A 57,288-nucleotide genomic window follows, 5' to 3' on the forward strand; every position below is an offset into this window, starting at 1 on the left:
TCAGGATCGAACCCATGACCTCCTGCGTAGCAGTCGCGTGAGATGACATCTGGCCCCCACAGCACCTAGAATGACTCTGGTAGATATTGTCGCATAACTACTCAGGGTCACTTCTGCAAGGCTCTTCATCGGCATTGTGCTACCGCCATCATTTCATGAGACAAAGTGTCCATTCGGATCTCTCACGCAGAGACGCAACCTTTGTGTGAGCAGGCGGCCCACTGACGTGGGGATCACAGAACTACATCCCGTTCACATGAGGAGGGGTGGGGGGGGAAGAGACAGCACTCTGCGTACGAAACCAATGTTCACTGCATGGAAGTCAACCCAATATGTTGAACTCTCAGGGAGATTGAATCTAATCATAGTAAGTGCAAACCCAAATTTACTGTGGCGATTTATTTGTGCAGTCATTGGTGACCACGCCGAGACAGGCCATCAACTCTGTACGCTGAAGAAACCAGTTTTTTTTTTAAATCGAGCTGCTCAGTAATGAACTCAGATTGTCAGTGGCGACAGGTCGATGCTCCGACCTGTGTTTTAAAATGAATATGTTGAGATCTGAACCGAGACTCGCAAAACTCGCTTTACTCGACAGCCTTGATGCAAACCCCCATGGTCTCGGTGGTGGTCCTGGGTCTAGTGCTCTTGACAATGGCCATTACATTAATCGTCTGAACCACTCGGCCACCTACAATAACACTGTGTCATTTCCTGGTCGGTTGGGCGAAAACAATGGGCGCTAATGCAATGAAGTGTGGAAGCACATTACAGCGTCTGTAGACAAGTGTTGGTGACAAATGCGTCTGGCTACTGCCCGTGCCAGGTGTAGTGTGGCCGTTTGCAGCCAATATTCTGAGACAACAGCTGATATTACTCCGTGCACACGTACTACACTGTTGTCAATCCACTGCTGAATGTAGGCCTCCCCCCATACCGTGCGGGTGCTGGGGGTTACTTGACCGGACTTCAAGAGAGTGCATTTGCCAATATAACATCTGGCAACTCGGCAGCATTATATATATATGTTTTAACAAGCATGACTTTGACGATGATACTCAAGGAGTTTCTGGCTTAAATAATCACTGCTGAACCGTATTGGTCTGGCGTTCGGATTAGATTTGCTTAAAAACAATGCTACCGAACTGTAATATTAAGCAACTATAATATTAGATTGTCTCGTTTAATGTTACACGGAAGCTTTCACGACAAATATTTGAATTAATAATCCGTTTATTTTGATTTAGATCGTGGAGGTATAATGCAATTGGTTTTACCGAAACCCTCCTACAGCTGACAGAGCCAACGAAATCAAGTTGTCACGCGTGAAATATGCTATCAAAACTGGAATGTTGACAACCAACCGCAAGTGTTTACACTTTTACATACTTTTATTTATGGAAATTACATCAAGCATAATCAAGTAGTTAACAAAAGCTTAAGCTCTCGAGTTGAAACACCCGAAGATGCTGGGTGTTATCTCCAGCAAAACGTCCCATTGAAAAATTATTGAAATTGCATTTGCTTCTGCACATTCCAATTTTGCACAAACCCAACGTCATTTGCCAACACGTGACAACGATTGACAGAGCCAATCAAATCATAACCCTCCACGATCAATAAAATCAAGGTGGAGGAGTGCAATAGTTAGAACAACAAAAAAACTTCATCATGGGACCTCCTTTGCCAGTTCCAAAATATATTAATAGGGGTTTTCCCCTTTTTTCTGGCAACAAAACTGACACCTTTTGCAAGGAATCATGCTTACATTAACCACAATACTTGCAGTCAAATGCAAACAAGTGCGCCTTTTTGCGTCATCTGGTCGAACACCATATGAGACTAGGCTCTAAAGAAAGCTGTCTCTGGTGTGGACCAATCAGTTTCAAAGACAATGCATAAATTATCAGAGTATTGTTTTTGTTTGCATTTGACTGCAAGTATTGTGGTTAATGTAAACATGATTCCTTGCAAAAGGTGTCTGTTTTGTTGCCATAATAAGTAAACCCGTAAAAACAAAGTTTTTCACTATAAATCCTTTATATGCGTGGCGGCTAGAGTCCTCTCGTCCTCTGGCTTGAGATGGCTGCCACTTATGGGTCAGATGATTGTCTGCCACCATTAAGCAATTGGTGATTAAATATTTAATTTGTTTTCCTTAAAGTGTAAAATTTTGGATTTTTTTTCACGAAAATTAATTGTCACACACAACGAGTCTGTGTGGAAAATGTCAGCTCGATTGGATCACGGGAAGTGGGTTAAAAAACGAGCGAAAGATTTGCACGGTCCTAAGCAAGCAAGCAAGCGAACTTAATATAAAGGATTTAAAAAAGGGGAAAACCCCTATAAGTAAAAAAAAAACTTACATTTTTTGCCAACACATTTTAACCCCAAAAACGAAACTAATTACGTCCTCACATTTACTCGACATCATAGCTCGTGTTTGAGATTCGAGATGCAGGGCAGCTGCAGCTATTGACCCATTCACTCTGCACCCATTAGGCCGTCCTCGCTGTAGACTCGCCTTAAAAAAGGGGGCTTTTTTCCCAGCCCCTTTTAAAATTCACTCTGCCCAAGGGAAACATGCCCTGTCCTGTCAACCGTTCTTGCGTGCATTTAAGCGCATTCTTGCCGCTGTGGATATTTAACCAACGAGCAAAACTTGAAATGTCCCATGGCACCCGAGTCCTTGGGCATTGCCCTCAAGTGATAAGATTTTGTACTCGCCTCTACACCACCCTGGATGGTCTAACACCCACCAATTATCTACTACAATCACCTGCAACTTTTGCACGATTTTTTTGTATTCTTACCATGCAGGTTGGTCGCGGTTCTGCTGTACAGCGCTCGTGCGCTTTCGGGTTATTCGGTCCGATATCCGACGAAGAGGCACGTGGGGCAAAACGTCGGACATCGTGCCGAACGACACGCGGCGGTGCAACTCGAATCATCGAGCAGCTCAGCGTTGTGGCTCGATCACTTAAAGAGCCAAATCGCCGAGCGCGTCGCGCAGATTGCTTAACCATGCTTCCCTACGCTTGTCAGTGCGGATGAGTAGAAGGGGGGCAGCGTAGAAGTACAGTACAACGATCTATTTTGTGCAAAACTCATTGGCTTGTGGCACAAACATTTTTTTGTATTTTTGACGTGAAGAGACATTTGCGTAATAATAATAATGTACACTTCAATAGCGGCTTTCACCTGGAGGTGACAATGCGCTGGAGGTATATATATAGTCCGCTCATCTATTTTTGGTTATTTATATTCTCCACAACGACCCTCCCTATTACCGTGCACGCATTGCACGGTGGTCTCCTATCGGGAAGCCATCCCATGCGGCCTCTTCTCTTTGCCCGCTTTATCTGGCCGCGATCTGATGGACATTCGGGACGAATTCCGACCGCCGATTCGGTCCTTCAGGCGAAATAGCAAAATCTTTACTCCGCGGTCGCAAACAACGCGTCTTCGGTTGCCGCCCCGAGACAATGGATCAGTGTGCTCAGCTGGGCTGTCAATCATTCACGTGAAAATCCCCCCCTTCCCACTTCACCCCAGCATGGGAGAACGCCCTGCCCCCCGTCCTTATCCCAGCATGCGCTTTGCTGCCCTCTCGTTGCTACTCGCCCAGGGGTGTGTGTGTGTGTTGAACTTCTTTCGCACCGTACGTAGCCAACCGTGCTAATCGGAGGTGCAGTGTTGAGTCTGTGTGGGCAGTGTTGAGTCTATATGGGCAGTGTGTATGTTGAACTTCTTTCGCACCGTACGTAGCCAAGCGTGCTAATCGGAGGTGCAGTGTTGAGTCTGTGTGGGCAGTGTTGAGTCTATATGGGCAGTGTGTATGTTGAACTTCTTTCGCACCGTACGTAGCCAAGCGTGCTAAGGAGGTGCGGGGGGCGGGGGGTACAAACAATGAAAAGTAAATTTCGATTTAAAGCTTTCGTGACTGCAGGGATTCATCTTCTTGGTTCTTTCGGTAAAGTCACGTCGAATGGAAATAATAAAATAATAAAAAAATAAACATAATAAAATAATGATGTTTTCTTTTTATTATTTTATTATTTCCATTCTACGTGACTTTACCGAAAAAAACATTATTTTATTGTTTTATTTTTTTTTATTTTTTTTTTCCATTCTACGTGACTTTACCGAAAGAACCAAGAAAACGAAAAATAATTCACAAAAAACAGTCGTAAAGAAATAAAGTTTTCAATGCAGGTGAGGTTAGCAAGGCGATGTGTGTGCGTGACGAGGTTGTTGCACTTGTTAGCCATCCGTCTCAGTAACCTCAGGCGGTGGCCCCGTGGGTGTCGCTGCTCTTGCCCGAGCTCCTCTAGACCAGTGGCTCAACCTTTTAGGCCACGCTACCCCCCACCCCCACCCCCTGCCGGCCCCAACGTGGTTCTGAGAGATAGAATGTATGAATAGTGAACATCACTCACGTAAGCATATTTCAGCTCAATGAATATTGACAGTCTAAAAAGGCACATTCATAAAAATCGCCTCGCGTACCCTCCCCCTGGGACATTGCGACGTCCCCCCCCCCCAGGGGCCCGCGTACCCCTCCCCCCCCCCCCCAAGGGGTCCGCGTACCCCCCCCCCAGCCCCCCCACCCGCCCGGTCCCCCTCTGCCCCCGGTTGAGAAGCACGGCTCTAGACCGGCAAGCCACGCACCACGGCGCTCCTCTTAAGCCCCCCACTCCTCCCCGCTCGTGATCAGAGCAAGACGCACATCTCGATTACCGGGGCACACGGCGACGTCCTACGGACGTTCGGTGTGAATATCCCAGCGTAGGGGTGCAGGCAGAACCACGGCGTGCGCACGCAACCCACGGCGTGCGCACGCAACCCACGGCGTGCGCACGCAACCCACGGCGTGCGCACGCAACCCACGGCGTGCGCACGCAACCCACGGCGTGCGCACGCAACCCGCTGCCTGCGCACGCAACCCGCTGCCTGCGCACGCAACCCGCTGCCTGCGCACGCAACCCGCTGCCTGCGCACGCAACCCGCTGCCTGCGCACGCAACCCGCTGCCTGCGCACGCAACCCACGGCGTGCGCACGCAACCCACGGCGCGCGCACGCAACCCACGGCGCGCGCACGCAACCCACGGCGCGCGCACGCAACCCACGGCGCGCGCACGCAACCCACGGCGCGCGCACGCAACCCACGGCGCGCGCACGCAACCCGCTGCCTGCTCTGCCATGGGGACCTTTGTTTTTTTGCCAGCAGCCAGTGTACTGTACACCCTGGTTGATCTCACCTGGTTGTTCACAAGCAGTGTTCTTAAACTAATTAAAATATATATTGTTTATTTGACTAGGTAAGGGCCCACTGAGCTATATAGTAGCTCTTGATCGGAAGCGGTCTGGCTATCACAAATAAGAGATCAGCGAAAGGGGGCTTATTTTAACAAACAAAACAAAATCACTTGGAGCCACATTCATAGCAGCCAAATACTCTAAAAGCGCAGCACGTCGATTCTAAATGCGCGTTGGCACCTTCCCCTACCACGGGCAAAGGGCATTCGTTGGCCGCACCGATGCATCGAGTGAGCTCGTCAAGGATGCTCGTGAGCCCCCCCCCCCCCCTGCCGTGGAGGCAGCGAGCGCGGAGCGAGACGAGTGCTCGAACCCCTCTCGCGAGCCCGGATGATGAACGGGCGCGCCGCCGGCTCAACAAGGGGACCCCCCCTCTCCCCTCTCCTCTCGTCGTTTTTGTCTCTCTCGCGTCGCTTTCAGGGGGGGGGGGGGGTCCGCGAAGTGGGGGGCACGCGGCGCCGGCGGCGGCACCGAGTGGCGCTTCTCTCGCATGAAAGCAAAACGTCGCGATCAAACAGAAAAACAACTTCTTGTCGGAGGCGGCCGTCTCGACCAAGTAGATTTGTTGTCGCGACAGGCACTCAGCAATTTCCCCCTCGCGATTAATTACGCCGCCCCCTTACGAGGGGAGCGGAGTGGCACCAAGAAGCCGCCGCACCCAGGAGTTGAGATTCTCGGCCACGGCGAACACATCAAGGTAGGCGGGGAGTGATATCCGAACACATCAATCGTGCTCCTCGTAACACCCGGACCCCTCGACGAACCACGGCAATGGTGCCAAACCACTGTGCCACCGCTCCACCCACGTGGTTAAAATATAGGGCATTGCATTTAATTTGTTTCGGCCTTGAGTGACAATGCACCTATACTCGACCACTTAGTCTCGTCTGTCCCTGCTATCTGGGCGGACCTGATGAATTGTGCGATAAAGTGCGGCTATTGTAAGTTGAACGGTATTATTCTGCACCACTGCATATGCTTAAATTGGCATCCAATTAATCTGCTGTAATATCCCTAATGAGCGTGGCACACGGGCCGACTCACTCTCCAGATAGTCTGCGTCGTTGTGGAGGGATACAAGCCACGAAATAAACAAGCAGACAAGATAGTTCCGTCACGTGAAACAAAATAATTGACACGTCCTGTCAACCACAAGGCCTTCTGGTTCAATGCAAGCACAATCTGGACCGGTTTCGACAGAGCACATCATCAGCAGAGCGAGGCTTGCTTGAACCAAAGCTGGTGAACTAACGAGATTTTACAGGGAAGAGACTCATTGTCTTTCGCGACCAATAACCAAAAAAAATATATTGGGGAAGGGACTCCCCTCAGGATGTACGTTCTAGTTTATGATAATAAATATAATAATATCCAGACGATAAGAACCGTGTGCGGGCCTGCACCCAAAAACGAAAGGGGTTTAGACCCAGAGACAACAACATAGACTCGTATACATGCACAGCGATGTTGTCAATCCACTGCTGCATAAAGGCCGTAAGATGCAATAATCCATCTAGAGCACCTGCTATTCCATCCTTTGGCTCCCATCTTCACATCTCGACAAACACCACAACAACCTATTCCCCTCCCCCAAACCCCCACCACAACAACACTCATGGCCAATTCCACACAAAACAACAATCACACGGACTTCATCCCCCTCCCCTCCGACCGCCGCCTCTTCGTCTTCTTCTCTCCCCTCGCCCAGCTCGGCACACATCAACAGTGGCGGCTTTCAAGCACGGCACAGAGAGATTCTGAGAGCCGCGGTCGGTCAAGACACTGGCCGAGATGCGGGTAGGATTTTTTTTGGTGTTGGTTTGAGCCGAACCACCTCTCCCCCCCCCCCCCCGCATTTTCTGTTCGCGTTCAGCGGCGCAAAACGCCGAGCGAGCGACATTCATTGCCGCAGCCACGGGGGCCGATGGCACCGACAAACGAACCCGAGACTGGCAGCTGCCATCACCGGGACTGCCACTCGGCGTAGCAAGCTACGCGGCTGATGATAATTATGGAGGCAACGGATCAACGTTCTGTGTCTCCTAAAACGGTGGTTCTCAACCATTTGTGTCAACCGAGTAACCCCCCCCACCCCTCCCATCTTGACCGACCAAACATGGTTCTGAGAAATAAAATGGTATGAATAGTGAGCGTCAATATTTTAGCCAATTTTCATTTTGATATCCTGAACAAGTAGAAACTGCAAGCGACTCAAACAAAAAAAAATCAACGGATGCTCTGCTCCGAGCGGCGTAAATTCGTTCGTGCTCGCCGGTCGCTCTTGGAAACAAACATTTGTTAAAGATCGACGAGTTTAGAAAGGTCTTTTATATCGTTCTAGGTTACCGTACGGATTACATTTTTTATCTTAGTTACTTTATATTAAATCTTGACATAAAGCTTTCGTGACTGCTGGAAATCATATTCATTGGGTCTTTCGGTAAAGCCACGTAGATATTTTTTTTTACTTTATATTGGCAGATCCATCCGTGATTATTCACCAATGAGATTTAACGTATGATATCATTTCGCGCCCCCCACACCTTCCCCCCCCCCCCCCGGGACATTGCCACGTACCCGCCGATCAAGAACCACTGCTCTAAACATTAAGTAAACCCGTAAAAACAAAGTTTTTCACTCTAAATCCTTTATATGCGTGGCGGCTAGAGTCCTCTCGTCCTCTGGCTTGAGATGGCTACAATCTATGGGTCAGATGATTGGCTGCCAGTATTAAGCAATTGGTAATTAAATATTTAATTTGTTTTCCTTAAAGTGTAAAATTTTGGATTTTTTTTCACGAAAATTAATTGTCACACACAACGAGTCTGTGTGGAAAATGTCAGCTCGATTGGATCACGGGAAGTGGGTTAAAAAACGAGCGAAAGATTTGCACGGTCCTAAGCAAGCAAGCGAACTTAATATAAAGGATTTTAAAATATATTCGCCTGTGGAGGACGCGGGGATCGATCCCGCGACCTTTGGCATGGGAAGCGAGGTCGCTACCAACTGCGCTACTCCGCCACGGCCTGTGGAGGGGTTACGCTCTGGGCTCTTACACTCTGACGTTCAGCCAAAGCCATGAATGCGTTCTATTTGAATATATGTAAAATAATTTTATTTTGCCTAAAAAGTGTACAATTTTGGGAATTTTTTTTCACGAACAATAATTGTCTGGCACAACGAGTCTGTGTGGAAAATGTCAGCTCGATTGGATCACGGGAAGTGGGTTAAAAAACGACCGAAAGATTTGCACGGTCGTAAGCAAGCAAGCACGCAAGCAAGCAAGCAAGCGAACTTAATATAAAGGATTTAAAAAGGTGGTGGTGGTTCTTGTCGTCGGGAACAAACGTGCTCGCTACCCATCGGTCCCGTGAGGAATCACCAAAAATAAAATCACCCGGAATGTGTCCACGATCCAAGAGGAGTTAGGCCAGGATACCATCCTTGGGATGGGTGACCACACCACGCATCGCAGGTGTTATAGGCCGTCGGGCTGCGCGCTCGACTACAGAGATGGCGATTGCCACGCATTAAAGATGTTTGCCATGAGGCTGTGGTGCAGAGGTGGTGGGCAGCGGAGGGTAGCGGAGGGCAGCGGGTGGGGGAGTTAGAATCCATCGTTGCGCAATCGCGTACTTCTGTGCTCCCGCATAGAAGTTTTCACCGACCCGTAAGAGCACGACGAAGCAACGTCGCAATAACCCTCGCGACCCGCACAGGAAGCCCCTCGTCCAGCAGCGGATCGACTCTAGGGCGGCTTTTGTAAAACGACGATGCGAGAGGGAATGTGTGACGATGAATCATTGGCCAGAAGAAGGCGGCAGGCATTCCGTCTCTCGGTGCACACCTGTCAAAGCTTTGCTTGCCACCGCTTTGTAAGAGGGAGACAGGTGAAGTGAGATGGATGGGTAACCCCAATGCCGAAGCTGCCTGGCTGGGTTCGGTTGAGCGAGGCGGTTTCGAAATATATCGGTTGTCGGCATGGAGCTGTGGCGCAAAGCGGTTAGCGACACCGCGCTTTGAACCCAGGAGACCCGAATTGGATTGCGGGGCCACGGTTTAGAGTCGTGCCGAGTAATGTCCATAAACACGTGCCGGGCACTACCCACTTCAACAAGGCCCGCACCGAACAGCATGCTGAAAGTATGGTACGCCGCGACTCCTGCCATGGGGGATGTGAAATGTTTCACCGCTGTCTTGAGGGCCAACCGACAGATGGGCATCACCCCACCGTTGTCGAGCAAGGAGACTCTTCACCTTGCACTTGCATCACCAAAATACCACGGGTTAATTATTGCATTGAACTGGGGGAAGGAATGCACGCACTCTAGGACATGCCGGAGCTTCAATCGTCACTCTCTGTGGCGCTTTGGAACCTCACAATGGGCAGCGTCCTTCAAATTATCCCCATGACTTGGCCTCGGTGTATCAATGCACAAAGCAACGAGAGAGGTCACAGATCTGTGGCCGCAGATAAAAAGTGAAGCTCGGCGTTGATGGCCAGAGGTTTTCACCAGTTGCTTGGCCCGCGTGCCCTTACAGTGGGCCGTGACGTTCAGATAACCCCTAGAGATTGCAATGCTACCCCATCACCAAAAGCTTCCTCCCGTACTCCCCCTACCTCTTAGCAAGTTCCCTGTACACGTGGATCGCGGTAAGCGAGATGTTAATCACATCGCCTGGTATACAGGTGGTCGTGGGTTCGATCCCGACGCCTGTATATTGAGTCTGTCCATAACAGGTTTTTTTGGGTTAGATCGGGTAAATGTGTGTTGTTAAACCCGCCACCACCCGACACAGCCAACTAGTAAGGGTTGTCACGTAAACAGAACATGCCAGTGCGTTACCAGTACAGCACACCGGTGTGTTGGAGAGCAAAGCCACAACATTTACAATTTGAGAACGACGTTTCGCATTTACAACTAGCTTCATCAGGCTGGTGGTGGTGGGGGCCCATACATGAATATTAATGAGATTGTGTTCTCTCTGGTAAAATGTCAATAAAATTATAATCAATACGATTACCCCCCTCCTCCTTGCCGTGTCCCGGCTTGCACTCTGCTCGTCTCTGCTGCGCCACCAAACGACCACCGTCAACCCACACACAGGGACTGCTGGTATACGACCCTGACCCTGTTATTTAATAGAATTTGCCCGATGATGCTGGATGCAATTTCCAGCGAAACGTCGTACTCAAAGTACTAAAAAATTTAAAATGTTGTGGTTTCACGCTTCAACACACCGGTGGGCTAAAGCAGTGAACTATTTGTCTGTTGTCAACGTGACACTTTTTTGCTGATTGGCCGTGTCGGTTGGTGGAGGGTTACGACACATTTATAAATAACGCGATCTAAACCCAAAAACGTTGATTATGAATAATATTGGTCGCGAAAACCTACGTGTTAAACAGACACAACTTAAAACAAACCCCACAATTATCTGACAAAACAGCCGCTGGTAATGCACAGCTACTTACAGCAGGAAGCTTGGCTCTTTCTCCCTGCTTAGCTCTTCTCTCTCTCTACTGCTGGCTGGATGTTGGGCTGAACCTGCTTGCGGGTGTTATCCATCTGCTTTGGCTTCTTCACACACGTGTCTGCGTGTGTGTGGATCGTGTTCTCGAGCGAGATCCTCACACACGCACGAGCCGTGGGCTGGGATTGCTTCATTGATTCATTTGTGAACGGAATGAAGTATAACACGTGGCCTGAACATCGTTAACAGCACACGCTCCCCCCCTCTTCCCGTAACTGTTTGGAATTACCTCTTCATACACGGGGGGGGAGGGGGTTCCAATGCCAATTAATTTCCTTAAACAACCTGTTCGTCATCACCCCCACCCCGCCACCACTTAAACAATGTGGTCCGCACCCTCCACACTGTACAGTAAAATTGTTTTTAATTCTCTTCAACAGGCGTTGTACCGAGGGCTCCTACTGAGAAAATCATTCATTAAAAAAAGATTACAAAACAACAATCTCATCGACAGGGTGGCTCAGATGTCTTGTGAGCCCCCAAATAATTGACACGTGCGTTTGTTTCTCCGTTTGCATGTTAATTTCTGTTTTAAATAAACTTTACTTAGACATTGTATTCCGTTTTAGAGAATGAAATGGGGATGACAAGACATCTGGACCACCCTGCAAACTTACGTGGAGTTTATTTTAGCCTAGGCGTTACTTGTATCACCTAACACCATCTCTCACAACCCAAGCCTATAACACCTGGCACTCGCCCGTGCAAAATGCAAACTCGGCTTCATATCCTCAGTGGGCTTTGCCAGATCGAGTGGGGATGGTTTCGTGTTGTATGTGTGTGTTGTTGGGTGATTTGTTTACCTCTCTCGTACTTTGGGGCCGTCCATAAATGACGTCACGCGATTTTGGACGATTTTTGACCCCCCCCCCTTCATCACACGACGTCACAAAAAGTTAGACCCCCCCCCCTCAAATATGACATCACAAAGCTCTGACCCCCCCCCCCCCAATTTTTTTTAACATGCTTCAAATCGCTTTAAACTATTGTCATTGTAGTGCGTATTTAATGTGACGCTGCACTCTGATGTTGTAGGAGAAAACATTTATTAAAAAGTCTATTTAATTAAGTAGAACGTGTTGTCTGTATTTATTTAAAGTTGCGCATTTTGATGTGACGTCACATTTCTCAACCCCCCCCCCCTCGTCACACATCGTCACAAATGTCTGACCCCCCCCCCCAGGTGCGTGACGTCATTTATGGACGGCCCCTTTGCACTGCTGTCGTGTGTTTGTATTGCTCAATGTTGTCACGTTCTTACCCGCCCCTCCTGGACATCTGTCCAAAAAAAAGCTTCATAGCTCATCGGATTCCTCCAGTATAAATAAATATTCTGATGCTGCCTATAAACGTTGCTGAAACATCTACAGACGCTGTTCATACACTTCTTACGTCTCGAGAAGCTCTTGGGCAGCTTGGTTCAACAGGCTGCTATAGTGGTTGTGACCTGGTTGAGACTAATGTACTTGTACTGAAATAAACTTGTTTATCCAGGCACGAGACTCAGATTCAAGCCCAAGCGTACATCAATGCTGTGTTGGTATGTATGAACTTCTTTCGTACGTAACCAACCGTGTTAATCGGAGGTGCGGGGGACGGACAACAAACTAAACACAACAAGCGGTTCTAGATTTGAAGCTTTCCTGACTGCAAGGATTCATACTTTTAGGTTTTTTCGATAAAGTTACGTAGGAAAATAAATAAATAATAAGCTATTCATACATTTTGATTTAAAGCTTTCGTGACTGCAGGGATTCATCTTCTTGGTTCTTTCGGTAAAGTCACGTAGAAGGGAAGTAATAAAATAATAAAAATAAAACATAATAAAATTATTCTCACGACGTTTCGGCCACAACGCAAGCAGCCGTCCTCAGGTGAAAACCAGGTGCGTCGAGGCGACAGAGTCTGAATGAAACAGCACACGAGCTTGGAGCATATATATAAGCTGGGCGCCTTGACAAAGGAATTTGCATATCAAGAGGAATTTAGCATATTTATGGGAAATGCAGGAATGTGATTAGTACTACATATGCATGTGCATTATGCAGGACTAACAGCATCAAAGGGAGCTGCAGTTGCTGCTGCTGCTGCAGTTGCTGCTGCTGCTGCAGTTGCTGCTGCTGCAGTTGCTGCTGCTGCAGTTGCTGCTGCTGCTGCTGCAGTTGCTGCTGCTGCTGCAGTTGCTGCTGCTGCTGCAGTTGCTGCTGCTGCTGCAGTTGCTGCTGCTGCTGCAGTTGCTGCTGCTGCTGCAGTTGCTGCTGCTGCAGTTGCTGCTGCTGCTGCTGCTGCAGTTGCTGCTGCTGCTGCTGCAGTTGCTGCTGCTGCTGCAGTTGCTGCTGCTGCTGCTGCAGTTGCTGCTGCTGCTGCTGCAGTTGCTGCTGCTGCTGCAGTTGCTGCTGCTGCTGCTGCAGTTGCTGCTGCTGCTGCAGTTGCTGCTGCTGCTGCTGCAGTTGCTGCTGCTGCTGCAGTTGCTGCTGCTGCTGCAGTTGCTGCTGCTGCTGCTGCAGTTGCTGCTGCTGCAGTTGCTGCTGCTGCTGCAGTTGCTGCTGCTGCTGCAGTTGCTGCTGCCGCTGCAGTTTCTGCTGCTGCTGCAGCAGAAACTGCAAGAAACAATTGCAATGCGCCCGAAGCGGTTCTAAATAAATTAGTTGTCAATTTCTAAATAAATGAGTTGTCAATTTCGCTTTAAAAGTGCACAGCTCCCAGTGCCTACCGAATATCGGAACTCGGAAGGATGGCCGCAGAAGCGCATCTGAAAGCGCTATCCCTCCTTGGAAGACGGGATAATTTTCCCAAGTCGCCCATTCACCCGCACACGCTTCCAATGCTATTGGCATCTCTTAAATGCAACACATTTAGGATGTGGATTCCCACAAGGTTGTAACATCGAAACCGCGTCTCGAGACTTGCGCAAAACAGTGGGTCACATCCATAGAAGAATAATGGCACAGAACTGTTCGTTATTATTTGTTTAATGAGTGTCACGTTTATACAATTGTGAACATTTTAAATAAGTAGGCTATTGTTTTACAAAAAAAGACGACAATAACATTTGTTTTACAACCTTCTGACAGTTTGTTGCATTTGAAACGTTAGCGACCAGATAGATATCCCTTGTGCAAAGAGTAAGATCCTCCATATAGCCTGTAACAGACTGTTGGGGCAAGTGCTGTTAGCAAGCACCTATGAAGGCCAGAACGGCACACGAGGGGGTGGTGGGTGGCCAGCACCACGCCCAACCGCCTTTGTCTCCCCAGTAGCAATGTTTACACACCGCACCAGGTACTCATTTGAGGCTGAATTAACCTAGGGGAGGGCCCAGAACCGGTTCAGAAAATCGCCACTGGCGTTGTCCGTGAGCGGGAATCGAACCCAGGTCGCCAGGTTCGTAGCGCAGCGCGCTAACCGCTACACCACCGCTCCCCGTAAGCGCCCCTTGTGCAAGCACGCACACACTTTTAGCAGAACACCGTCTTGTGGCAGCGGCGAGCGTTACCATCGACGCCGGGCAACCTGCGGTTAACTTCCTTTGTGTGCCTTGGGCAATGATAGAATGACACTGGCAGTCTCCTCTCGCACACGATGCCATGGGATCTCTTAACGCTTTCCCGACAGCAGCGAGCACTCGATTGTAATCCATCCCCGTGCAAAGTTACGAGACGGCCGTAGAAAAAGTGATTATTTGGCGAAATCCCACCCCCTCCCCCACCCCGAACACTATACGCAGGTAAAGCCTTATCAAGTGACATTCACGCAAGCCAAGGGGCCATGGTTCGTGAATTATAGCAGGAAGATGACCTTTTTAACCCTTTGAAACTAAGGGCGACCGGAGATTGCGTGCGTTAGCTCTGTGCGTCTGTTCATCCACCCCATGATGAGGAGGGTTACTAGAACTCTCGCACACGTTGTCCACCGTGAGCTGCGCGTGAGTCTACTACGGGTGTGTTGGCGTTAGACACGTGTCTTGTATTTTAGAAAAATCAGCCAATTTGATTGATGAATTGCCCAACATTTGGAGGCACAGTCCTCGAGTCTCGAGCAGTGTGCTTCTTCACCTCGACTGCAGCCTTGCACCCCATTGCTTCTCGATCGTTAAAAAAAAAGTGTTGATAATAAATACGTGGGTTTGATGAAACAAAGAAGGTGTACATAATAAAGAGCGCGTAACCCAAAAACATTGATTACGTGGCAAAGTAGCTGTTACTCAACGTGCACCGTGCTTAATTTGTGTTTTCGATGATTTACCTTAAAAAAAAATCTGCCCGTGTCTCGCACCCCCAGGTTAAGACGAACCACTGCACTGGAGTATAAAAGGACCATCGAAAACATATATAAACGCGTTTTACTCTGACGGCTACCTGTCCATCCGTCGGGTTACGCACTGCTAATTAAATACTTACGATAACAAACGGGCATTGGGAAGCGTTACGGAATCCACACGTGTGCACGATTTTTTTTAAAAATATTTTATATTAAGTTCACTTGCTTGCTTGCTTAGGACCGTGCAAATCTTTAGGTCGTTTTTTAACCCACTTCCCGTGATCCAATCGAGCTGACATTTTGCACACAGACTCGTTCTGCGTGACGATGCATTTTCGTGAAAAGAAATTTCCAAAATTTTACACTGTTTAGGGAATTTTTTAAAAATACTTTAATTACCAATTGATTAATGCTGCCAGAGGACGAGAGGACTCTAGCCGCCCCGATGCCACGCATATGAAGGATTTATAGTGAAAAACTTAGTTTTTACGGGTTTACTTGTTACAATTTATGTTTTCTGAATGGTTGAAGGTTTATTGGCGACATGAAGCAAATCACATCCGCACGAACTGGAAACGCGGGTGAATGGACACGTGAAGGTTCCAACTGCTCCTAATATCTTAATGCAACTCCCCACGACATTTGTGATTGTCTCGCATATTTACATTTTTGTGGACAAAAATAACGCGAATTTAAAAAAAAAAATACAACGCGATATTTCATACATCGTCTTTTTTTTGCTACAAAATGAGAGTCAACTTTTTTAACACCGAAAATAAATAGCAAAGCCAGTTTTGAGCTTTACTTGACACACAGATCATACTCACAGTATGTGACAATATTGCATCTCTGCCTGAGTGAGCATTTAACGGGCAATTCAATCAATGACTTGGGCAACACGAACGTGATTGTTGCTCAATTATACCTCCACCTCTCATCCAAAATGTATCTTTACAGAAACCCTAAACTGATATGTAAACTTGTACAGCCTTCGCCTACACTTTGCACTCCTATCGTTTTGTTTGTTTGTTGTTGTAACGTTTTGACATCTTTCAAAAAGAACTTTATAGCTCATGGGATTCCTCCAGTATAAATAAGTATTTTTATTAAAGTTTCCTATTCAAATTAATTGTATATTCGTTGAATGTTTTTTTACGTAATGTTTTGATCTTTCTGAGCATTGATGTTGGGTTTAAAACAAAAATTTCGATGTAATAAACCGGTACAGTACTGCCTTATTGATCTCCCGTGGAAAAAAAAGAGATGTTTAGCTTGAACGGGCTGCCATCCAGCAGTGGAGTGGTAAAGGGTTGTTGTTGCGTCAAGTCACACCGGCGAAACGGCAACTTGCATCACGTGGCCCGGATGAGCGAGAACTCCACATCGCCGTTGGCCTCTTGCTCCCCGAACGCCGATTCGTTTTGTCCATCGCCTGCCACTGGCCCTTGCATGGGTACAGCTCACGTTGGGCATCAGCGTGGCGCCAGTCTTTACGCTGTCAGCATCAGCGGCAGCACCGGCCAACGAGGTGCAGTCCGCTCTCGCTGGCAGCATCAGCAATTCCGGCCAGCGTGGTGCCAGTCCGCTCGCTGGCAGCATCAGCAGTTCCAGCCAGCGTCGTGCCAATCCTCACGCTGGCAGCATCAGCAGTTCCAGCCAGCGTCGTGCCAATCCTCACGCTGGCAGCATCAGCAGTTCCAGCCAGCGTCGTGCCAATCCTCACGCTGGCAGTATCAGCAGTTCCGGCCAGCGTGAGTGCCAATCCTCTCACCGGCAGCATCAGCAGTTCCGGCCAGCGTGGTGTCAATCCTCACGCCGGCAGCATCAGCAGTTCCGGCGAGCGTGAGTGCCAATCCTCACACCGGCAGCATCAGCAGTTCCGGCGAGCGTGGTGTCAATCCTCACGCCGGCAGCATCAGCAGTTCCGGCCAGCGTGAGTGCTAATCCTCACACCGGCAGCATCAGCGCACCGAGGAGCGCGCAGAGCACCGGCCAGCGTGCCGAGCGACACGGCGACGCGCCAGACGGCCACACGGGAGTCTCGGTGGAGAAGACCGCGTCCGAGTGGTTGCGTGGCACGGGGAGGTTGCAAATGTTTCCTTCGCAGCACGACACGCACTCCTGACGGGGAGGGCGGCAAACGGAAAACGTGAACTTAACGACGAAGGGAAACGGTAGCCACCGTTGCCCCCAGAAGGTTCCGACCGAACGTGGTTCACCCGCTACGACATACGGATGAGAATTTTATTTTTACGTTTACGAAGGAAAATGGCGAAAAGCGTGCAAAGAAGCTAGAGAGGAACACGCTTGGAATTACCCCCCCCCCCCCGACAGAGAAATGAGCACATGGATCGGGCAACACGGACAAAGTCTCCAAAGTTGACGTTCATGTTCTACAGTGAAGCCTGCACGAGCCATCATAGCTACGGCTGCCACCTTCTCGGGTACAAAAGGAAAATGGGAATATCACGGGCAGAAGAATATCTCCCGAAAGGGCGGGGGGGGGGAAGAATGACTTCACATTGCGAAGTCTTGAGAGGCGTGTTGTCATTGCGCAACTGACAAAATATGCGACGTTTAATCTCGGAGATTTCTCAGGACAACAACATGACCATCCCGGGAAACCCAGGACGGGTAGCAACCCTTGTGAACCGCCAAAGCAATATATTAAGTCTGCCTTCAAAACTCACCTCTTTAAACACTCGCCTTCACCCTACGCCTAGTTTTGGCCGTTTACCCCGCAGGTTACGTTCATTTCCTGGCTTTTCGTAAAACGGCACATCTACGGATGCAATGTGCCACTTAACAAATGCAAATCGTTCTTCTTATCCATAATTACAGTTTTTTTGGGTTAGATCGCGTAAATATAGAAATGTGCCGTTAAACCCGCCACCACCCGACACAGTTAATTAGTAAGGTTCATCACGGGTGGCTGGTGGATTTAACGACACATTGATATATTTACGCGATCTAACCCAAAAAAACCTGTAATTATGGATGATATTGGTCGAGAAAGCCTACTACGCATTAAACATTCTACTTATGATCATCATCATCACTATTAAAGGAAAAGGTTTAACCAGCCTCGGCCGCGAGCACCCGGGCGAGACTTGGGAGTTGGGCGGCTCGCTTACCGTGCGGTGCGCCGCGTCGGCGAGCGTCCGGCACCCCGTGGCCCCGACGCAGTCGCGCACGGCCACGCAGCGCTTGGTGACCGACTCGCTGGCGCCGAGCCCATCCATGAGATGGCGCGTGTAGCAGTAGCGCGAGCCTGCGCGCCATCACACACGTCGCACGCACGTCGCACACACGTCGCACGCAGTGGCGCACTCGCGAGTCGCATCCCGGCACGCACGTCGCACCGGTGCGTTTCCGTTTGCTGTCCTTCCCCCCCCCCCCCCCGCACCTCCGATTAGCGCGGAGGCGCGGTGTTTACTACACACCAGGCCGGGTGCTCGTTTGAGGCCGAGTCGACCTAGGGGAGGGCCCAGGACCGGTTCAGATAATCGTCACTGGCGGTGGTGGCCGCGAGCCGGGAATCGAACTCGGGTCGCCGGGTTAGTAGCGCAGCGCGCTAACCGCTGCACTCTGATGTTGTAGGAGTGTTGTTATAACAATTCTATATTAATTTAAAGTTGCGCATTTTGATGTGACGTCACATTTCTCAACCCCCCCACCCCCTCGTCACACATCATCACAAATGTCTGACCCCCTTAACGATGTTCTCATCCCGTGCATACGAAGAAGTGCAAATCTGGACAGATATTTAAAAGGTTTGATCCAAGCTCCATCGTTACATCATCCGAATCTTCATTTATCTTGGAGGAATCCGATGAGCTATGAAGCTCTTTTTTCGCAGATGTCCAGTCGAGGTGGGTCAGAGAATTATTATGACGAAGCCCCACGTGCCCTGCGAAGAGAATGTCGTCCGCGTCTCTTGTGCGATAAGCAAAGGATGCAGAGCAACACGGAGACCTGGTAAGAGAAGGCTTCACGCGGAAGGAGCGATGGGCGTTCACCCTATGGGGTTCCGCATACTACGGCGATAACGACAGAGTGGCAGCCTCGGGTGGGAACTTCGCTACAGAGGATGTCGACCATTGAGACGGATCGATGAAATCCGCCCGGGTGCGGCTGGATTTTGTTACTCTTTGGTTCTTTCGGTAAAGTCACGTAGGTATAAAATAAAATAAATCACGACGTTTCGGGCGCAACACAAGCGTCCATCATCAGGTGGGAAAGCATGGTCTGCTGCTGAGGGAGACTGTTTTAAAAGGTTTGAAATGGGTGTAGCCCAAGGGTCATAAAGAAGTGGCTGGGTCTAGTGATGTTAATGTGAGAAATTAGCATGACCCTTGGGCTACACCCATTTCAAACCTTTTAAAACAGTTGCATCAACAGCAGACCATGCTTTCCCACCTGATGACGGACGCTTGTGTTGCGCCCGAAACGTCGTGATTTATTTTATTTCTACCTACGTGACTTTTCCAAAATAATCAAAGAGTATGGATTCCTGCAGTCACGAAAGCTTCAAATCAAGATGGATTTTGTTACATCGCGAGACATGGTGACCTCCTGCGGAGGCCTTCATCCAGCCGTGGATTGATCACGGCTGATGGTGACGACGACGACGACGACGACGATGAGTGCATGTATATATGTTGATCGATGCAACCGAGTCTCACCTTGTGGGCAGAAGACATCCGGGGCCCAGCGATTGCAATCGTAATTGTCACGGGCATCTTCACACGTGAAGCATTTGAAGCCACCAGGAAATGGGGTTGCTGGTGTGTGAAGATATGGTGGGGGTTGGGGGGGTGGAAATAAACACGTTTGAAAATGCAATTACATTACTTTGTTCACGTCGCTTCTGGCAGAAGAGCCTCCGCCACGGAGTAGCCCTCCTCAAGAGTATGTTGGTCTACTCTTCCAACAGTCGGAATCAAAAGTCCAAAAAGTGTCTGCATGCTCAGATGAGCTTTCCTACACGCTCATAGCAGAGCGTGTAGGAAAGTGAGACCGCCTACTACATGTGAAGATCAAAAAGCCAACTTGAAGGATTTTTTTTCAAGTCCTATGAAAAACATCTTCTGCAGCCATATTACGACACGCGCCTATGCACTGCTCTGTGAGATTTCCGAAAGGATTCCTCGCCTCATTAACATGATGCCGATAAAACAATTTCAATACATTGTTTATAAAAAAAAAACAACGACGAATGTGACGTAGAAATGGGGATGCATTGTAAAGAGAACCGCATTTCATTGCAAGAAACACACATTCACGTGTGCGTACATCCTTAGATGGACAGCGCAAAAAAATACGAGTGAGAAATATTTGGCAGCGAGCAACTGGAGCCTATGATGGGGAGCCAAAGGGCCCATTAGAGTAGCTCTTATTGGTATTGCCATTGACACGGGGATTTATTCCTTAAGTGCAGGTATCACAAGGCCCCCGTGCAAAACGATGTTGGGGTGTTTTCCAGACTGGGTTAAACCCACACCACTCAGCCACCTTGCCAGGGCACGATTATATGGCTTTGCTCTGCCAATCCAAAAGTCTTGGGGAGTCTGCCATTTTCTCATGTCCGTTTTAGAAAGTTGTATGTACGTACGTGGAACTTCTTTCGCACCGTACATAGCCAACTGTGCTGAACTAAACTATTTCAATGTTATCAGGTAAGGCCCACTGAGCTATATAGCCCTTTTGCAAAAGCGACCTGGCTATCACAAATGATGGCTCAACGATGTGGCTTATCACCATGTGGAAATGTATAGCAGCCGAATACTCTAAAACGCACGTTGATTCTAAATGTAGAGGAAAAACCCGGAGGGAAAACCCGGGGGAAAATCCACGCGACCATGGGGAGAACATGCAAACTCCCAAAATGCAGACGTCAGGGTCGGGATCGGACGCACGACCTCCTGCATACCAGGCGAGGTAGTTAACATCTCATCACCGTGGTTTCCCAATTGTAGCCAACCGTGTAATATAAATTTCAGCTCAACTGGGCATCATTAAGGCAGTGTGGCTCCACTACATCAATGCCTTGATTGTGCCCAAGACTGTTGTTGTACACAAAGAGTTCTCCGTAAACATTCAGAGCTTTCTTTAAAAAAAAAAAATTATGGCCAAAATGGGAGTGAAATGTCCTCTCCAGCTGACCAAAGTTAAAAAAGTCAGCCGGGTAAAAAAAACACAAGTAATAATGTGCTGACAGAGACCAATGTGCATGCATTGCCCATGCAAACACAGGCATCTGAGCAAAAGTGCAATGCCATTAGGATGAACTGGGTTCGACACAGCAATGATGAATCCGAGGCATCCCTCTGTGTTTAAACAGAGCGGGGAGCACCTCGTTCACGACGGCGATGGAGCGTGAAATAACTTTGGACTCTCCAAAGTTTGACGCGACTTGTACCGTGTGTTTGCCCGAAGCTAAAACTGTCAGCAGCCCAGTCCATAAATTGTTTGCACATCGCGCGGTGATTAATGAACATGAGCACAAAGCCAAACGTGTGATTGTGGCATTAAGAAGGGGTCAGGCCTAATCCTGACCCTGACCCCAGAACAACCTCCTGCAGTAACTTCACGGTGATTTTTTTTCCCCATCCCCCCCCCCCCCGTCTTAAATTTATTGTTCGTTTGCCTTTTGGAAACCCATTACTGGGCTCGCTTGTTGTTGTTGTTGGAACAGTCTCCAATCAGGCGTGTGGCTTGAACGAGTGACATGTAATGCATTAATGCAGTGTTAGTTGACCCAGTTTTACACGTAAAATTGTAGTGGATTCATTTTCAAATGTACTTTTTTAATAATTTGAGCGCGATTGTCATAGCGGTGTACGGCTGTTTAACGTCTTCCGCGGCGTACGTAGCCGACCGTGCTAACCGGAGGTGTGGAAGAAGGTCAAGAAACTAAACACAAAAAGCAGTTCTGAAGAAGTGAGTTTAGAATCTAGATTTAAAAGTGCATAGCTCCAGTGGCTTCCTAATATCGGAAGGAAGAGTGTTCCAGACGGCCGCAGAAGCGCGTCTGAAAGCGCGCGATTTGGTGATCACCGTCTGTGTTTAGTGGCCAGCAGCCAGAAGATGCTGCTGCTGCTGCGAGGATGACCAGGAGTTCGCATGACGGTTTATTCTCCTGTCACGTCACGAGACAGAGTATCCACTCGGAAGGAACTCCCATAGCACAGTGCAACCGTTCACGAACGACCCACGGAAGCAGATATCACAGAGCTACCTCTGAGATCCCTTCAAGTGACCTCTGGTCGACACAGTAGAGGGCAACACTTGGAATATTTAACGTGTAAAACTTTGCATGGCAGTGCAATACCCCCCCCCCCTCACTTCCGAATTGTTAACTTAACACATTCCTGCGGAGGGAGCTGGTAGGAACGTTGGGTTTCTCGGTCAATGGCCAGGGTCAACGGCGGCGTGGTGTATTCCGCAAATATGCCCGACTGTGAGGGAGGGCACAAGATGGCGTGAGTAGGTTAAACGTTGAGTTTTATAAGGGCACCACGGGGTGACCAGCCCCTCCCCACCCAGCCCCCTCCCACCCAGCCCCTCCCCACCCTCCCCTCCCCACCCAGCCCCACCCTCCCCACCCAGCCCCTCCTTGCACGACAGACACAATAATCCCCTGTGGGCTGGTGCAACCAGGAGGTTCCTACCAGTATTAAATGTACAAGCTTGATAAATGTAAACCGTAACGCGGTAGTCGTTAGTAACAGTGGCTCGATAGCGAGGTGCCAGTCCACACCCTGGCCGGGGCTCGACTCTGCACTTCATCCCTCTCCGAGTATCACTTCGTGGGAAGTTAAAAACGACTGCTCCATGGATAGACTCACCCACCTCCATAGGCATGTGGAATTCCTACCACTGCTCGGCCTGAAAAACGGGAGGTGAGTACCGGCCCACACATCCATCCATCCATTGCTAGAGCAATCCAATGGTGGGAATTCCACATTACCATGACGAGAGACAGTTTTGACATCCCACAAATAAGGTGCATTGTTTAATCGCTTCCAGTGGCATGATTGGATGGGTTAAACCCCCAAGGCAGATTTGAAATTCAAACCTTGTGATTATGAGATGGGTCCACAAACCCACAACCAGGCTCCATCTGGCTGGCGGTAACGGTTAATCTTCGACACGTTATATATCTGTCAAACAAGAGACTTTGCCCCAGCTTAGTGTGTTCTTATCACTCATCAGCAAGCCACAGATGGTTATACAACTGTGGTGGTGGTGGTGGTTAAGCGGTTAATTACACAATGTATGTAAATATAGTATTTATAATGTTAGTTTGATTACCATATAAATAACCTGACCGGCCATGGATACCCATAGGCATTTATATGCATTCATTAATCCCCCCCCCCCTTCGCGCAAGAAGTGCTCACAAGTGACGTCATCACATCTATCCCTTTATTTCAGGAACGAAACGGGAAGATTTCTCCACAAATCTGGCTGTCGCCTGATGAAGCTAGTTGTAATTACTGGCGAAACGTCGTATACGGATTGTAAATGTTGTGGCTTTGCTCTCCGACACACCGGTGTGCTGTACTAGTGACGAATTGGCATTTTCTGCTTACGTGACAAACCTTACTAATTGGCTGTGGCACGAAAGCCTACTATGGGGCCGTCCATAAATGATGTCACGCGATTTTGTACGATTTTTGACTCCCCCCCCCCCCCCCCATGCTTCAAATCGCTTTAAATAATTGTCATTGTAGTGCATATTTAATGTGGCGATGCACTCTGATGATGTAGGAGAAAACATTTATTAAAAAGTATATTTAAATAAGTAGAGCGTGTTGTCTATATTTATTTAAAGTTGCGCATTTTTAGGTGACGTCACATTTCTCAAACCCCCCCCCCCTCGTCACACATCGTCACAAATGTCTGACCCCCTCCCCCTTAGGTGCGTGACGTCATTTATGGACGGCCCCTACGTGTTAAACTGATAATAGTTATAACTGTATTATAGTTATAACTGTACTTTTTTCCCCTGGTCTCTTGAAAGAGACACTTGATATCACAGTGGACACTCACTGGAACATGATGATGACGATAATGTATTATTGTTGATGAACATAGCAATTTATGCTGATGATGATTGTTGATGGTAGTAATTCATAATTTAATAATTACGACGACAATAATGTTAATTGCAGATTGTCGATTATAGTAATGATGATACTGCCAGTGAAACTCATAATTTATGGTGTTGATAATGACGATAATCACGATCATCACGATTGATGGTGGTGATTTAATTATTTTGATAACTGACCATTTCTACGATTTATAATTAGTTTATTTTGGGGCTAGATAGTCTAGGTATGTTATAACTAAAATGCTCCACCGCCCAAGGTTACGAGTGCAACGGCTCGTGATGAACATGGTGACGGAAATTAGCTGAATGATTTCCACGTGCAGCGTCACTCTTGTATAAAAGCGGTGACGTTTTAGGCAACGACCCTTCTTCGTAGAACGTGAACACAGGCCGCAGAGAGTGAGAGAGCGACTGCACTTAACACCACCGGTCATCAGTAAACGTTGACACAATTGTAAAAAATAACTTCTGCAACACGCGGTGAACGCGATGCCGCTAGGCCATGTCACTGCCCCCAAATGATATTGCCCTAAAAATGAAAAATAAAATTGTATTATGTATCTGCTGTGAAGGGCGAATTGCCCGAAACGTCGTCTATTATATATATTTAAGGCAGCGTTGTATTGCTGTTGTTGTAGTGTTCCAAAGCAGCAACATCCCCAAATAATTTGTTCAAATTATAATATTGGAGTTTATCTTCTTGGTTCTTTCGGTAAAGTCACGTAGAAGGGAAATAATAAAATAATAAAAATAAAACATAATAAAATACAATGTTTTATTGTTATTATTTTATTATTTCCCTTCTACGTGACTTTACCGAAAGAACCAAGAAGATGAATCCCTGCAGTCACGAAAGCTTTAAATCGAAATATTGGAGTTTATTGTTATCATCATCATCATCATGCTACTGATGATGAATGATGTGTATGCTGAACTTCTTTCGCACCGTACGTAGCCAACCGTGCTAATCGGATGTGCCGGAGGTGGGGGAGGGGGATGAACGACAAACTAAAACACACACACAAAGAGCAGTTTTAAACATGACAATAACGTGTGATCGTGACGGCGATGCGAACTTGGAGGTGCACACTCACTGGCTGGGTAAAGCTGAACGATGTCCTGTGCCGTGAAGTCTCTTCCTCTTCCTCCTCTTCCTCCTCCTCCCCCAGCGGCCACCACCAGCAGCACCACGCGCGACATCCAGCAGAGAGCGACTCCGATGATCAACACCACGGCGCCGGGCAGGCTCATGGCATCGTGTGTCCAACACACACACACCCTCGTCTACAGATAGATAAGCCACATATATAGACAAAGACCCCCCCGTATAGCCTTAACATACTGTTGGGGCAAGTGCTGTTAGCGAACACCCATGAAGCACCACGCCCGACCGCCTTTGTCTCCCCAGTGGCGATGTTTACACACCGCACCAGATACTCATTTGAGGCTGAGTCGACCTAGGGGAGGCCCAGGACCGGTTCAGATAATCGTCACTGGTGTTGGCCGTGAGCGTGAATCGAAGCCGGGTCGACAGGTTAATAGCACAGCGCGCTAACCGCTACACTACCACTCCCCACTACATACACACAAACAGACACATACACCCTAGTCTACAGATAGATAGCTACATACACACACACATACACCCTCGTCTACGGATAGCTATATTTTTCAGTTTTCAGTTTCATGTATTTGGTATAGCCCTGAGCCATTCGGCTCTTGAATCGGGTGCAACCGCAACAAACTAAAACATGAACAAGACACATCTTGAAGCGACTACGCGAAACAGAAAGATCCGGGGAAAAACAGCAAAGTCTTCCAGAAAAAGCACCACATATCAACGCTGTGTGCAAAAATCCCAGTGGGATGCAAGTCAAACAATAACAACCACAAGACAATTTATATTACAGTTATCAGTCTAACTCTGTACTTCAACAAACAAATATGGCTAAGCCAAAACGTTTTCGAAATCACCACAATAAAGCTATAAAAGCAATGTAACAGTGAGCATAGGAACTGTGATTGAAATGTTACAATAAACGACATACATAACATGTACGACGAAACTTTGCAGCCATAGCTGGCTGCATGAGTCACTCCATAACAGCAGGAGTATCAGTAGGAGTATCAACAATTTTCAATGCACACACACACACGCTACACGTGCACGTACAAGCTTGTCGATACGACGCACCCGACTGCCGGTCTGTAATACACAGATCGCACACAGCACGCCCACAGATGGTCAGTCTCAGCTCGTGTGTGAGTGTGTGAGAGTGTGTGAGTGTGTGTTTGTGAGTGTGAGTGAGTGTGTGAGTGTGTGTTTGTGAGTGTGTGTGAGTGTGTGTTTGTGAGTGTGAGTGAGTGTGAGTGAGTGAGCGTGTGTGAGAGTGAGTGTGAGTGAGTGCGAGTGTGTGTGAGTGAGTGAGTGTGAGTGAGTGTGTGTAAGTGTGTGTGTGAGAGTGAGTGTGTGTGAGAGTGAGTGTGTGTGAGTGTGTGTGAGAGTGTGGGTGTGTGTGAGTGAGTGTGAGTGAGTGTGTGAGTGTGTGTGTGAGAGTGTGTGAGTGTGAGTGAGCGTGTGTGTGTGAGTGTGTGTGAGTGTGTGTGTGAGAGTGTGTGAGAGTGTGGGTGTGTGTGAGTGAGTGTGAGTGAGTGTGTGAGTGAGTGTGTGAGTGTGTGTGTGTGAGTGTGTGTGAGAGTGTGTGAGAGTGTGGGTGTGTGTGAGTGAGTGTGAGTGAGTGTGAGTGAGTGTGTGTGAGTGTGTGTGTGAGTGTGTGTGAGTGTGTGTGAGTGAGTGTGTGTGAGTGAGAGTGTGTGAGAGTGTGGGTGTGTGAGTGAGTGAGTGTGAGTGAGTGTGTGAGTGAGTGTGTGTGAGTGTGAGTGAGTGTGTGAGAGTGTGTGTGAGTGTGTGCGCACACGTGAGATGTCAAAGCTGTCGTGTGTCTCGCTGTCACCTTCTCGGCCATCGCTTAGCTCTCTGCTACGGAGGAAGGACTATCGTCCGAAACGTCGCCGACTATTTATAATCTAGTTTTCTTCCCTTTGGGCAAAGTCACCGAGGATGGGATGGAGTGTGCTTGAGGTTGTTGTTGTTTTTGCTACTTGTTTAGGGCCACGCTGTGTGAACCTGCGTGTTCAGTTGTCAGAGTGAAACATCATTCTGCCTTCATGCGTGATCCACGATTTGTAGCGGATCACGCAATAGCCTGGCAAACCCTGTTTTTACTAAGTGTATGTGCGTGTATTGTAGGTTAGAATTCTGTGTATAACTGGACGTTCTGAAAAAAAATGCTTCTTTACATCGAAGTTCATTTTAGTCGTGCATTTCAGAACACATACAAAGAGTGATTATATACACTGCGTGTGCATGTGTAATGACATCAACACTAACATGCATCTGCAATGCGTATGTGCACTATGCGTATAATATATGCATATGTACGTGTGCGCAATGCGTAAATATGCACTACATGTGTATAAGCGATGCGCTACTATATATGGTACAATTTGACATTTCAAAGGTGTTGTGTATGTCTGGCTATACTCATATATGCGTTCATTTGTTTGTGCGGTGTACAGATAAACTGCAATAGGCGACCGAATGTGTTGCTTACACACAGCCCGTATAATAATAATTATCAGGGTTTTTTTCGGTAAAGTCACGTATGTAAAAAAATTAAATGAGTTAGATCATTTTTGCATGGTTAATAACATCTAACTAATTTTAATTTTTTACCTACGTGACTTTACCGAAAAAACCCAAGAATATGAATCCTTGCAGTCACAAAAGCTTCAAATCTAGAAATAATTATCAGAACTGCTGCACTCACCCGGCCGATGCGTCCTCCCCTCCGCCTCCATCAACCCGCGCCGCCCAGCATGGCGAAGTATGGTCTAGCAACCTCACACGTGCGACGCCTTCATCCACAGCAGTGGATTAACAAAAGGGGCTGCTGTGGAGGTTAACGCACGCGGCCCTGTTCTAGATTTCATTAAAGAACGCAGGCGCACACTTGCGACCCCCACTGCTCAACTTCTCTCGGGATGTGTAAGTTCTTATATAGACTCTAGCAACACACCCATCTCATCCACCCCTCTCATCCACCCCACCCACCTCTCCGTGCACTCCTCTCCCCACCTTTGCCCCACCCTCCCTCTCCACGAACCTGCACCAAAGACAAAGGTCCCCCGTGTAGCCTGCAACAGGCTGTTGGGGCAAGTGCTGTTCGCGAGCAACCTGCGAAGGCCGGCACGGCACGCGAGGGGGTGGGTGGCCAGCACCACGCCCGGCCGCCTTTGTCTTCCCAGTGACGGTGTTTACTACACACCGCACCAGGTACTCATTTGAGGCTGAGTCGACCTAGGGGAGGCCCAGGACCGGTTCAGATAATCGTCACTGGTGTTGGCCGTGAGCGGGAACACATACACTGACACACAAAAAGACAACGATTTCCCCGTATAGCCTTACCAGAATGTTGGGGCAAGTGCGTGGATTCGATCCCAACCCTAACGCCTGTAGATTTGGAGTTTTCATGTTCTCCACGTGGTCGCGTGGATTTTTCTCTGGGTCCTTTGGTTGTTCTCTCCACATTTAAAAACAACGCGCGTTTAGAGTATGCGGCTATTGCTATACATTTCCACGTGATACGCCACTTCGTTGAGTTGTAATTTGTGGCCAGGTCGCTTCTGAAACATCAGCTATACAGCTCCGTGGACCTTACCTGCTCATGTAAAACATAGGTTAGTTTCGTAGCGCAGCGCGCTAACCACTGCGCCACCACTCCTGCATCTCACCGCACTCACCATCACGCAATGCTACAAATGATACGGGCCCCGCACTTTCAAGGGCCCCGCGCCAAATGCTTTCAAGCTATCAATTCCGGTTCAGTGATTCTGCACTTGCTCTACTACTATAGTACTTTACTGCCTTCAACTTTTATGAACGACCGGGTGTTTAAGGTTAGCGATTTTTCATATTATCTGGCTGTATATCAAATTTTAAAAAGTGCAATTACTTTACTATGCAATAAAATTAAAACATGTTTTTAATATGTATGTGTTTAGGGCCCCTTTATAACATATCCTACATGCCTTAATCCGGCACTGCCAATGACGCACGCTCTGTTGAGACTGGCCGCTGTGTGTACGACCTGTCAAGCAGGACGGATGGATTTGCCTGTTGTGGACGGCTCGGAATGTGTGGTTGGGAGCTACTGGCCGCAACTGGAGTTTTATCACTTTAGGTGGCACTCCCATTGTCCATCATCAGTTGTTGCAGGCACGCGGCTCCACATTGCAGGATCGTAAACCTGCCCCTTCCGTCCTTATCACCTGCTGTTAAGATGTGGGGTTTTGTTTTAGCACCTGCCCGTGGTATTTTTGAGTAGGGGAAACCTTTCAGGCTGTGTGTCTGTATGTCTGTATGTATGTGGTGTGCAAACATCGCCATTAGGGAGACAAAGGCGGCTGGGCGTGGTGCTGACCACACACCCCCTCGTGTGCCGCGCCGGCCTTCCGGGTGCTCGCTAACAGCACTTGCCCCAACAGTCTGTTCAGGCTATACGGGGAATCTTTTTCTTTGTGCCTTCATAGGTGCTCGCTAACAGCACTTGCCCCAACAGTCTGTTCAGGCTATACGGGGGATCTTTGTCTTTGTATGTCTGAGTGGGAAGCGGTGGCGAAGTGGTTAGCGCGTTGCGCTCACGGTCAACACCATTGACGATTACCTGAACCGGTCCTGGGCCTCCCCTAGGTCGACTCAGCCTCAAATGTGTATCCGGCGAGATGCGTAAACATCGTCACGTTGGAGACAAATGTGGTAGGGTATGGTGCTGTCGACCCACCCCCTCGTGTAGATTTCCGGCCTCCAGAGGTGCTCGCTAACAGCACATGCCCCAACAGTCTGTGAAGTCTATACAGGGGATCTTTTCTTTTGTATGCGTATGGGGAGCGGTGGCGCAGTGGTTAGCGCGCTGTGCTACCAACCCCGACGAACCGAGTTCGATTCCCATCTCACAGCTAACATCGAATATCAAAACCGGTTCTGGGCATTCTCCTAAGTCAACTCAGCCTTAAAAAAAGGAGTACCTGGAGTGAGTATGCGTATGTATGAAAGTCTACTGGCTGCATATAAAAAACAAACAACCCACTCACCTCTCGTCCATTCATTCCAAATTAATCATTAATTTCTGACTACGAAATCTCGGTGCAGATGTTTAAATTGACCATTGTTCTCTGTGTACTGCCTCTTCCCGTTTGATTCTCAGGCAGACGTTATCCGGCCCTTGTGATGTTCCCAAGACTCTTATCTTGAGTTACACACGGAGTGCTATGACGATCTGGCTTGATGATCTGTTAACAACTTGGCCTGCCGGTTATTGACAGTGTGGTCAAAGGTGCATTGATCTGTGTCCCTAACAAAACACGGTGTGTTTCTGAAAACAAAAGACACAAGTAAATGCAATATGGTCAGGCCGATTATTTGTTTGGCAAAATGAATGAGTTTCATGTGTTTTTATTTGGTCATAAGGAAGGCCCACTCGAAACCAATACGCCATGTGACTGGCTCACAGCCCACATTCCTTACAATATCAGTAATCCTTTAACTTGTTTTAACGAAGATAGGTCACCAAGTGTACAGATGGAGCGATAACGTTAGCTTGTGTGCAGGAGCGTGGTGGATTGGTTCATCGGGAATTTCAGCCAGTAGTGTATATGAAGTGTGTGTGTTGCCAATGCCATTTATTAAATCCAGTAGCAATGCGTTTTAACGAGCCTGACTTTGATGATGGGACACATAAGGTCGAAGAAACCGGTCTAGCGTTTGCTTATTCTTGGTTCTTTCGATAAAGTCATGTAGAAGGGAAATAATAAAATCATAAAAATAAAACAATAAAATTCGCACGACGTTTCGATTGCAACACAAGCAATCATCATCAGGTGTGAGAATTTTATTGTTTTATTTGTATTATTTTATGATTTCCCTTCTACGTGACTTTACCAAAAGAACTAAGAATATGAATCCCTGCAGTCACGAAAGCTTTAAATCGAAATTTAGCGTTTGCTTGTTTAAGCAAATGTTGCTCAACAATATTGGTCTGGTAAGCCTAATGAGCTGATGGACTAACACATTTTTATTTTCTCATATTATCTTTTCCATATGATAAGATCCACATGAAGTTTTTTATCTCCCGTATGTATACGTGTTCTGAACAAAAGTTAGGTATGGTCTGTGTGTGTGTGTATGCTACCAGATTTGCATAACTCTATTTACATCAGACACACACGTTTGGGGGTTGACTTACTTTCCACAGAGTCTTATACTCCTGAGAATTCGGTATATGGGGAAGCTTCTGTATATATATAGTACAAATATTCCCCGTATAACCTTAACAGACTGTTGGGGCTAATGCTGTTCGCGAGCACCTATGAAGGTCGGCACGTAACACAAGGAGATGGGTGACCACCACCACGCTCGGCCGCCTTTGTCTTCCAAGTGGCGATTTTAACACACCGCGCCAGGTAGTCATTTGAGGCTTAGTCGACCTAGGGGAGCAGGCCTAGGACCGGTTCAGATAATCGTCGCGCTAACCGCTACAAATACCCGCCACGACGTGAGGGAAACGTCACCACGGCGCCTGTGTCGGGCCATGTGCACTTTGACGCCACGTGAAGTGTCGAAGGCTCGCTAACAGGATGAGGTCACGGGACAGACCCTGCAGGTGCCATGGCTTGGCTGACTGCGATGACTGGCAGATGCACCAGCTGTATCCCCTATTGTGCCAACTTGATGCATTTATCAGCCCTGCGCTCCGCTCATTGTTGTGAGCGTCGCTCCTCTGCCCTCAGTTGTTGTTGGAGGGCGACTGCCTTCAACTGTTCAGTAGAGTCTTTCGCGAGCCTCCTCCATAGAGACCGATCTTGACACCGCTGGTGCCAGTTGTCGGCAAGTCTACTCAGCTCCACATCCTCCCCAACCGTATCACTCCATTTCGTCTCCAGCCCATTTCGTACCTATTTAGCCCCCTCGATGCGGCAAAACGGAAGCTGCTTGAGCATGCGGTCACTGGGCATGGCCCAGCGAACGCAGCCTTGCCTGCCGGAGGAGCTCACTGATGGGAATGTGTCCAGATATTTCAAGGATTTGTGAGCTCCTCACACAATGCAGCCTGGTTAAACTCAGTATGGATCGTATAGACAGGCCAGCCTGAATGTTTCTAACCGGCGCAGATGTTTCATTAGAGGGGCCCACATGTCACAAGCATAGAGAATGGATATATAATACACCCACGAGCTTCTTTCTAAGTTTGGAACATTCTTATACACATTAACCTGAACTCGTACAAAGCACTTCCCATCAGCAATGAAAACAAACGCAGTCGCGAGCAAGGTAAACACTAAAGGGGGGGCGGCGGGGGACTGTGTTTATGGACCCCAATGGACAGGGAGGGGGTGGAAAGAGGCCGGTCCGGATTTAGGGCACCTCTTGAGAGAGAGAGAGAGCGCGCGCGCGTTTTCTGGGCCAGTGCACAATCCTAATTGCGAGTGCCCTCTGCCATGAGCAGCCCCTTTGTGATGTGGTTATCCTCGGATGAAAATGTCACCGTTGTGTGGGTCAACAAGGAACACTTTGTGTATTTTATTCGCTCGCGGATCTTGTTAATAGCACTGCCCCAAAACATTTGCGCGGCTGAGGTCACGCGGTGGTTTTGAATGTCCTCCCCAGTCCTGCCTCACCCCACCGCCGCAAACCTCCGATTAGCACGGTCGGCTACGTACGGTGTGAAAGAAGTTCAACGTACATTGTGGCGGAGCGGTGGTGCAGTTGTTAGCGCGCTGCAACCCTGAGTTAGATGTTTTTATGGGTGATATACAGAATCATGGCGAGATGTTAACTACATCGCTTGGTATACAGGAGGTCGTGGGTTCCAACCCGACCCTAACACCTGTGTATTTGGAGTTTGCATGTTCTCGCCGTAGTCACGTGGATTTTTTTCCGCGTCCTCCGGGTTTTCCCTCCACATTTAGAATCAACGTCACGCGTTTAGAATATTTGGCTGCTATACATTTCCACATGATAAGCCACTTCGTTGATCTGTCATTTGTCGGCAGGTCGCTTCTGAAAAAAGAGCTGTATAGCTCAGTGGGTTTACCCTGGTTAAATTAAAATACAAAATGTCTCACTTCATATTTCCTCCCACGTATATAATAAACACTCAATAATTTGACTGAAAACATCTTAATGTGTAGAGGACTGCAGATAGATGTTTGGCGTTGGCTCATTGCCTGCCATCCTTCCAGTTTGTCTGTAATTCCTCAACGATTGTGAGATGCAATTTAGATTAACGACGCTGTATACTGGTCTATTAATCACTAGAACCAGGTTAGGCTATCCCACCAGTGGTGAGCGATATCGGAATCGGTCAAATAACACCCATGTATGTATATGTATGTTGAACTTTTTTACACCGTACGTAGCCGACCGTGCTAATCGGAGGTGTGGGGGAAGGACAACAAACTAAACGCAAAAAGTGGATCTAAATAAATTAGTTTTCAACCTAGACGATTTCAAAGTGCGTAGCTCCAGTGGCTTCCTAATATCGGAAGAAAGAGCGTTCCAGACGGCCACAAAAGCGCATCTGAAAGCGTGCGATGAGGTGAACCGTCTTGTTCATTGGCCATCCAAAAGCCGCTGCGAGGATGACCCATGACCAACAGGCCTGGGTTGATAAAGGGCTGTAACATTGCATTCCAGTTCATTGCAAGCTAATACGGTACATCTATATATAATACTAAGGCTTGAATGATCTGACTTCCACCTACATTGGTAAAGATATTTTTTGAAAGACTGGCACGATGTATATAGCAAGTCATGCTGTCGGCATCACATACCGAGATGAAACGTTTCGATTTGGAACCCCTGTAGCTAGCGGTGCATCGCGGTCGTGGGGAGGATGATGTCACTTTTGAAGTCACTTCATCCGGCCTCTTTATTATGCAAACTCGAAAGAGCGCAGTCCACAAGTCCTGCGAGAAGGGTGTTCATCACACGCCAATCAAATTCCCTGAGCTTGGAAACGACACATGTAATACTCTTTCGTTATTTCGGTAAAGTCACGTAGGTATAAAATAACATACATTAAATCACGACGTTTCGATTGCAACACAAGCAATCATCACCAATCATCATTGTGGTTTTCCCATCTGATGACGATTGCTTATGTTGCAATCGAAACGTCGTGATTTAATTTATGTTATTTTATACCTACGTGACTTTACCGAAAGAACCAAAGAGTATGGATCACTGCAGTCACGAAAACCTCAAATCTAGATTGAAACGACACATCGATTAAGTGGTTACAGAGCAGTGAGATCAACATAGAGAGGAGGCATTTGATGGAGGGGGGGGGGGGGAGTTTGTGATTCACGAGCAGACGTGAATAGGAAGGTTTTGAGACTGGACGTGAACATGGGGAAGAAGTGGACACCGCAGACTGCACGGGGAAGGCAGTTCCAGATCCCAGGAGCAGCAGAGGAGAAGTAGCGACCACTCAATGGGCAGCCATCTATTTAAGCGTTAGACAGACGATCTGTTGACAGGTCTCGTATCAGCAGTCGGTGGAGTTCTCGTGGCCCGTAAAACCACGCGGTGACTGGTGCAGCATTAATCATCTCGCACTGCGCTTGTGACAACGGCAGCCTGGACAACAGTAGGAGGACTTACAACTTTCGTGACTGCAGGAATTCATATTCATTGGTTCTTTCGGGAAAGACTTTACCGAAATAACCAAAGAATAGTAGTAGGAGGCTTTCCCGACCAATATTATCCATAATCACCCGACAATCTGGTGGTGGTGGCGGGTTTAACAATACCATTATATTAACGCGATCTAACCCAACAATCCTCTATTATGGAGAACTCAACAGCCTGGCGATAGCCTTTGGAGGGATTGGAGGTCTATCGTGTCTGGACGTTCATTTCGCTTCACGTTAATTTCGCTCTTGTCTCAGTCACTGCCCCACTCTGGCGACAGAGTGGGTCAGTGCACTGCACTACGAAACTGGAGTTCGTGTGTACAATTCCTAAATCCGTGGCGAGTGATATCTTAACCCAGGGGTCGGCAAAACATGCGGCTCCGCAGCGGCACTGCGGCTCTTCAAAGACTGCTTCGTGACGTTGTGTGTTAGAGACGTCCGTTTCGTACTCGCACGCATTGCGGCTCTGGAAATGTTGAGGGTTTTTGTTGTTGTTGTTGTCGATTTCGGCGTCTGCTGTCTAAACCGGTCCTGGGGCAGGCTGCACTCCAACGAATAAAACTCGAGCTTCGTAGCTATTCAGCTTTATCCAGCTGAAGTAAAAAAAAATGTCTAAGAGATGTCTCTGTCTATCCCCATCACCTCTGCTGGAACCAACCTGCGCCGACCAGAGTGGTGAAATAAAGCAACTGCAACAACCCCAAGTGACTGACCAAACATGTGGGGGAGTAGTGCCGGATTATTGTAGTAGCACAAGTAGCTACATATGTAGTAGCTACTAAACATTTAGTAGCTACACATGTGTAGTAGCTACTAAATATGTAGTAGCTACGGGCCCCGTACTTTCAAAGGCGCCGCGCAAAATGCTTTCAAGCAATCAATTCCGGTTCAGTGATTATGCACTTGCTCTATTACTATAGTACTATACTGCCTTCAACTTTTATGAACGACTGGGTGTTCAATGTTAGCGATTTGTCGTAGTATGTCTGTATATAAAATTTATAAATACTATGCAAGTAAAAAATGTGTGTTTTATATTTATGTGTGTTTGTATTTTATTTTAGTGCCCCTTTATATCATGTGCTACAGGTCCAGCAAGAGCTTCATCCGGCACTGGTGGGGGAGGCCTTCAGACAGCAGCGGATTTGCAAGACGAAATTTTTGTTATTCTTTAAAATAATCGTCAGCCCTAATTGTACCAATCCATCTCATTCGCTGTGGGATGATTCATTACGCACCTACCAGTTACATATTTAAAAAAAAAACCGCACCGTGTGATCTTGGTTGATGATTGCACATCCAGTCACGTTCAGCTCCCATGACTTAATCCAACAGATTGGCCATACGCGCATTGCTGCGTCTACGCAGTTAAAGAGAATGCTGCCTGGGGGATTGACAATAATAAGTAGACTCTTACAGAATGTGGAGTAATAATAGGTTCGTTGTGTCAACTGCGGGGTATTCTAATTGGGGGCGTGCGAGTGGTTATCACGCGCTTCTGACTACGGCGTCGATGTTCACGCTGGTGGTGGTGTGTGGCCCTCCCACGTGGGTTTTTAAATCCTTTATATTAAGTTCACTTGCTTGCTTGCTTGCGCGCTTACGACCGTGCAAATCTTTTGGTCGTTTTTTAACCCACTTCCCGTGATCCAATCGAGCTGACCTTTTAGCACACAGACTCGTTGTGCGTGACAAATTATTTTCGTGAAATTTTTTTCCAAAATTTTCCACTTTTTAGGAAACATTTTTTTTGATATTTAATTTAAAATACCAATGTGATAAAAATGAAACTATTACTCAAGAAAAACAGAAATGAATAATAAAATAAAACCGATGCCACGCATATAAAGGATTTATAGTGAAAAACTTTGTTTTTACGGGTTAATTTTTTTTCTTCCGCTCGAACAACAAACAACACGCGCGCCAATCAGACAACAACAACAACACGTTGAGAGATAGTTATGGAGCGCAAGCGCTGATGAAGCAATCGGGTGGGGGGGGGGAGAAAATATATTTTCCCTGTACCTCGATGGAAAACGCCATCAGAATTAGGCGATCACTAAAACTTGCCGAAATTCAACAGACCATGCAATACAACGTTGAGCCCGAATGCATGTGTGTATGTATGGACGTTTGAACTTCTTTCGCCCCGTACGTAGTCAACCTTGGCTAATCAGAGGTGCAGTGTTGAGTCTATGGGCAGTGCTCAGCCTACGGGCAATGTTGAGTCTATGGATAGCGTTAGTCTATGGGCAGTATGTGTGTTGAACTTCTTTCGCACCTTACGTAGCCAATCAGTGGCTAATCAGAGGTGCAGTGTTGAGTCTATGGATAGCGTTAGTCTATGGGCAGTATGTATGTTGAACTTCTTTCGCACCGTACGTAGCCAATCCGTGTCTAATCGGAGGTGCGGGACGTCATATCGCCCGTGCAAAATTAGCGGCAGAAGAAAAAAGAAGGCACAACCCCGAGTACGGATCTCAAGCGATGCACGATGCCGCGTGCTTTGATCGAGTGTTGTTGTTGTGGTCGTTGTTGTTGTTGTTGCGTCAGCAGCCGGGGAGAGCGTTGGGCGGCGAGGTGTCACTGTCGTCTTAGAAGGCGCGCTCGGCAAAACTTGAAGTGCACTCGCTTACAACTTTCATTCCACGGGCTTCGGCGCTGAGTGAAGAGAGAGAGAGAGGCCAGTGAGTGATTGCAAGCGTCGTCACCCCCCTCCCTGTCAGGGCGGACAGTTTGTGTGTGTGTCAGTGTGTGTGTCAATGTGTGTGTGTCAGTGTGTGTGTGTGTCAGTGTGTGTGTGTCAGTGTGTGTGTCAGTGTGTCAATGTGTGTGTGTGTCAGTGTGTGTGTGCCAATGTGTGTGTGTGTCAGTGTGTGTGTGTCAGTGTGTGTGTCAATGTGTGGGTCAGTGTGTGTGTGTCAGTATGTGTGTGTCAATGTGTGTGTGTCAGTGTGTGTGTCAGTGTGTGTGTCAATGTGTGTGTCAATGTGTATGTGTGTCAGTGTGTGTGTGTCAGTGTGTGTGTCAATGCGTGTGTGTGTGTCAGTGTGTTTGTCAATGGGGAGCGGTAGTGTAGCGGTTAGCGCGCTGCGCTACGAACCTGGCGACCCGGGTTCGATTCCCGCTCACGGCCAACACCAGTGACGATTATCTAAACCGGTCCTGGGCCTCCCCTAGGTCGACTCAGCCTCAAATGAGTACTTGGGGTGGTGCGTAAACATCGCCACTGGGGAGACAAAGGCGGCCGGGCGTGGTGCTGGCCACCCACCCCCTTGAGTACCGTTCCGGCCTTCATAGGTGCTCGCTAACAACACTTGCCCCTACAGTCTGTTAAGGCTACACGGGGGATCTTTATCTTTGTCAATGTGTGAGTCTTTGTCTTTACGGGGGGCAGGGGTGGGTTCCGCAGGCATGAACTGATTTTATTTGTGTTAATAATCTCAGCTCACGGCGCTTTCCTTCCCATTCTGCCGGACGAAGTGAAGATATCCGCTCAGTTTTCGATGAAATCAGCCCGTTTGGTATAATCATTTTTATTTTTTAACCGGCACGCGACGAAGACGCGTGGCCTCGGTGAAAGATGATGTCGTGGGGGGTGGGGGGGGGGCGTTTGTGGATAAAGCAAACGCAGGTGCTGGCTGGTTCTGTGTTTCATTTCGGTTGCCACCACAGTAGTATCTGCAACTCACGAGTGTTGACTGCTTAACCGACCTGAGACGTGGTTTCGGTCAATTGCGAATAATGCAATAACATTAAAATAATAGCACTCGCAATGTCCTTTATTTATCCAACCAAGCCTCAGCGAATCTCAAGGCTGTATTTTTACTGGAGGAGCTAACACGAGTGGCGAGTGATGTCTGAACTGATCTTGGGACCATCTCTTTATCAACTTGCGCTGACCAGTGCAATGAAGAATAGGTCAAACAGCTTTGGTTGAACGGCACGGAGAGGCATTCATGCAGAATATTGTCAAAGGAGATGTTCATTAAATTAAGTGCAGTGTGACATCACTGGCCCGCTCACTGTATCACCAACACATTTTTCATAAACGTTGCCAAATGTACGAAACAAATAAGCAGACAATCATACGCCTCCTTCTTTCCACGTGTCCTTCCACATAAACCACGTGACACTAATGATTACACACTGCACATCGATGAGGCAAAGGTGATTACTGGCAACCAACCTGAGAAATCTATAACTCAAAATAATCAATAACAAAACAATCAGAAAATGTCCCCTTCACGTACCTTTCCCTCCACATATGACTATGATGATAACACTGAGAGTGTATCTGTAAGAAAAACATATCTGGCTGGGTATGACGGCATGTCAATCTATGAATTCACAATTAGTCAATGTGGGTCGGCGTAGGCCTGAGAAAATTATTCGGTGTCAATTCGTCTGTAAAAGTAGAGTACAGCAAGTAGGTTGCTGGCCTATCAGTGTGGCATTTTGAATGCTCTCCACTCGCGTAATGTTTTCTCCACGCACTGCGGGTTTCTCCCCACACGCTAAAATACCACGAGGGACTGCCAAAACATCCTCAACAGGGCCTTTCTGAAAGGTCTTGAGACTGGATTTATTTTACCTTGGTGAAGATGTACGATGATTACTGAATACAAGAGGTGGCTCAGAGGTCAGAGCTGATACCACTGACATTCTTGGTTCAATTCCAAACCCGATTTCTCAAGTGCAACGAGTTGATGGTCTCAGCTTGGTTACCAATGCACAAAAAATATCACGTTAAATTTAGCTGTACTCTTAATTTCACTAAATTGCAGCTCTGAGAAATCACACATTGGTTTTACTGTTTGCGTGACAAACATTACATCATCTCACGTGGCAAAGTGGGTGGCAAAGTGCTGCCCCTTGCCGTGTGGATCAGAGATCGCAGAAAGTAGTTTGATGATATCTGCTTCTGCGGGCTGTTCTTTAACACAACGTGTGGCACTGCTCTTGGAGAGACCCACATTAATTATTTGTCTCACGGCACAAGCATAATTAAACTGGGAGGGGGGTCATGAAAAAAAATGTTAAGTACAAATCCTGCAAATTTTTGTGACATTTTGTGGGGTTACGGTTCTTCGCACGTGGTAATGGGGGCTTTCACATATTCCCTCTTCCCTCTCGAAATCCAAAAGACGCGGCGCTTGGGATCTTTGGCAAAGGGTTCTCGTAATTCCCTGTGCCCAGCCACGTCCTCAAGAGTGATTGATCGCCCCTCCATGCAGACTCCAAGACGGGGACACCCTTGGCCTTTCCCCCGTGTTTTTTGTGTGTGCAAGGAAGGCGTTTAGGAAGCGTCTCCCATGCTGAATTACATCTCCGGTGAAAACGCGGGCAGATCACGCTCGTCTGGAGGACGGGTCTAGTGTGATCGATCGATTAAAGTCATCGTGGCATGCCGTGTGACCACCTGCCTTTCAATAACGTGGTTGCGATGTCATCAAAACAAACAAAAAAAAAGCACAAGGTCTCATTTACAGGTCACCTCTTAATGAAAGTGTCGTTCAGAAAATAAGTTTCCAAAGTGTGAAGCAAGGTCAAATGTGGCAGGATATCAATTTAATTTGAATGTTTATTTTTTCATTCCTTGAAGGCGTTAAGGTCAGACAGCCAATTTCAGCGTTCCATAACCTTTCAACGGTCATTGTGGTTTCATTGAGAGCACATTTGTCAACGTAAAATTAGGGAATGTATGGAAATATAATCTTGCACGCGTTATGAACGCGTGTATATGATCTAGTGTGCGTGCGTACAGATTGTGTTATTTCAACACGTCTTTTGAAAAGAGGTTTTTCCTTTCTCAAATACCTAACTTTATCATTCCACTTTGCATCTTCTGTGAACGCATTCTCTCCATGAAGAAAAACACACATGGCTTCGGTGATGGCGTGAGATAAAAGCCTGCATAGCTGTAGTGGTGATGGATGAGTGTTTGAACGAGCTCGAAGATTTTATTTTTACTAGACGAGCAGTGGTACTTTTAAGGTGAGCCCTTAAAATCCTTTAAATAAATAATCTTCAAAAACTGTGACATGGGACTCCCCAGGTAAGAATGCTCTGTGACGAGAGGGCAGCGTAAATGCAGTGTGCAAATGTTTGACTCGTCCTTTGTGAAATCATCAAAAGGACAATACACGTCAACTTTTTCAAAGTATGCCTTTTCCCAAAATTATAACTGTCCCATCAGCATCGGCGCCACATCACGAAAAAGATATTTGGAAATATGAAACTCTCACAGCTCCCCAATGCATCATGCCACGGAAGTCTCCAAAACATGTTATAAACGGTGATGTAGAATCCGAGTGGTGCAGGCTCTGAAACCACACCGGAGGCCCACAGGGCATGAGGGGGCCCAGGTGCCGTGTGAGGAAGAGAGTGACATTGGACAGCGGTTGGAGGGGGCATTTAATTCCTTGCAAAAGGGTCCTAACCCACCACATGATTCCACTGACCATCGATCAGATTTCCAAGTCACTTTAGTGAGCCTCACCCACAGTAGGTGGTGCACCTCGTGTGGAAATAACATCAACATGGTTGATACTCGAAAATGGAGTCGTCGCCAGTTGGAATTTGTCAGCAAAAGCTGCACCAAATTCAGTAGTTTGTGTTGCCATTGTGGCCAGACGAAAACCATCATCATCTCGCTCACGGCGAACGCGTGTTTTTATCAGAGGTCATTGTAAGATTCGAAATCGTGGCTCAATGGAACAAGCTCAGCGCTCTGGGATATTAGCCACCGGTCATCCAGGTATGTTTCTCTACTTTCTACAGGTAATAGATTTTAGGACAAGTTTTATCCCAATTGTGCTATAGGAGTAAAGACACAAGGCAACTCCTAAAACATTATCAGATGGACTCATAATTTCTTTTTGGGTCATATCGCCTAAGTAAAACGTGCTTACGACGCACATATGCATTTGATTATTTAGGTAATCTGATCCAAAAATCAATTAGGACTTAGATTGGTCACGAAAGCTTACGTGTTAAATAATAAAATTAACATTGAAGAAAAATAAAAGTACCAGGACACTTTTGAATACTTGACTTGTCTTTCTAGGCAAAATAGTTTATTTCTTTTTCTCAAATAAACAGCAGCCGACAACAGTACCTGTGTGTTATTCACTTGTAACAATCATATTTGTACGCATTACATTATCAATATAAATACATACCGATTGGACGATGTATGTTGTGTTATTAACAGGTGATAAGAGTTGATATCCTGAAGTACTGTTATACATACGGAACACATTTTCAAATACAGCCTAATAACACATTACTAAAATCTCACAAAACACAATGATGCATTAGAGAATGTGTCACAAGGATACACTGACCTTTACAATGTTTTGCAATATATAACTGGATAATTGTTTAAAATTATAAATACACTTTAATAGCAATGATAACAATAATCAAAATGACTATACATTGATATTAAAAATGTAGTTTTCATAAAATCAGTTTAAAGATCGTGCTAATTTTTTTTAAAAATTGTTCAAATTTTTTAAGTTCAACTTCTGAAATCATCAAAAAAACATTCCAAAGCTTTCTTGCAATCCCAAGGTGGTAATGCAGTGTTCATTTTATGCTGAAAAACATTTATTCAAAAATGCCAGCTGCTGGCAATCAACTTTAAAATGCGAGTGTCTCAAATCTTCTAGCAGCCGTAAAAAAAATTTCATAAGATGACTTAAAAAATTAAAAGTCCAAACTTTATCATCCTGCGCGTCGCTTTTAATTCCATGGCTAAAATTGCGTGCATTATGCAAAGAAAAGTGTAGACAATTGAACAATCTTCCCTTATCAATTCATCTGAATGTGTTTTGGGTTCGGTTGAGTTGGAGAATTATGCACAGTATCTGATGTGACACACATTCTTCTTGTATGTGTTAAGTTTGTTGTGTTTAATTTGTTGTTGTCCCCCCCCCCCACACGTCCGATTATCACGGTTGGCTACGTACGGTGCGAAGGAAGTTCAATGTACAAACATACGCAGTAGTCGATGTGCGACACACATTCTACTTGTTCTGCATTACACATTCTATCCGTGCGCCTTGCTGACAAATTGATGTTCATACGAACGAACGTTCACCAGGTATTATTCATTTCAGATTTTAATTCCGACTGTCCCCTACGTATGAAACCTCGGACACTTCACCCATCGCTCTTGGAATACTCAATATTTTTTTAGTTGTTTTTTGCACATGCAAAGTGTTTGGAGAAAACCTACGCATGGCGAGAGGAGAACTCACATAACCTTGTATCCACGAGTACATCGAAAAGCCTCCGCATTAATGCTCGAAGGGAGGTAGGTTATTTCTCTTGCAAGTGAAACATAACTCATGCCCTCTGAATGATCCACGAACCCAACCTCTGCAGCAAGAGTGAGAAAACTACGGCTCACAAATGCATTTTGTATGGCCCAAAGACACATGCGACCTACCACTTAAAAATCACCCGCAAAATTACATTTATTTACCACCACAAGCATCTTCGCCACACTAATCGGGTAAGAGAGGGACATTTTTTCCATCTGGAAACTCTGCGTTTATAATTATAGCAGGCCAAATCACTCCTGCCACGGTGTAGTAATTGACATAACATGTATCCAAACATGCAATAAGTGTGCAGTGACTGAACTAACGTTTTACTCAATCGGGGATAATCTATCAAAAAGCCCCCTGCTGTGACACGACTGCAAACGACGCCAAACATCGCACGTAATAGAATCTTACCGAAAAGAATGGCCGCGATTACCAAATGAACTCAACATTATAATTACCCAAAACTCAACAGCAGCTGCTGAAATCCACTGCAGAGAACATGCTGCAGTAATCGCCAACATTGCAGTCAGTCAAATTACTGCACACTCCATAAACAATGGATACAAATTAGGCGTGTAAAGTCAATTCGGAGTAGCACCACTTTATTGTCCGGGAACTCCTCTGCTTACGAACAAGTTCGGTTTTAGAGGTCTGTTCGTAATTCGATTTGTTCTTAAGTCCAACGTCACTCCTGTCGATTCCAAACATGGTGTACGGTAAGTACACGAAATACGGCGAATAGCTTTAAATGTCGTATAATATCCTGTAGATGTAACTGGTTCTTCGTGTTCTGCAGATTAGATGCCACCACTGCCATCTATTGCGCGGCAGTTGAACTTACGACTCTCGGTCCCAACAGGCAACTGGACATACGGACAGGTTTCTTCGTATCTCTAAAAGTTCATAAGTCGAACGTTTGTAAGTAGAGAAGTCTCTGTATTTGTATTTTTGCTTGCAAATGAGACTATCCTGGTCTCTTGAGTTCTCACATGGCCAGCCGAAAATAACACTTGAAAGCGAAAGCTGGACATGAAAACTAATATGAAGCATCTGATCAAATTAGTGCCAAAAGGCATTCCTCTATCAGCACACATCCAGTGCATTTCAACTAGAGGTAATTTCATCCCACTGCATGACAGCTAGGTACTCGTACATATGCCAATATATACACTACACACCGTCTTATACACGTAACAGGCCATTGTAAAAGAGCAATGCGACTGCAAATTAAACACTACATTACATATCCGGGGTTGAATTTCAATGAACAAGGCTGAATTAAAAATTAAGGCCGTTTCACTTGTTAATGGTATTAAGAGGTTTCCCCAATGCATTGTACAAGTGTTGTCCAAAAACAAATGCGTGGATAATTCAATCCCCTTGCTGCTACATTGCAAGAACCCGTGTGCTGTGAATGCACCAACACAGTGTAAAGGGGCTTTGTCGATACTGATGCATCGTTCTTCAAGACTCGGTACATAAACCTTGAATTTAAACCATTGCCAAACACTACTGGAAAATCTGTTTTTTTACATAAAATCTATATAGCAGACTCCTGCCAAATGTTGTGCGTATGCGTTGTAATGTGTTTGTAGTTCATACCGTACGTTATCCGTTTGGCTTCTTAATGTCTGTGTGATTGTATGTGCGTACGTATGTACAATGTATGTTTGTGTGGACAATAATTCAGTGGTTGTATGTGTGTCTTCGTGTGTGAGCTCCATGCTCGCTGAATGCTAGCCAGCAGCATTTTCCCCATGTCTGTTGTCTATACATAGAATGTCTTTGTTTGTGTACGTGTGCACGCATGCACGCGTGCTTACATGTGGTTCACACCAGCTCTCATAAACGGACCAGACCGTGATGTCTGACAAACAAAACCGAGCAACCAAATACCTACACAAGCAAACATCCTCTCCAGCTAATGAAGCTCGCCATCTGCTGGAAAGAATATGAGCAAGTAAGGACAAAGAGGCTAAAATACTAACAGACTCAACAGCTAACACCTTTTAGGCTTCAAGATCACATGACAGAAATTCCTGCAATAGCCCGCAAGCCACATAAGATCACATATATGTGCACATCAGCTTGATTGAACCAACAGCTTAAACAAACAAAAAAACATTTAAAACTATTAATTGGCAAAGCAAAAATTACACTTGCTTCACACTTTGGATGTTGAGAAAAAGCCCTAGGCACAGATGTGGTGGCAAGGTAGCAAGAATATGTGGCACGATGCATCAATACATCGATTAATGCCGATTCTGAAGCTCACGATACATGCATCGAATTGCGTGCGCAAGAATCGATCGTGGGTTCAAGCATCACTCGAGCAACCACGAGAGGCGATGAATCCACACTCGCCCCTCACAACAACACTCTTGTCGATATCCACTATGCAGCAGAGATGAGGACGTTCCAACGTCATCTCCAGTAACATCTTAAACAAACTTGGGTACAGAGTGAGAAATTTAAAGAAGCATCTCCTGCTTTTGCACCAAAAGGCACACCTCGGTTTCACGTCCATATTCTTCAGGAAATGGTTCTGAACACTGGTACTACTACGAGACCGCACGTGCGACCGCAGCCTGGGAGAGAAAGTGAGATATTAAATCTTCCTCCGTGGGTATCTCGACGCCCAGCAGTGAATACAATTTGGATGCCCGTGGAAGAATCTGAATCGTCACCTGAGAGCAGCACGGTTGGCTATGTACGGCGCAAAAGAAGTTCAACATACATACAAAGCATTTAATTCGAATTTTATTCATGGCTGCTGGAAGGACTGAGGCACACTATGTTCTTTCGTCAATTCAATGACACACACGGTAAAGCCTCGTTGTACTGTTGCAGATGGCCGCACCAAACACTAAAATAAAGATTAACATTCAACTTCTTGTCTTTGTCATTTCGTGTATGTTGAACTTATTTCGAACCGTACGTAGCCAACCGTGCGAATCAGTTAGCTGCGTATGCACCACAAGTACATTCTGTCATTGATGTGAGTGGCCAAATTACAATGGCAGGGGTCTGTTGACTCCTTCTTTGCATGCCCTTGCCATGAGGTTATATGTGAAACCCAGTTTAAGACAGATGTGCTCGAAGCCATCACACAGTTGCCATATTAAGATAGCAAGGGCTACATCACACTGAAGATTATGAACAAGTTTGATACTGGTGTGCAATTGCCATGTTGATTTACCACTGCAAAATGTACAATGTATGCATTTCCACGTTATACATTTATACCTATTGGAGGTTTTAAGGTGTTAATGACTTCATGACCTATTAGATAATGTAGCTATTCACCATCCTCCCGACAATTTGGTGACTTTGTCAATGTGCAGGGTCACTATCCTATTTATTAATCGATTTATTTTCTGGTTTAGTGTGTAACGTTGCTCGTATTGTCAGTCTAATTTGTTCAATCTGGTTCGTTGTGTTGTTGGTTCCATTAGTCTAATGGTAACATTCAAATATCATTTTCATAAATCATGCAGGAGTATCCTGAAAATAGCTTAATAACCCACACATGTATTTTAGATAACATATGCCAGCTTGATTTACAATCCAATTTTGAACGTTTTTTCTGTATCTCCCCAAAGATGGCTGCACAACAGATTTTTTTTCATTCACGTAATGCACCAGTTCTCAACAAAAGCCAACTTTGTAGACAATTAACTTTCGTGGGTTGTTTTTTTCAGAACACGCCACCCCCCTCGCCTCCACAAATAACACGTTGTTACACCAACGATTCGAAGCACGCACAAGCGAGACGCAAAAAGCATCCATTTCCATCGATGCGCGCAAAATCAGACGCGCTCTGCCCACGTACTCTGCGCTGCGCCGCCCAAAAGGCAACTGTGGGCTTTCCCTACGATGGTGCGCAAAAAAAAAAACGCCCCTCCCCGCCCTAAGCGTCCTTCACCTCGGCGCTCGCCGCCACTCGACAGCGCCCGCTCTCCTCCCCAGCCGGCCCCTCCGCGTCCCCTTCCGTGCCCGAGGTGGGCCGAGGCTCGATGGCCCCAGCCCCGGCGCCACCGCTGTGCGTGAGGCCGCCCAGCAGCGAGCTGCTCGTGGGAGCGTCAGTCAGGAGGCTGCCGACCAGAACGTGGGAGCCCCACGTGCGGTGACGGATCACCTTGCAGCAGCCCAGGTCCTCCACCTGGAAGCCCAGCTGCCGGTAGCGTCCGTCCGTCTCAAAAAGGGGACTGTTCGTGTACGGCCCAAAGAACTAAAAAAAAAAGGCAGGGCGTAGTGAAAATTTACATTATGATACCAGTACAGGTGAGTTGTATATACGGGAAAACAACAACGAGCCTCAAGAGTCTGATTCAAGAGGGTCATACTTTAGGGTTGAGCATTTCTCCTCTCGAGCTTTCACCATGCACTGCTATGGACATCTTAACTCTGACTCCTGAAGATGCGTGTAGTAACGCAAGGAAAACACTTGAGAAGGAATTCTCAACACGCAGCCCAACCTGGAAGACTACATTTAAGAGTGGCTGCGACAACCGACGTGGCTTCCTGAATGTAAGTTTGGAATGTGCAAGAAAACCGTAGAACCTGGAGAACACCCAAGCTTACAGCGTTGAAATGTGTTCAGACAGGTTAATAAAAAAAACACTTTTTGTGCTGTCATCTCCTGGCCACCACGCAGCACAGTGGGTGTGAGAGTTTCATACATCTGTAGAGGAGTATTGGGTGACTGCACGTCACACTCGCCCTCCGAGGGAGTGACGTCGGAGGGCGTGAGGTCAGGGAGACCTCGGGGGACGGTGACGTCATGTCCCAAGGGGATATTTAAGGGGGACCCCGTGACGTAAGCGGGGTCGTCAAGAGCACCAGGGAACGAGGAGAGAGAGAGAGTTGGGACCCAGGGTAGGATAACCTCACACGAGGCTAAGGGTGGCTGATTCACCCGACCGGCCGAAGTTGGTTGAGCCCTCGACCGGTGCAGGGGAAAGAGCCCCGATAGCCGGGGGGGTGTTAGCCCAGTACCCCTTCCCTGGGGGAGAAATAGATAGCCGTGGAGAGTAGGCGGGAGCTGTATTAACTTAGGCGTAAGCCCCTAATAAGCCCCTAATAAACTTGACCTGCCTCTGAGTCGTTGTTTGCACCACAACACATCTGTGTGATCCATTACGCTTTTCCTTCAAAGAGCCACATTCTGAACATGTGCCACCGCGCCTGGCAGAGTGGAGGACATAAGAGGGATGAGTGGCCCAAAGCTTGTCTTGATTGGTGCTGCTGAGCTCTATAACGGTCCCCGCCCCCCTCTGCCGAGTGGTGATGGCAGCTGCTTGTAACTAGGCACTCTCAAAAGTAAAAAAAACCCTAGGCTTCATATTACTGAAAAACCATGAAATACCTTACAGCCCCATCAGATGGCATACAAGCATGCGGCAGCCTGATATAGCTGTTGGCGTCAAGGTGGCAAGTAATTTGAAACGGATATTATTTTGACGATTGGTAGTTTTGTGGTTTATACGCAGATGTTTGGGAGGCCAATGCAGGGGTGGATGGTAGGGTTAACATCGGGTTGATTCGGTCTCGTTTCCAAGACCCGGTAAAGGGCCCTAGAAGCATCATTCAATGTTACCAGACGTTTTTATACCAGGGATTCTGGGAGATTGTAGAGAAACGAAAGAGGCTGAAAATACTTTAACCACCATTGTGATTAACAACCCATGTTGTAGAGATCAAACACATGGTAACCTTACTAATTGCATAGAGATTCCTGCAGTAATCAAGGTGAGATATAACTGAATACAGCAGTATGGAGATCAAGGGATATGCAAAGAAAGGGGGAAATGAAAGACGCAGGGGGGGGTTACTCACAGGCATTCCGGACGAAGGGTCGACAAAGTCTGCCCAGTATCCCTCCGCACGCAGGGCAAAGCAGATCTCCTTAGCGCCTTCCACAAACTGCACGAGAGGGGCATGCATTCAAACATGGCCTGAACTTGAACGCGATGAATGGTGTACTCAAATCCGAGCCAGTTTTCAGAGTAACATTTTATTCCTGCCTCTTCGTGGTAGCATCATTGGGAAATAACCAAGGTGTGCGCAATCTGATCCTTTCACAATGTTTTAAAAGAGCAGCCCATTTCGTGCCTGTGTCATGCTCCAGATTTGTTAGAATGCAGAACGAATTTTGTATGTATGTAAAATATACTTTCCTCCAGCCAAAATGAAATATCTTCATGATTATATGTAGTAGAGGTTTGAAATATATCATGATCAGGATTGGTCATAAACTACAGGAAACCTTCATTTTATAATAAGACATCTCAAAATGAGATAGTCTCGGCTTCAATATCAATGGCCAAACACAAATCAAATGACTGTATAAAATGTGTAAACTCAAGAGTATCAAAATATAATGGATATTGCTCTGCCACTCAAACAAGACCGAAAAGAACCGCCACACCATAGGAACCCTTTCTGGATGCACGCCTTTGCTCTAGTAGCCAAATATAAAAACCATCAACACTGGCTGGACGGAATTATGGGCGCCTATGGACATGGCAAACAAAACACTCATTGACGACCCGACTTTGTAAGCACCGGGATTCTCTCTCCCACGACCACTACGGACCTCGCTAAATCGCTCTCGAACGCGGCGAGGGAGATGCGCGTACACCTTCCACAAACAAAAGATCAAAGAACCGCCGTACTATGACTGTGCTGAAGTCTAAACCATCAGACACATCACCAAGAATTGTGCCAACTGTGCACATTCTAGCGGTGTTGCTGCGATCCATATGGCGTGTACTGCTACATTGGATTAGTTGAAAACATTTTGCATTCAACTATAACACGTTTCAAAACCGTTGCTTTTCCATCCTGCCGAAAGAAAATATTGCCCACCAACGAGTGCTAAGATTTGGTATATATTTCACCGCAAGCAGAATATATTTGCCTGCACAACTGAAGGGTGGAAAATCGACTGGAATAAAGGGCCCTGATGTATGCTAGGAAAACACCTGTCACTTCTAAATGACCACATGATTCTTGACAGCTGCAGGGGCTACCAGAAAAAAGGGAAATTCACTTTTTGCCTAGAGGCCAAATATAATTTGATGAAAAATAAATGACAAAAACCCCCAAAAGCCTAACCATCGTAATTAACAAGTGTCTTAATAAACCACTCTCCTTTTCAACAATTTTTCAGGTTGAAGGTCGTGCGGAAATGACTCAATGTACCCATATTCCCACCCTCTCCTCTACAGCCTCCCCAAGGGCCCTCATTCGTATCCACACTCCAGAAGATCGAAAATGCAGCTACTCGACTTCTGACCCGCACCCATGAATGAGACCACATCACCACAATACTCCGAAACCTCCGTTGGGTCCCAATCCAATCCCGGATCAATTTCAAGGGCACACTCACCGTTTCCAAGCCACTGCCTACCTCTCTCCCTTCTTGTCTCATCCTACTTCCCCTCCGCACACTCTCCATGCTGCAGCAACGCCTTTCTAGTGAAGCAGCTAATCAATACTCTTTGGTTTTTTCGGTAAAGTCACGTAGGTAAAAAATAAAATAATAAAATTACTGTATCTGATTACTGATACAGTAATTTTGCTGTGACGGTTCCACCTGAAGACGGAAGCTTGTGTTACCTCCGAAACGTCGTGATTTAATTTATTATAATTTTATTTTTTACCTACGTGACTTTACCGAAAAAACCAAAGAGTATGGGACCCTTGCAGTCACGAAAACTTCGAATCGACAGCTAATCAATCTTCGACAGGCTCAGGCAGTCTGATTCTGTACGGCATTTTGAGACGCAGTAACGTTTAGACAATATATAAATCCAAATGGTATTGTATTGCACAGCACGCCAACTGGAGCCTCACATTTTGCATCAACCGATCTCTCTCCTCTTCCACATCGGGGCTCCACGCCGTCATGTTGTTCTGCGTCTTCTGTGTAACTGTGATGACTGTGAGGTCTGAGTTCGGTGCTTCTGGGAACATGGTAGCGAAATCTAGTGTGGGAGGAAACAAAACAAAAAACAAAACAAACAAAAACACTCAAACAATGGCATTACCCCGAGCTTGACATTATTTTACAGGTCACCAGCCAACCAAAAACGTGTGTTGGGTGTCCAGAACAAGTCGTTTTGTATGGCGTGGAATGGTTGGAAAGGTGGTCTCATGAGGTGGCCGGGTGGACCGGGGGGTTAGCGCCAACCACTGAGATTCTGGGCTGGAATAGAGGAAGGCACCAATAACTAAACCAGGTTCTCAAGTGTAGCGGAGTTCATCCTTTGAGCACAGTCTCAAAGGACTGCACACACAAAAAAAATATGCAAAATTTGCTTTTTAACGTAGTATAGAATATACCAGCATTGCAAACGAAATGTTCAAATATTATTGCTATCCATCAAATATCTCCATAACATGGCATCTGAAAATATGCACCACTTATAGTAGATAATAGGTAAATTAAGGGACCTCAAAAGTAGTTATGTCATTGTCCCAAGTCATTCTTGCACATTGGCTGATACACTTCTGTCCACAAGAATTCCAAAAAGATTTTGGTTACGTTTCATCGTATGCCACTGGCATATAAATGTGAGAAGAAAAATGGTCGTACGGTCATAGTCTGTTCATAACACCCAGAAATGCACCGGATCTCGTCAGATCTCGGAAGGTCAGCAGACTTGAGCTTGAATTGTGCTTGGATGGGTGACTGCCATGCATAAAAGACAGGTGCAGTGGCATGGTGGGACAGTAGAGGCAAGTGCATAAAATTATATTGTTGTACTGCACTCCCACTACCACCCCCCCACCCCCCGATATTGAGTAACCCGCAATGACCAGCGTGGTGAAATACTGTCAAAATAACCCTCGTGTGCTCCGCAAGGTGTGGAGAGGTCCTCATCCAGCCGTGGATTGACAAGAGTGGACTTTACATGTACGTGGTCTAAGATAGGAGACTCACCTCTCTGCAGTAGCTCAGGACAGCCCTGCACCACACACTCCACGGGACCCGAGTCGAAGTACGTGTCGGCACTCTGCGGGATCGGAGGCACGGGCGAACTCTCCATGCCCTGCCAAGCAGAATCCACAAAATGCGTCACTGCACTGTCAAGTGCACAGTCTTCCTGTTGCTATTTAACTCGGCTACATCCCATTGACAATGTGATTGGTTTTGCAAGAGAGCCGTGGATTTCGCTGACAAAGAGATAGCTGATGGTTTTGTTTTATAATTTAAATGTAGGAGAAATTCAAGCGCTTGCTAAAACCAGTTATTCAAGAAAACTCATAATCCCTGCATTACCCACAGACCTGACTTTCAAGTTGCCCGACAGCGGCGTATTGTTAACGTTTTAATTGCAAATCTTTAAACAATACATGTGCATATTTAATCAATAAAAGCGAACACTTTGGCTCCAACCCAGCTGTCAAATTCCCAGACAATATATAGCAGAGTGATCTGCCACCTTAAAGTCACTGCTGAACTGCACTAGCCCGGTGCAAATTGAACCGCCACACGAGCGCAACGATGTGCCAAACCCCAATTCTCTTAAAATTCAAGGGGCACGCGTACATTTAATCAGAGCAAGCAAACACGCACCACGCTTCCGGCTCTGCCGACGTATTCCCACAGGAAAATTCTAACACTGGCGCATGAGCGGAGAGGTTTATTGACCCATCACCTGGAACTCGTTGACGAACTGCGCCAGCACGAACGTGTGGCGATCCTGAGCCGAGGGCTCGACGAGCACGTCGGGGAGCTGCTGACGGCGTGCTGTCGGTTGGGCGCCGGCTGCTAGGTTTCTCGCGGACGCCGGGCTCACGGCGCCGTGCACTTGGCTGCTGAAGCCCATGTTGCCCGGCAGCTGGAAGCGGCTGTCGCGAGGCCCGAAAGGCCCCATCCGCTCGTCCGGCCAAACCGTCTGGATGTCTGTGCAAGGAAGATGGTAAACAAACAAAAACAACGTCTTTGTATAGCCTAAAAATCCCCATTATTACAAGCACGTTATAAAAATAAAGATATCTTCTGCGATGGGTTTTTAGTTGTACCGTGTGTTGTCGAACTCTCCACGTGCCAGGAGCGTCATCAGGACCTGCCTTTGGACACCCCACTGAAAATATGTGGTACAACCGAAAATACTTTTGGGACTGTTGGGGCATGAGTGTTTCCTTCATCAGTAGCTCCTTGCAGTCATCCTTCCAGTCAGAATGGTCACCATTCTTCCTGGTCATGGTCACACCTCCACTATATTTTAGTTTCCTCTAATTGACCTGACTTGATTCTTTGATACTCTTGTGAAATTAATACCTGGCCATGCACATCAAATGCAACCCACCACAATTGGACCTCCCTGCAGTTTATTACAAGCATATCCATAAAGAGCACAATGTTGAAATACACTGACAGCCTCACCTCCGTCCTGTGGGGAGGCAACCGTCACGTCGCTCTCTCCACCTCCCGCTACCCCGGATGTGGAGAAGGTCCTGCCAGCCGCCATGCGACATGCCAGCGCACGCACACCCGCCACGTACGTCACCAGGCGCACGCGGCCACCCAGCACCTGGAAGCAGACAACACCCAAGCACGCACACATAAGGATGCATGGATTGATTTATTCTTAGACTTAGGATACATGCAAATGATTGGTCTGTAGATAGGTCCTTCTGAACTTAATGCTGTACTGTCAGCTTCTGTCAAACCTCAGAGCCTGGCAGGTTTGGACTAAAGAGATATGTAACATTGAATCAACCCCACCTCCAAAGAGGTGTGCCACCACAGCCATGTTTGTCAAGTGCAACTATTAAAGCTGATTCCAGGATAGGGGGTCTCAAAGGGTCTCCACAATTCCCAGCTGCCTTTATCTATCCAGTGCTAATATTGACCACACCACTCCTCCGAAAACCCAATCAAGTGAACTCATCACAAATTAGGGTCTTGTTGCTCTATAAACTACAAGCAAGCGGTCTACCTACATGTACAGCCCTTTTTAATAATCCACTGCTGCATGACAGCCTCTTCTCACCATGCGGACATCTGGCAGTATATGTAAGAAAGTGGTATTCAATATATAGTATAGTATTAAATAAGCATATTCTTTATCAGGAATAATTGTGAAATGTATATTATCATCTTACATATCATCAGTATTAACAGGCCATTGTGAACTATGCCGTTGACAGCCACACCTCACCATGAATTCCAAGCTAATAAATTCCACAGCAATTTGCACAGCAGTCACATGATCTATCCACTGCTGGATAAAGGCTTTCCCACATCGTCGCCATCCGTCAAGTCATACGATGCAACAATCCATCGATGGATCGAGTGGTGGCTGACTCTCCATAGTACAGATTGATCAGCAGTAAAATAACTTTAATACATTGGCACACGATTTCTCATGTGACCGAGGATGCGACGTATGGAGTGATGTGATCAGTTCGTGTGCAAAAGCCACAACTATCTCCTGGAAACAAAAGTGATTGCATCGTTTTGCTGCCTACCTTGGCTGTGGTTAGTCTCGCCCACCAGTATCTCATTTTTTAAATCTTCCGATTCATGTGTTTTTCTGTGTTTCAGTGTAATTCTAAGCATGCACCTCTTGTGCATCTCTCAGCTTTTTTTCCTCCACGTTTACATTTTTTCGCACGGAATTATGCGAGTGAACACACTGTACTGCAGAAACCGAGCCCAATAAACGGGTCGACACAAACTGCCCACACACGACCCAGCCCACAATAACACAAACCACATTGCCACAAAGTTGTTGGGATATCAACAAGACAGCCGGTAGAACACATCGGTTCTGCTTATAATAACAATATAACAGTGGGGGGGGGGGGGGGAAGGTGAGGGGCACGTTAACCTGCCAAGACAGACCGAGGAACCACCTGCAGCTGCGTACCTTGGCCATGGCGTGAGACGGATGAGTTCTCGGCAAGGCCTGAGTGGGAGAAGGGTACAGACGGAAACACAGGCGATTGAGCGCGGATGAGGAAAACACGCGTCGGCACTGACGAAACGCCCTGCGCATCTTACGCCACTGTGACGGCGGCCAATTAATCTTCCATGGTACAGCGGCGTTGCGGAGGGTGGCATTCTGACCACAGCCTCGTAGCGTTGGCGATTGATGATTCCTACTCTTACTTGCTGTTTAACGTTCCGGTTTTGACGGGAAACCAAATCAATTGGCTTCATTCGCCGAGGTAACAACTTTTTGTTTGGCTTTGTCGGGTGGTGGAGGGTTATAGTTAATAAGTTGAATTTATACCGACACGAAAATAAACTAAATCATGATTATCTTGACGATAATAACAACGGTGTGAACCATACTTATGCTGGTGTTAACGATGATGTTTGTAGCGGTTAACAGTGGTTACGATAACCGTGAGGATGGTGAAAGCAACAGTTATAACGGTGATGACGATCCTAGTAGCGATGACGATGGTAATCGTGGTGGGGGTGACATTGATCAGGCTCTGTGAACCCTCCTTCCATTACCACGTCGATTCCATTACCACGGAGTTTGAAGTTCAAGTGTTAATAACGTTCATTACATTTATACAGCGCTTTTCATCAAGGATCTCAAAGCGCTCTACAGGACACAGACACTGAGCATAACAATAACATTACAAATACATTGTAAGAATAATTTACGAAACGAACTAACAGTTTAATAATCGGAAGCATATACTTAGGTTTATAAGGCGCATTTTAAAAATGTCCACATACTCAGAAAGATGTCTATGTCTTCGTGGAAGTGCGTTCCATAGCCTGGGGGCTACACGGGAAAACGCTCGGTCACCCAGAGACCGAAACCTCGACCTGGACATGAAGAGAAGAGGATCTGCATCATCCCCAGATCTTAGGGACCTTGAGGGGGGCATGTGGGTGGCATATGAGGGGGGCATATGAGGGTGGCATATGAGGGGGGCATATGGGGGGGGAATATGGGGGGGGCATATAGGTGGCATATGAGGGGGGTATATGAAGGGGGCATGAGAGAGGGGGGCATGAGAGGGGGGCATGAGAGGGGGGCATGAGAGAGGGGCATGAGAGGGGGACATGAGAGGGGGGCATGAGAGGGGGGCATGAGAGGGGGGCATGAGAGGGGGGCATATGAGGGTGGCATATGAAGGGGACATGAGAGGGGGGCATGAGAGGGGGGCATGAGAGGGGGGCATGAGAGGGGGGCATATGAGGGGGGCATATGAAGGGGGCATGAGAGGGGAGCATATGAAGGGGGTATATGAGGGGGGCATATGGGTGCAGCATGTCAACGACGTAGGCTGGGAGCAAGATGGTTCACTGCTTGTTGACGCAACAAGCAGTGCACCATCTTGTGGGCTTTTTGGGGGGTTTAAATACAAAAGTATCACCTTATTCAAGGTTCCCCCTCATCCCGACGACGTAGGTGTGTCTTTGATAACGGCGTCCTATGGTCAACCGTGCACTACACAGCAGCCCTTTGGCACTCCGCTGCTGGATGAGGCCTCCCGAAACGCAGCGTCGGTGTCATTATTTGACCGCTATTTGAACGCGTCGGAGCATAGAAATCAAGTGAAACGTTTAAGATGTCGCGGTCAAAGCTATCCAAAAGCGGCCTAGAATAATAACGCATTAGAAAACACCAAATTGGTATTATACAATTATCGCTTTGCTTTACTACAACGGATAAGCAAACGCGTACGTGCCGACGCCGTGGATTGGTCCAAACCACGCGAGGGGGGCGTATCCGTTCGCGCATGTCCAATCAGGCAACGAAGCGAGTAGCACGGACCAATCAGCGGCGCGGTAAGCGCAGGGCGTGCTTAAACGAGGTGGGGAATCTACCGAGCGGGTCGACGTGACCCCTGGCTCTGTAGGCCTCCCGCGACTGTGACAAGCGGTTCCGGTCGACTGTTAAGTTTTGGCAACAAAACAAAGGGAGAGAGAAGGACAAAGTGAGTGCCGAGAGACTCACCACGAGCGTTGA

General features: G+C 47.0%; 2 protein-coding genes across 4 annotated transcripts; both read right to left on the bottom strand.

Annotated features, from left to right (window-relative positions):
* Nucleotides 1–16,696: 16,696 nt before the first annotated feature.
* LOC144943585 (ly6/PLAUR domain-containing protein 6-like) lies at nt 16,697–28,248 on the bottom strand. 2 transcript variants are annotated; one of them, XM_078871187.1, is made up of 5 exons: nt 28,067–28,248; nt 25,331–25,520; nt 19,801–19,899; nt 18,250–18,386; nt 16,697–17,236 (listed from the first exon to the last, which is right to left on the bottom strand). In XM_078871187.1, the coding sequence occupies exons 2-5, from the start codon at nt 25,485–25,487 to the stop codon at nt 17,063–17,065; spliced, it is 567 nt and encodes a 188-aa protein (XP_078727313.1). In that variant the 5' UTR covers nt 25,488–25,520; nt 28,067–28,248; the 3' UTR covers nt 16,697–17,062. The 2 variants fall into 2 exon arrangements, with proteins under 2 accessions (XP_078727313.1, XP_078727314.1); XM_078871188.1 differs by lacking the exon at nt 28,067–28,248 and adding an exon at nt 26,410–26,437.
* A 13,785-nt stretch (nt 28,249–42,033) lies between these two features.
* On the bottom strand, nt 42,034–57,281 carry MMADHC (metabolism of cobalamin associated D). Of its 2 annotated transcripts, none has more exons than XM_078870979.1 (8): nt 57,277–57,281; nt 55,219–55,257; nt 53,730–53,877; nt 52,999–53,246; nt 52,281–52,389; nt 51,191–51,321; nt 49,169–49,255; nt 42,034–47,561 (listed from the first exon to the last, which is right to left on the bottom strand). In XM_078870979.1, exons 2-8 carry the CDS (start codon nt 55,225–55,227, stop codon nt 47,241–47,243), a joined length of 1,053 nt encoding a protein of 350 aa, XP_078727105.1. In that variant the 5' UTR covers nt 55,228–55,257; nt 57,277–57,281; the 3' UTR covers nt 42,034–47,240. The 2 variants fall into 2 exon arrangements, with proteins under 2 accessions (XP_078727105.1, XP_078727104.1); XM_078870978.1 differs by lacking the exon at nt 57,277–57,281 and adding an exon at nt 56,046–56,155.
* Nucleotides 57,282–57,288: the final 7 nt, after the last annotated feature.

Source organism: Lampetra fluviatilis, chromosome 31 (assembly GCF_964198595.1).
Source record: "Lampetra fluviatilis chromosome 31, kcLamFluv1.1, whole genome shotgun sequence".
NCBI lineage: Eukaryota > Metazoa > Chordata > Hyperoartia > Petromyzontiformes > Petromyzontidae > Lampetra > Lampetra fluviatilis.

What these genes read in the sequence shown, in the direction of transcription:
- LOC144943585 (XM_078871187.1), bottom strand. Translation starts at nt 25,487, where the DNA reads ATGAGCCTGCCCGGCGCCGTGGTGTTGATCATCGGAGTCGCTCTCTGC. An exon ending in CGTTCAGCTTTACCCAGCCA is followed by an intron (nt 19,900 to 25,330) that starts GTGAGTGTGCAC and finishes TTCACACACCAG; the next exon opens with CAACCCCATTTCCTGGTGGC. An exon ending in CCGACGCGGCGCACCGCACG is followed by an intron (nt 17,237 to 18,249) that starts GTAAGCGAGCCG and finishes CCTCCCCGTCAG; the next exon opens with GAGTGCGTGTCGTGCTGCGA.
- MMADHC (XM_078870979.1), bottom strand. An exon ending in TGCCTCCCCACAGGACGGAG is followed by an intron (nt 53,247 to 53,729) that starts GTGAGGCTGTCA and finishes TTCCTTGCACAG; the next exon opens with ACATCCAGACGGTTTGGCCG. An exon ending in TCCTGAGCTACTGCAGAGAG is followed by an intron (nt 51,322 to 52,280) that starts GTGAGTCTCCTA and finishes CTCCCACACTAG; the next exon opens with ATTTCGCTACCATGTTCCCA.